The 72,089-nt window shown below is 42.7% G+C and overlaps 2 protein-coding genes across 2 annotated transcripts in view; both read right to left on the minus strand.

The window, feature by feature from the left end:
* Window positions 1–7,882: 7,882 nt before the first annotated feature.
* On the minus strand, window positions 7,883–39,807 carry BMP3 (bone morphogenetic protein 3). Its single transcript, XM_070948849.1, has 3 exons — window positions 39,468–39,807; window positions 15,415–16,325; window positions 7,883–8,074 (listed from the first exon to the last, which is right to left on the minus strand). The coding sequence occupies exons 1-3, from the start codon at window positions 39,805–39,807 to the stop codon at window positions 7,883–7,885; spliced, it is 1,443 nt and encodes a 480-aa protein (XP_070804950.1).
* A 19,092-nt stretch (window positions 39,808–58,899) lies between these two features.
* CFAP299 (cilia and flagella associated protein 299) overlaps window positions 58,900–72,089 on the minus strand; it is a 294,342-nt gene continuing 281,152 nt past the window's right edge. The window contains exon 6 of the mRNA XM_070948954.1: window positions 58,900–58,995. Within this exon, the coding sequence (XP_070805055.1) occupies window positions 58,900–58,995 (96 nt within the window). The remainder of the gene's footprint in view (window positions 58,996–72,089) is intronic.

Below are 72,089 nucleotides of genomic sequence, written 5' to 3' on the forward strand. Positions count from 1 at the left end.
TCGGCTGTTAAAATCGGATGAGTCTAGTCTAGTCACTCCAAACATTAGCTTAAATCAGGGGTGTCAAACTCAAGGCCCGTGGGCCGGATCTGGCCAGTGGTGGGATTCAAATAATTTAACAACTGGTTCTCTGCCCTAATGACTGGCTGGGTGGGTGTGGCCAGGGGTGGGTGTGGCCAGGGGTGTGTGACAGGCAGCACTCGGCCTCCTGCACCCCCCTGGGAGCAAAAATGGGCGGTGGGGGGAGATGTGCTTCTCCCCCTGCACCCCGTTTTGGGCCTAGGAGGCCTCCCTGAAGCCTCCTGGGAGCAAAAATTGGCCGCACCCCTCCCCAAGTACCATTTTGGGCCTAGGAGGCCTCCCTGCACTTACCTGGGAGCCAAAATGGGGCACGTGGGGACTCCTGGAAAGGGTGGGGAGGGGAGGGGAAGGACCAGCCAGCAATTTAACTATCAGTTCGCCCGAACCAGCTGAATCCCACCACTGGATCTCGACCTTGGGGCCACCCTGGAAACAGCAAAGGACCGGCCCCCGGTGCCTCTGCCAGCGAAAACATGGGCCCTCCCGAGCTCTGTTTTCACTGGCAGAGGGTTGCAGGAGGCCATTGCATCCAGAAATGGAGCTCGGGAGCCCGTTTTCACTGGCAGTCCCCTTGGGCTGCCATAGGCGCCCCCGACATGAGTGACGTTGAGCTGGCCACGCCCTCTGCCCCTCCCCCCAAGGTCAACCACAACCCTGATGTGGCCCTCAGTGAAATCGAGTTTGACACCCCTGCCTTAAAGTTTACATCCGAAGCCTCTTTATGTAGGGAAACCGGATTGTTTTGTGGTACATGATCATCATGGAAGGCAGTGAATTGTGAGCTTGTGATGCAGTCGAGGAATATGATGGCCTCCGGAGCATTTTAGTGCCAATGAAGAATGAGGGTGAAAGACAGGGTGATTAGCTGTCAGCTGCTGTCTCATTTTCTGTTCTCTAGATTGCAATTCAATCTACCTGGAGGAACAAGGGGGCTAGGAGTAATATTGTGTAAAAGAAGAGAGAGCGGAGAGAGTGGAGTTAAGAAAGTAATCAGTTTGGAGTCCTTATGTTGCCACAAGCCTTGGTGGCGCAGCGGACTAAAGCGCTGTTAAATAGCACTTAGCTGCCATCTGCCTGCAATTACTGCAAGTTCAAATCTCACCAGGCTCAAAGTTGACTCAGCCTTCCATCCTTCCGAGGTAGGTAAAATGAGGACCCGGATTGTGGGGGCAATAAGCTGACTTTGTATAAAAAGAACACCGCTTGGGGGGCCCGAAAGCCCTACTAAGCCGGTATATACAAAAGTATGAAGGCTGTTGCTTAACGCATTGTAAGCCGCCCTGAATCTCCGGAGAAGGGCGGCATATATCAATCGAACCAATAAATAAATAAATAAATAAATAAATAAATAAATAAATAAATAAATAAATAAATAAATAAATAAATAAAGTCCAGCCTCCCTTGGATGGCGTTAACTTTTATCTAGCACCAATTTGCTAATAACTCTTAGTTGACTAGAAGATTCTTGTGTATAGACTTGAGCAGTAAATCTTCTGAACTGTAGCTTAACAGGTAAGCCTGTTTTTTTTCACACTGGACCTATTGGTTTCCATTATATAAAAATGGAATTAAGAAGCCCAACCTGTGCTCAGCCATGAAAGGGAACCCATGGCTGTTGTTACACAATAAAAGTCACAAAATTCTTAGGCTTCTGCTTTCCAGCCTGGTGGCGCCTTAAAATTTTATTGATTTGCACAGTTGCATGATACTCAGTGGTGGGTTTTAATTTTTTTTACTACCAGTTCTGTAGGTGTGGCTTGGTAGGCGTGGCAGGGGAAGGATACTGCAAAATCCCCATTCCCACCCCACTCCAGGGAAAGGTTACTGCAAAATCCCCATTTCCTCCCGATCAGCTGGGACTCGGGAGGCAGAGAATAGATGCGGGTGGAGCCAGTCGGAGGTGGTATTTACCGGTTCTCCAAACCACTCAAAATTTCCGCTACCGGTTCTCCAGAACTGGTCAGAACCTGTTGAATACCACCTCTGATGATACTCTTCCTTCCTTCTCTGCTCTCAAGAGCGTTAACTTCGCTCATTTTAAGTTAATTTGGGTAGCATAATGAACGAACGAACGAATGAGGGAAGGGAGCAAAGAACGAAAGGGAGTGAGGGAATGAAGGAAGAGGGAGGAAGAGAGGGAAGGGAGAGAGGGAGGGAATGAAGGAAGGAAGGGAAGGGAAGGAGGAAGGAACAAAGGAAATTAATGTGGGCATCTGTGCTACAAATACATATCCTGAATACAAGGGTGGGCAAACAGGAATGAATCAGCAATTGAAAGTCTTATAGGATTTCTGATGAGATCTTCTGTTTGGATTTAATTATTAGATACTAAGCAGATTGCCAAGAATGGAGAGGTGGACATTCACACCCTCATCCTGACTTAACACTAATTATATACAGGAAATCTTCACTTGGCTCTTGAGAATTTCTCTTAAAATTATCTCCCTCTTAAAAAAAAAATGAAAGCAAATTCTCTTTCATCAAATTGGATCTAAACTGTTTTTGTTTTTTAAAAAAAAAATTCTGAGAGGAGAAAAGATATCAGGAGATCTCTTTGATATAGTGGTAACACTGTTTTCACCAGTTCCAAATCTAGAGTGAAAATGAGTGAGATCTGGGGGGGGGGGCGAAAAAGGGTTTGTGGAAACTGTGAGTTTTTGGGGAGAATGGGTGTAGATATTTTGACACACCCGGTCCTTAACTGGCAACAATACTTGGCAATGGGGCATACACAGGGGTGAAATGCTCTGAAGTCTGCTACTGGTTTGCTTCACATGTGCATTTGCGTGTATGTGCGCTAAATGCGTGCTTTACGTGCATCACAGGCCCTACTGCGCAGTGCTGAAAAAGGATTAAGAAGCCTTTTCTGAGTCTTCACAGGTAAGTGGGGGAGGGAAACAGCTGTGCCGCATGATTTAGATTCGCTAGAAAGCAGGATTCCCTACTTTCTAGTGAATATAAATTGCGCAGCATAGCTGATTGTCACACAGCTGATCGTTGGAAATACCAGTTCGCCGGAAACAGTAGCATTTTTTTACTACTGGTATGGACAAACCGGCCCGAACCTGGGCATACATCATCCTGTTACCCCTATCATTGTTCCTATCACCCATCTCCTCCCACTTATGACTGTATGACTGTAACTTTGTTGCTTGAGTCCTTATGATTTATATTGATTGTTTCCTAGTATGATTTGATTGCTTACTTGTTCCCTATGACTATCATTAAGTGTTGTACCATATGATTCTTGACAAATGTATCTTTTCTTTTATGTACACTGAGAGCGTATGCACCAAGACAAATTCCTTGTGTGTCCAATCACACTTGGCCAATAAAGAATTCTATTCTATTCCATTCCATTATTCTATTCCATTCTAATATTATTTTCTATTCTATTCTTCCATTCCATTCTATTCTATTCTATTCTATTCTGTTCTGTTCTGTTCTGTTCTGTTCTGTTCTGTTCTGTTCTGATGAATGACAAATGAAGAAAACAATCAAATCCTTTAAGAAGAGCTGTAATGTTTTGAAGATCTTAGTTACTTTATCTTCAAAAAGAACTGAACTATAACTCCATCAGTTCTGGAAAACTGCAGCCATGTACTTACCTTTAGGTACCCAAGTAGCTGATGATTACAAAAAAAAAAATCAAGCAATCTGACTTTCCCCATAAAATTGGAAATGCTTTTTGGTTAGTCCTTACAACTTAGTGAAACTAAACCAATTGTTTATGAGCCGTGGTGGCGCAGTGGTTAGAGTGCAGTACTGCAGGCTATTTCTGCTGCCTGCTGGCTGCCTGCAATTTGGCAGTTCAAATCTTACCAGGCTCAAGGTTGCCTCAGCTTTCCATCCTTCCAAAGTCGGTAAAATGAGGACCCAGTTGGTTGGGGGCAAGAGGCTGACTCTGTAAAACCGCTTAGAGAGGGCTGTAAAGCCCATTCCCAGTAGTTATATACCAACCAACCAACCAACCAGAGATAATGATTTAAAGGAAATCCTCATTTACAAATCCAGGAAAAAGGATAGAGTAATAAGGATGAATCGAGTGTGAACTGAGCTCGATAAATCACACCAATTTACTGGCGACGCCAGTAAATTCGCCAAATAAATCTTTACGGTGTGTTTTCACTGGACGTGGAAAAACCAATCCATTTCACTTTCACTCAGGTTCTGCTTTTCCTCCCACTTTAAAATAATTCTATCCTGCTAATGCGGCACTTTGAGATTATTATTTTTTTAAAGGGTATATAAAAAGTCATGCATGACTTTGTACTCTTGTTTCAATACATGCAAATATATAATTGGCAAATATACATATACAGATATGTACGCAAGATATTCATGTTATCATATTTCTATTTATCTATGTGGCTTCTGATGTCTGCATTGCAATAGTGTTGTTGTTTTTTCTTTTTAAATTTTGATTTCCACTCTGGCTTTCATTCAGGAGTTCAAGGGAAGGTAGATAGTAAGTACTCTCTCTGCCTATTTTCCCTGCCACATCAGGGACGTGAAGTGAGGTCAAGATTGGGAGGAACTTGCTCCAGTCCTATAGTTAGAATAGATAAGAACTTGTAGTAGAGAATTAGAATGCAAAATTACAAATGTTTTAAAATATCGTTTCAATTCTGCATATAGGTAGTTCTCCACTTATAAGCATTTGTTTAGTGACCATTTGAAGTTACAACTGCACTGAAATAAGTGACCTATGACCATTTTCACATTTATGACCATTGCAGCATCCCCATGGTCACATGATCAAAATTTGGACGCATGTATTTATGATGGCTGCAGTGTCCTGGATTCATGTGATCACTTTTTGCGACCTTCTGACTACCAAAGTCAATGGAAAATTCACTTAACAACCATGCTACTAACTTAAAACAACTTCAATGATTCACTAAATTGGGGCAAGAAAAGTCATAAAATGGTGCAAAACTCACTTAATGATTGTCTTGCTTAGCAATAGAAATTTCAACTCATGTGGTCATAAGTCAAGGACTACTAGTATTTGCCCAGGAAGTTTGAATTAGGTAGCTTAGAATTAATACAGAAACACAAAAAAAATATACTTCCACACATCCCTCTTTTTAACAACTGCGGACTGCAGTGATTTTGTCACAAATATTTTTCATGGTTACTAGAAAATAAACAAGGATCCTAAACTTCATGCTATGCTGTTTTTCAAAAACATAACCTTGTGCACAATAATATGCAGTGAGGAAAAAAAGCATTGTTAACTAAAGGAGAGAAACAAACAAATCAGACAAGCTTATATATTAGTAGTGAAAATATCCTTGTTTGTGATCTGGGATATACACATTTACTTTTGAAGGCAGATACATAGATATATAAAATTTCAAAATTAATATAAAAACTGCTGTGTGTTTTAAGAGTACTAAAATGCAGAAATTAATTAACATATGCATTAGAAATAAATTAAATGCATCGATAAAAGCTTCTTTCCATATACAAATATCCTTTGGCTTTTTAAAAACTATAGTGATGCCAACTGTACAAGCATTTATTCCTAAACAAAAAAATGTACAAAAGTCTTATTTCATTATTTATATACATTTTACATAGACAAGGAGGCGGTAGGATTAATCACAAATGAATTGACTGTTCTTTAAAGCAGTGTTCAACCTTTTGAACCTGCAACTCGCCTCTCTAGAAATTAAAGCTGAAAAACCCCATTTGCACTGCTACAGTTTTGCCTGAATGCAAGAAAATTGCCCCAGAGTTTTTGGCAGAGCGTGGAAGGCACTTTCCATCTCCTGTTAAGATGCAGAAGATGCAAGGGTAGATTTGAACCCAGATCCTAACCTTTCCAAATGATCTAGGGCAGGGGCCTCCAAACCTGGCAACTTTTAAGACTTGTGGACTTCAACCCCCAGAGTTCCTCAGCCAGAAATGAAGTCAACAAGTCTTAAAAGTTGCCAAGTTTGAAGGCCCAAGATCTACGTTCTACATAGTTATGCATGTACCGTCATTGAGATGTGCGTGGCAAGATGGCTGTTAGGACAAGTTTGAAGCCCCACCCCTTTTAAATGTGTTTTACATGCATGATGCGTGTAAAGAAGAGGACAAGTGTTGGGAAATTGCCCGTTAGCCTGGAAGGAAGGGTCAAGTGAGGGCTTAGCTTGGAATTTTTGCACAGCCACAAGCGTGCAAGTTTGACCTCCCCCAAAATCTTTGAAGCTTTATCTGGTCATTCCTGGGAATGCAAGCAGTCTTGAGAGATTCTTGTAATATGTGTGACAAACCATAAAGCGACTGACTTGGCTTTTCATGACAAGTGATGGCTGCTTGCTTCTAATAGCTACGCTTCTATTGTGGCTGCCATCTTGACTGTCCTCCTTTCCGCAATACATATGGATTCTGTATATTGGCACAACTGCCTCTAACTAACAGGGGTGACTGCATTTTAACACTGAAATAGATTCTGAGAGCAAAGCTGAGTTCATACATCTTGCTAAGCCATGGCTTAACCATAGTTCATTAAATACATCACAATTCACCTAGCTTATATAGCTTCACAAACTCCAGTGGCCGAGTTCAGACAACATGTGAAAATCAACCCAATAAATCAAGGAATGGCATTTCAACTTTGATGATCCGGGTCCTAATTAAGAACGTATCAGTTCCCTTCCCAGATGGGTCATGCATTAAACATATTTGTTATATTTTCTTTAATCCTTGACTTCAGTCTGTAGAGATCATCACCCGGATAGGCTGCAATTTTATACCCATTACCCTGGAAGTTATTCCTACTGGGCCTTGAGTGGACAATTGTTTTATTTATATATATATCACATTTACAAACCATCAGTCTCCCTCACAGAGTGACTATTATATCAGGTTCTCTATAGCAGGGTAATAAAAAGTCAAAATGGCAGCTTCAATCCTATGGCCATGGCTGCCATCTTGATTCCCTGCCCATAATATCCTGAAAATGTGTAAGCGTGCTACACAATTCCCATTGTGAAATGGTTATTACAATTATAGGCTACCATAATTGACTGGCAAACTTAAATTTGAAACTCTACCCCACCTTTATCACTTCTTTCTGGTGTAAAGTACCAAGATCAAGAGATCAAGATTTTATAACAAACAGAGGTGTAAGGTAACCCAATCTTTTTACTAAATAAGCACCAGAAACGTATTTCTGCTTTCAGATAAAAAGTTCCTGTTATTTTAAGAATGAAAGCCCTTGCTTTTTTGTGAGGGGTAGAGCAAAACACGACTGGCGTGTTATGCCAGGAAAACCAACGAATTAAGATATTTAAAAAAAAAAAAAAGACTATTTGAATCTTTGAAATATGGGAAGTAGGATCTTACTCGCATATGGTATATTTCGAGTCTTCTTATAACCTAAAGTAGAAAGCTTAGCTTTAAAAGCACAATACGTATATTAAAATCTCCTTCACCATTACATTCTGGAAGAATGGATTGGGGAAAACCAGCAGCTTGGGTGAACAGTCTTCAAACATAGCATAAAACAACATATTGTGTTTTCCTGCTAATCTTCAGTTCCTGAGGGAACTCTTTCCAGTTTTCATTTTCTTATCTTCCCCACCACCACTGAGACCTCCCCATGTTATTTGCCCCTGTGGTGAGCTTTCTGAACTTCCTTCCCTATGCTCACAGTAGGAAAATTACCGTTGGGGAAACTTATTCCATGTTCCTTCTCAGCTCTTGCTTACTCATCCGTTTGTAAAACTGGACAACAATATGCTTTGGTAAATGGAAAGAGGAGAGGTTTATGAAGCAACAAAAGTCGCCGTGGAAAGTAGGAAGGTTATCTGCAGGCACAGGATTCCACTGTCATATTTGGATACACTTTGAGGACCACGTTTTTGTTTTCGTCGAAGAATAAAATGCTGAGAGATGTCATCTTGTCTGGAACACAGCAAGGCTCCGGGATGCCAGAGACTACCCCTACGGCCCTCACGATGCTCTGAATGGTCGCGTGGTTGGAGGGCTTCAGGGCCTGTAGAAAAAAAGGATAAATAAGAAAACTCAATACATGACTGTATTGATTGCTTACGATTTATATTGATATTGATTGATTCCTAGTATGATTTGATTGCTTATTTGTACCCTATGACTATCATTAAGTATTGTATCTTATGATTCTTGACGAATATATTTTATTTTTTCTTTATGTACACTGAGAGTATATGCACCAAGACAAATTCCTTGTGTGCCCAATCACACTTGGCCAATAAATTATTCTATTCTATTCTATTCTATTCTATTCTATTCTATTCTATTCTATTCTATGCTATGCTATGCTATGCTATGCTATGCTATGCTATGCTATGCTATGCTATGCTATTCTACTCTATTCTACTCTACGCTACGCTACGCTACGCTACGCTACGCTACTCTACTCTACTCTACTCTACTCTATTCTATTCTATTCTATTCTATTCTATTCTAATAGGGCACATCTTTTCTCTTTCAAATGTTCTGCTGAGAATATTTTTCCCCCCAAAGAATTTTCTCTCCTGAGATTTCATTAACGAGTTGAGAAGCCAGAATTTGCAGATTATGGAAGAAACAATGAAAACAGGATATTTCCAGATTTATGGAACAGAACAAAATAACAGAGTTGGAAGGGACCTTGGAGGTCTTCTAGTCCAACCCCCTGCTCAGGCAGGAAACCCTATACCATTTCAGACAAATGGTTATCCAATCTCTTCTTAAAAACTTGCATTGTTGGAGGATTCACAGTTTCTGGAGGCAAGTCAATTTCACTGATTAATTGTTCTAACTACTTAATTAACCTGTCTTTATCCCAACAGCACCACATTAATTCTTCAAGAATTTCTCAGAAAATCCTCTTCTTTTAAAAAGACATTTTGAAAGCAAATTGTCTTTTATTATATTGAAAGAAGCCTACTATGGCGGAAAAATGATTAGGAAATTCTCTGCCCGGAGCTGTTTTTGCTGTTATTCAAAAAGTCACAATAACGTGACATGCTATTCGGCCTCCTAAAAAACAAACTTCGTATAGATTTGTAAAACAGCAATTTGCTTGGTTGCCTCTGCTTTCCGTGAATCACATCTCACTGACCAAGATTTTGTATAAATAAATTGTCAGTATAAATGCAGATGACTAATACAGTTGGAACAGATGGGATGAAAAAAAAATGGATTACTATTATTTGCAAGCTTGAACTAATGTGCTTATTAACAAAATAGTTTATTTAATGCAAACATGTTGTTGAAAGGATAGGTTGTTGTAATAAAACAAATAACAGAACTGAAATCTAATAAAATGAAATGTAGCAAATTACTGAATTAAGGAAGAATTTGAAATTTGAAATTCCTGAAGAATTTTCAAACATTTGAAATCTTGTCAGGCTCAAAGAATCAGGATTAGAGATAGACCTTGATTTACAACAGTTTAGTGACTGTTCGAAGTTACAACCACCCTGAAAAAATGAACTTAAGACCAAGTTCAAACTTACAATTGTTACAGCATCCTTGTGATCGTGTGATCAAAATTCAGACGCTTGACAACTGACTCATATTTATAAATGCTGTAGTGTCCCGGGAAAAACCACCATAAATGTAATTTGGGGGGAAAGTGCAAATAAAAGGAGAAACATCAGCAGAAAAATGGTTTTGGGAAATGTGACAATCAGCTGCATGAGTGAATTTTCATGACAGTACTGGTTTTGTTTTGGTTTGTCTGATTTAATTTAGTCATTATGCAATATTCTCAATGACCGAGTTGTTAAAAATAATTGTTAGCTGCCTCGAAGACTTCGTGAAAGATCATAAAATGGTGGAGGAAAAATAAAAGAAATGTCAGTAAATATTCAGACCGACATCCTGCTGTCACAAGGCCATGGAAGCTGGGGAAAATGCTTTCCAAGGCAACTGTCCATCTAGCCCTGAGCAAAGACTGGTCCTACAGTAAAGGTGGATATTCAAAATGAAAATCTTGCCTTCCCCACCATTTAAACTCAGCGGTCTCCTACTACCGTCTGGTACAGGAGTGTCTAACTGGATTTCTTGGAGGGCCGGATCAGCATTTTTTTTTTAAATTTGATTTATATGCCGCCCTTCTCCGGAGACTCAGGGTGGCTTACAGTGCGTTAAGCAATAGCCTTCATACTTTTGTATATTTTTTACAAAGTCAGCTTATTTCCCCCACAAACTGGGTCCTCAATTTACCTACCTTAGAAAGGATGGAAGGCTGAGTCAACCTTGAGCCTGGTGAGATTCGAACTTACTAATTGCAGACAGCTGGATGTTAATTACAATGCATTAGTCTGCTGAGCTATCCAGTTGTTCTCTGCTGGCCGGTCATGGGGGGAGGAGATGGGACAGACGCCACAGTTGGAGTGTTAAAAGAGAGGATTTTCTTTGCATTGCACCCAGTGGTAAACAAAAACAAAAACAAAACAAAAAAACCAACCCCAGGGGTGGGCTGCTGAGGGTTCGGGAGAACCTCTAGCTAAGATTCTGTGCTGTTTGGAGAACCCCCAAATCCCACTCCTGGCTGGCCCCACCCACCCCGCCCTTCCCAGGAGTCCCCACACAGCCTGTTTTGGATGCAGGTAAGTGCAGAGTACATGTGGAGGCTCGGGGAGGGCGAAAAATGGGCCCACTGGAAGCTCGGGAAGGCCGAAAATGGGCCCGGAGCCTAGGGAGGCTGTTTTTGCCCTCCTGGAGGCTTGAGGAAAGCTTCCGGAACCCAGGGAGAGCAAAAATGACCCCCCACCCCCCACCATGGTGCAGGAGGGTGATTAGGCCACACCCACCATGGCCACACCCACCCAGCAACTGGGAAGAGAACCCCCTGCTAAAAGTTTTGAAGCCCAACCCTGCAAAACCCCCCTTTTTTCTTTAAACTACTATTACCAAAGAGAGTCGGAAGTCAACACCTTTTCTTTCTTTTTCCCTTCTTCACAACCTCAATTGTAGTTGTGAGTCAAGGACTACCGGTACACATAAACACTCAAATCTAGTTTGATTCCTAGATGCTCAAGAAGGATTGTTCTATAAGCTTACTTTTTTTTTTCATAACAAAGGTCATTGCTTATTTTAATTTCAGGGCTTTCTTCCTGCAGCTGGAAACACAAGGCATTTAATTTAGAAGATTTTTTCACGATCTGAAACTCCCTTCTTGCAAAAACTTCAATTGTGAATTATTACCAAGGGTGTTAAACTCAAGGCCCGTGGGGGTGCTCAGATCCGGCCCGTGGAGCGGGCCTGGAAATAGCAAAGGACAAGCCTGCAGTGCCTCTGCTAGCAAAAACTGGCTGGCAGGATGCTGCAGGAGGTGGTCCAGGCCCCCGTGCCCCGTTTTGGCCAGAAGGGTGCCATAGGAGCCCGTTCAGGCTGAAAACTCTACAGTGCCACTCAACTTCGTGCTGTTCCTTGTGCCACTCAGCTTCCAAACACTGCCTCTCACATCCGCTGCGATTCGGAAGCCGTTCTTCAGAACGTGCAGGAGTGCAAACACAGCCTGTCAACAACTCATTCAGATACCTGCCTGCATTGCAGAGGCTCTCTTTCAAACGGTATCTGAAGCATTGCATGGGTGTTTTATGCATGGAGCTTAATATTCATTAACATTCACTCGCTACACTGAAATGTTAGCAAGCCTGCAGTGAAATTGAATATATATTTTGGCGACTGTACATCAGGGATGTCAAACTCGATTTCATTGAGGGCCGCATCAGGGTTGTGTTTGACCTTGGGGGGCTGGGGTGGGCGTGGCCAGCTCAACATCACTCGTGTCGGGGGCACCTGTGGCGACCCAAGCGCTCTGCCAGTGGAAACAGGCTCCCGAGCTCCGTTTTCAGCTGGGACGGCCTCCTGCAATCCTCTGCCAACAAAAACAAAGCTCTGTTTTGGCTGGCAGAGGCACCGCGGGCCTGTCCTTTGCTGTTTCCAGGGCAGCCCCGCGGGCTAGATCTAAGCACCCCGCGGGCCAGATATGGCCCCCGGGCCTTGAGTTTGACACCCCTGCTATACATTCTTGGTGTACCCTTGCATGGAAGTGCCTGGTTGAATATGTGGAGCTGGAGAAGGAAAGGAACATATAAAGCACTGACATAATCCAAATATTAACCACCATGGCAAATACCAATATGTAGAAATACAACGAAACTGCCTAATGTGAGGCTACAAACAACCTCCAAATCAGTGGTAGGATTCAAAACTTTTTACTACTGGTTCTGTAGTGTGGCTTGGTGGGCGTGTTAGGGGAAGGATATAGTAAAATCTCCATTCCCTCCCCACTCCAGGGAAAGATTACAGCAAAATCCCCATTTCCTCCCGATCAGCTGGGACTCGGGAGGCAGAGAATAGATGGGGGTGAGGCCAGTCAGAGGTGGTGTTTACTTGTTCTCCAAACTACTCAAAATTTCCGCTAACCGTTCTCCAGAACTAGTCAGAACTTGCTGAATACCACCTCTGCTCCAAATGTTCCCACCAAACTGTGATTTTTTTGAATGTGACAAAGGGAAAAATGATGAATTAGGGTGGGCCATCAAGGCAGTTCATTACTTTAATGCAATTTGAATGGCATCTAGTGTACTCTTCTTCAGATGACATCATCTTTTGATTGCCTTTACTTAGGAACACTCCCCAAAGGTTACACGTGCTCCAAAATTAGTTGTGAATTCCTGGTGTATAACTGTCTACGCAAAGCAGTTGCTTGATTATGTATTTTAAATGGTTGGCACGATGCTCATATTATGCTGATGTCTTAAATGCCCTTTCAGACAGATCAGTTCCTATAGGAATGTATGTACGTAGTTTGAATACATCTGAGAATCTCATCAGTGTTGTGATTTGAATACATTTTAATTTGATTTTAAAATATTTTTGAAAAGCACTTGTAAACTCTGCTTAATTTTTGGCCTTATATGAAAATAATGACCCAGACGTGCAGTGCCCAAAAAGAGACGTGGTGGCGCAGTGGTTAGAATGCAGTACTGCAGGCTACTTCTGCTGACTGCTGGCTGCCTTGCAATTTGGCAGTTCGAATCTCATCAGGCTCAAGGTTGACTCAGCCTTCCATCCTTCCGAGATGGGTAAAATGAGGACCCAGATTGTTGGGGGGCAAGAGGCTGACTCTGTAAAACCGCTTAGAGAGGGCCTATAAATCACTGTGAAGCGGTATATAAGTCCAAGTGCTATTGCTATTTTAGGAGTATTCAATAGCGGCTCAAGTGGCTAAGACACTGAGCTTGTCGATCAGAAAGGTTGATAGTTCGACGGTTCGAATCCCTAGTACAGGTCTCCCATGTGAGCAGGGGGTTGGACTAGATGACCTCCAAGGTCCCTTCCAACTCTATTACTGTCACTGCTTCTGACTACCGTGTTTTCCCGAAAATAAGACCCTGTCTTATATTTTTTTGAACCTTGAAATAAGCGCTTAGCCTTATTGCCATGCGCTCAAAAGCCCGATTGGGCTTATTATCAGGGGATGTCTTATTTTGGGGAAAACAGGGTATATCCATTAATACCAATATCTCAATATCAACTGGTGTTGGTTGCTGGGTGCATCTGAGATCATCTTAATACAGGTAGTCCTCGACTTACGACCACAATTGAGACCAAAATTTCCACTGCTAAGCAAAACAGTTGTTAAATGCTCCATTTTATGACCTTTCTTGCCACGTTTGTTTAGTGAATCCCTGCAGTTGTTAATTTAATAACATGGTTGTTAAGTGAATCTGGCTTCCCCATTGACTTTGCTTGTCAGAAGGTCGCAAAAAGGGATCGCATGACTCCCGGAATGCTGCAACCAACGTAAAGATATATGAACCAGTTGCCAAGTATCCAAATTTTGATTGCAAAGGTCATAAGTGTGAAAAATGGCCACGAGTCACTTTTTCCCAGTGCGGTCATTAAACAAATGGTTGTAAGTTGAAAACTACCATCTGTGTTTTCTTTAAATAGCTTCCTTGTCCCATGCTAACCTTGCACGTTATCTGATGGGATTGATTTTATGACTTATGAAATATTTCCTTTGTTTGCTTTCTAATTGGGAGAATTATTAATGGGTTTCAAGAAAATTCTCTGGACTTTTCATCAGCTCTTCTGACCTAGGCTTCCCCAAAAAGCACGAAGCAGAATCCTGGTCCCTACAAAACCCCTTTTATTAAACAAACAGTGAATTCCTCTCATTCACCTTCAGGGAGAATTTACAGTTACAGACCTTATCTGGCTTGGAGAGCTGCCAGGCCGATATCTTCAAAACTTGGCAAGGATTCTCGGAGAGTCACAAACCAATTAGGCGAACTAATTGTCTCCTGCAAACTCCACTCCCCTTTCGCTCCTCTTTTATTCCTTCATCGTCCACCTGTGGCCTTACTCCTAAGTCGACCCTTGTTCTTTAGCTGTTCCCTTCATCTGGCAACTCTGTGCATGCGCACACTGGGAACAGGCTCCAGCTGTTTGTCTGCCTCACTGATGTCTGACTCCGAAGGCAGCTGATAACTGGTATATGGCCCTGGCCCCCTCATTGCCTCCGACGCAGAGCTTTCATCAGAGCCTTCCCCAGACTCCAGGACTGGCCCATATTGCTCCCCAACCTCCTCACTGTCCAAATCTGCTGGCGGCTGGCGGGCCACAACATCAGCAGAGCCTGGTTGACATTGGAGGAAATGGAAGGACAGCAAGCCCTTGAGATATAAGAGAATCTGCATGGCGTCTATTCAAAGGATTTGACTGAACTGTTGTGCATAATCTAAACCGCTGAAAGTTGGTGTTGCAATTTAGCCTTCTGGATTCTCATGGCCTGTGGCATCCTAAATCAATAGGAGCATTTATTTTTCAGAACAGCATATTTTAGGAAGAAGCTGCAACTTTCCCAAAGAGTTAGACATTATTATATTTTTAGAAACTGGCACCCAGGGGATGGGATTAGGAGTGATTAACTAAATAGGCATTTTAAGAGTTCAGGCATCATTATTATGTAGCAAGAAATTGACAGTGTCTCGGGATTTACTGTAAAATTTGATGCATTTCACCCCCCGTGATTTTGTTTTTATAAGCCTGCATCCACCAGTTTTGGCTTTGTACTTCGTTATGACAGCAGCGGACCTTAAAAACAGATCTCTGTTTATCGTATCTATCTAGTAAATGGCCCATTTCTTGCATGCTGTACTGTAGTTTAATAACAAGCAAGCTGGATTTTTTTATTGATTTTTTTTTAACAAAGCCACATTTGGAGTGCTAGAAGAGAGGATCTTCTTTGTATTGCACCCAGTGGCAAAGAAAAAAAAGCATAACTTTTTTTTTCCCCCTAAAAAAGAAGAAGAAGAAGAAAGATAAAGAAAAATAGAGATACAGTACCTTTGGAATAGGGAACTGGCATTCACCTGAGCAATAGTAAGCATCAAAAGCTTTAGGAGAAATGATCCATTCGCTCCAGCCTATATCCGCGAAATCTACTTTGAGATAGCGCCTTGAGCAAGACCTCGGTTCATTCCATTGCTTCCGCCTCGCCTTTTTCAGGGTCTGCTCGTCAAACTGAAGCGTCTGGCTCTTCTGATGGCTGTGTTTTCTGGGCTTCTTCTTGCCCTTTGACCTTTCTGCCAGCCGCGGCTGCAGGGTTTTGTAGTGCTTCCTCTCCTCCCATCTTTCGTCCTCGCTGTACTGATATTCGGCTCCCGGGAGCTCGTTGTTCTGCAAAGGCAGTAGAAAGCTGGTGGAACGTTTGGGCCGCTGTCCACTGAGGTCGTTGATTGACCGGCTATCCAATTTGGGGAAAGTCCCAGGCGGTGGATTCCAATGACCTTGCAAGCTAGAAACCACACTCTCCGGTTCTGAAATGGCGGAGTCGTTGGCGTAGACCAGGATGTACGGCTCATAGCTGAGATGCAGGCTCTTCCACGGAGGTTGGCCAAGGGAGGCCATCTGGACCCCGATCATAAGATGGTTGTGCTCCTTTGCTCGCCTCAAGTCCTGAGTAATGTTTTTGCATTGCCACAAATGGTCAACCTGCAAAGCAGTAGAGATGTTGACCAAGTAACGTCCCAGGGTTCGTGATTGGTTTGCTGGTGATAAGGAGCTCAACAGCAAAAGCTTGATCTGCAGGTCTGATTTTCTGAGGCCCAGAGGAGAACAGCTGTTGGGTTGAGGGCAGTTGGTGCTGCCGTTTTGGAGATCTCCGATGTAGTAATGCAACAGAGCCGACAAGATATTTTCAGACTTCGTGAGGGAGGTGAGATTAAAAACATACACCTCTTTGTTGCCAAGGATCCCTAGAAAAACAAAAAGCAAAAAAAATTGACATCAGGGGAGTCCCCAAAAGCCCTTCCCTGCCTTTCCTATTTCTCTCGTGGGTTTATTAAATCGGCTCACGCGGGGATGGAATTCAAATTTTTTTACTACTGGTTCTGTGGGCGTGGCTTGGTGGGCGTGGCAGGGGAAGGATACTGCAAAATCCCCATTCCCTCCCCACTCCTGGGGGAAGGATATTGCAAAATCTCCATTCCCACCACACTTTGGGGCCAGCCAGAGGTGGTATTTGCCGGTTCTCCGAATTACTCAAAATTTCTGCTACCGGTTCTCCAGAACCTGTCAGAACCTGCTGGATAGCACCCCCGGGCTCACAGAATTTTGAGTCTGCTCCTGTCATAAACCACTTACTATGCACAAACTGAGAGAGTGGTAAACCAAACTAGTTTTTGAAACAAAAAGAATTTTCAAAAATGATTTGCGCTACGATGTAGGAACTCTAGGTGACTGCTGTGAGAAGAAGAGAACAAGATATAGACACGATTGCTTCTTTGTTAGAATTGGGGGCTTACCGGGGGGGGGGGGAGGTTCATTTTTTTAAAAAACAAATAATATTTGTAAAGTTGCGTCTATTTAGCAATTTCACAAAGGGTCCTTGATGCTCTCTGAGCTTGCTGGTTTTCTTGCAGATGTTTTCATTACCCAAACTAAGTAACATCACCAGTGCTGCACTGATGCATATCATCAAGGAGCTGATGATGTTACTAGTTTGGGCAATGAAACGTCTGCCAGAAAACAAGCAAGCTCAGAGAGCACCAAGGACCCCTCATGTCAACCCTGAGCTACAAATATTCTCCTTGAGATTATCATAAGAGCGTGATATGGCTCAGGATTTGACATAGAACCTATGGCATGTGTGCCGCAGGTGGCACGTGGAGCCATATCTGTGGGCACGCAAGCGTTGTCCTAGCTCAGCTCCAGTGTGCATGCGTGCGCTTGCCAGCTGATTTTCAGGACTTCCGGGCCCATTGGAAGTCGGGAAATGACCCGTTTCCGGCCTCCGGAGTGCCTCTGGGGCGGGGGAAGGCCGTTTTCACCCTCCCCAGGCTCCAGAAAAGCCTCTGGAGCCTGGGGAGGGCGAAAAAACGGGCCTACCAGGCCCACCGGTAATCTTTTTGCCATCGTGTGCCAAAAGCGGGGCAGGGGGGCGCAGGGCATTGAATTATGGGTGTGGGCACGCATGCGCGAGACCCCCCCCCGCGAGACCCCCACTTTTGACATGCGACGGCAAAAAGTTTAGCCACTTCTGACATAGAAGTTCTAGCTGTTGTTAAGGGAGTAACTGACCCCAAATGAAACAGTCTTATTCTCGAGCAGGAGTGGGCAATTAATTTCCCCAAGGAGCCACATGAGAAACTTAAGGACTGTTGTTTGGGGCTGCTGTTGTCCTGTACCTGCAACTGTGCCCCACCTCTGCTGCCACCAATGTCCTGCTCCCCGCTGCCAACATTACCAAGGGCCAGACTAGGAAGGCCCGTGGCCGGATGTGATCCGCAGGCCGTAAAATGCCTAGTTCTGTTCTTAGAAGCACTATACTAGCTGTTCCCAGGTTCAAAGTATTTTTTTAATGATACATAAAGTCTTATATATCATTCAGGACCTGGTATCAAGCAAAGTCTTACTCTTTTTGGCACACACCCATCAACTAATATTTCATGGAGAAGGAAATGGATGAGGTTCGCTGCGGAATGAGCTCTCCTGGCTATAAATTCAACCTGTGTTCCTCCTGGCTTGTTCATTTGATCGAAGAGGGAATGTAACGTGTTAGTTGAGGGAGGAAGTGATGCCACCTTGAGGAATGGGGTGATGTCACCAGCCTTGAAGAAAGTGTCGGCTCACCCCCTCCTCAATAACCCGTTACTCAACTCAGCCACTGTCAGGCGGGAAGGATCAGCGTAAGGTATAAGTTTCAGTTCAGAAGATTTATCGCTCAAGCCTATAGACAATAATATAGTCAACTAAAGTTCAATATTAAATTGGCACCAGACAAAGGTCAATGGAGGGGTTGGATTTGGACCATTTAATTTAATTTAATTTAATTTAATTTAATTAATTCAATTTATATACCGCCCCTCTCCGAAGACTCAGGGCGGCTTACAATACAATATTTGTTGCTGTCAGTTGTGAAGTTGTTTCCGACCCATCGCGACCTCATGGACAACATTCCTCCAGGCCTTCCTGTCCTCTAACATCCCTCTGGAGTCCATTAAAGCTCACTTGGACCGTTTATGGGAACAATGATTCTAGGCTGATGACTTGCTTAATGCCACCCCCCTAACTCTGCCTGCACTTCTCCTACCGCCGTCTTACAAATTCCAAATCTTCTCTTTTTAAGAAATGTTGCTACAATTGTTAAATCCTAGATAATCTAGATTCCTTATAGTTCAGCTTCAAGCTTTGGCATGTAATGAAAATCTCATTGGCTGTTCTTATTTAGAATTTGAATAGGGACCTGGATAAGACTAGTACACTTATGGTCTTGTCACATTTTTTCAGCAACATTCAATACTAGTACCATTTAATACCATTAAATGATGATAACCATAATTACTATCATTATTAAGCTATCCTTTGGGCCCACCAATGAAAGTTTCAGCTCTTTCCCCAAAACTCCTATTTCCACCCCTTGTTTTATTCATCCAATTGTCTAAATTTAGATGAGTTTTTTGTCTGGGAACTAATTGGAATATAAAAATGGAATACAGGGATTAAATTTAGTAGGAAATGCAAATGTAAGAAAAGGATAGCAAGCTTGGGATTGTGAATGAGAAAATTTTTATTTATGAAAACACTTAATATTACCAACAAGTTTTCGTCTGTGACTCTCCTTGTGAAAATAAGCAGCTCCTGGCTTTAGAAATAGGGAAAGTGAGGACACCTACAGACAGACAATGAAATGACAAGGATGGACACAAATCTTTAATTCTCTACCTCAACTCTATTCTCTGCTAGCTCAGCTTGCACATTCAGAATACTAGATTCAGGGGTGAAATGCTACTGTTAGCTCCAGTTCAGGTGAATCGGTAGTAAAAAAAAGCTACCGGTTGGTCCGAACTGGTATTTCCAACGATCAGCTGTGCCACGTGATTTATATTTGCTAGAAAGCAGGAATGCTTTCTAGCGAAAGCTCGCTGTTCTACTTACCTTCAAAAGGCTCCTTTTTCCACGTGAAGCATGTGTTTGGTGCGCACCAAATCTGTGCTCAAGCAGGAGATCCTATACCCGTGATGGCGAACCTATGGCACGCATGCCCAAAGTGGCACACGCAGCCATGTCGCCCAGCATGTGCGGCCTTGCTTGTTTGAATTCTGAGTTTCTGGCGCGCATGTGCGTGCGCTGATCAATTGTCATTCGTGCATACGGCAGTGCCAAAAACCAGTGTGCGCATGTGCGCCGGCCAGCTGATTGTCGGGTGCACATGCGCGCCAGAACCCGGAAGTTCAGCTTTTCCAGAGCGTGATCCCTTTGCGTGCGCGGCAGTGCTGAAAACCGGCCTGTGCATGCGCACCAGCCAGCTGATCATCAGGGGCACATGAAGAACCCAGAAGTTTGTTTTTTCCCAGAGCGTGGCCTTGATGAGCGTGTGTGCGGCATTTCCGCGTGACTTTTTTGGCACTTGGTGCTGAAAAGGTTCCCCATCACTGTCCTATACCATTCCAAATAAATGGCTATCCAATCTCTTCTTTAAAAAACAACAACAACTCCAGTGATGGAGCACCCACAACTTCTGGAGATAAGCCATTCCACAGATTAATTGTTCTCAGTGACAAGAAATTTCTTTTTAATTCTAAATTTGATCTTCCTTCAAATAAGCTTCCATCCATTTTGTCCTGGTGCTTTGTAAAATAGACTGACACCCCCCCCTTCTCTGTGACAGCCCCTCAAATATTGGAAGGCTGTTATGTCACTCCTAGTCAGTGGTGGGATTCAAATAATTTAACAACCAGTTCTCTGCCCTAATGATTTCTTCCAACAATCAGTTCACCAAACTGTTCAGAAAGTTAATAACCGGTTCTCCCGAAGTGGTGCGAATTGGCTGAATCCCACCACTGCTCCTAGTCCTTCTCTTTGTTAGACAGAAGAGTTCCCACAACCATTCATCATATGTTTTAGCCTCCAGCCCCTAATCGTCTTTGTTGTTCTTCCCTGCACCTTTTCTAGAGTCTCAATATTTTTTTTTTGTATCATAGTGACCAAAACTGGATATATTTACCAAAACAGTATAAAGTGGCACTAACACTTCCTGTAATATTTCAGTGCAGCGAGCATCATACAAACACTCTCTTTTCTACTTACAAGTCTTGACCTCTTGATTTCCTGGAAACCATCCAACGCTATCTTGAATTTAAGCCCAGGGATATTTACATTGCCAATTCTGTTTACCACAAATTGCAAACAAAAACAGACCATGACATACAAATGAGATGAAGGCTGCAGCTGTTTTGAAGCTGCAAGAGTGTTTAAAATGTACTGATCTTTAACAATAGATGTCACTGTTTTCCTGGGTTTTCAGCTAGCAATGTTTTGGAAATTCTGTCAACCTGGTGGATTAGATGTACTGACAATTGGTCTCATAAACACAGAAACTTTCCCCTTTATTTATACCGCAGGAGTTAAATCTATGGTAGCCAAAAATCAGGAGTCTGATAGCGCTTCTTTTGATTAACAAATTTTATTAGACAGCATCAGCTATTGTGAGCTGCAGTGAGGCTTTTTAATAAAATTTGTCAGTTAGCAAAGGTGTTAACAAAGCTGACTTTAATTTCATTCTTTATAAACAGCAGCGTTAAAATTGTATAACTTACTACAAGCACATCACTTCTTTAAATCCATCACTTTCCCTGCCTTTTTTTCACGTACAATAGTAAACATTTCTTTTTTATACGGCTGTTTTTCCTCAGTTGAGATGGAGATGTGCCAAGGTGATGACCGGAATAATGGATGGATATGGGCAGACTTTCATAGAATTGCTAACATTCTTTGCCCACTACATATCTGAATAATCTCTCACATGTCAGGCACATGGCACATATGTGTACACTCATGGAACATAACATCAGTAAAACCAATAATGAAAAAGAAAGGTTTTTCAAGTTGAACCCTAAGCTAGGAAATTACTTTTTTTTAGCATTCTGACTACCACAGAAAAGCCATTCTTCCTAAACCATTTTGTCAAACCAAATTGTTAGAAGATTGATGCTGGTATTGCAATGATATCTTTTAAAATGACTCCATTTGTAGAGCAAGAGAGAATTAAGAAATGTTATAATGAGTGAACATTACAAATAAAATCAAACTGCTCACTCGCTTGGTGTAATTATACCTCATGTAAAAAAAACCCCTTTAGACAGGAATCCACAACAATATCCCCTTTTCCCTTATAATAACAAAGGTACAAAATATAATTTCTGAAAACAAACCCACAGTACTCACAGATACAAAAAGTGTTATTTTCTTTTCGTTGCTCCTTAAAAGAAAAAGAAAGAGAAGCAAGAGAAGAAGTCCAGCTCAAATAAGACACCCTTGTTGGCTAATATGGTTCAGAGACAAAACTTTTAATGTTCATGGAATTATTGTTTTAAGCAATCAAAATAACGTGATGGCTAACCTTTTCCAGACCGAGTGGCCAAAGCGCACGTGCGTGCCTGAACCCCCAAAATGCAATGTGTGTGTGTGTGTGTGTGTGTGTGTGTGTGTGTGTCCACTCATCTTAAAGTTGCTAATGTTGAGGGGAAAAAATGCCAGATGCTATTTTAAACAGGGTAGTGGGGGAAATCTTCCTTATAGAGAAAAATTGTGATGGCTTCTTAGTTTGCAAGTGTGTGGCAAAAAAAAATTAATTGCTTTTATCCAGTTTAGAATAGAATAGAATAGAATAGAATAGAATAGAATAGAATAGAATAGAATAGAATAGAATAGAATAGAATAGAATTAGAATAGAAATAGAGTAGAGTAGAGTAGAGTAGAGTAGAATAGAGTAGACTAGAGTAGACTAGAGTAGACTAGAGTAGAGTAGAGTAGAAGAGAAGAGAAGCCACCCTGAATTTTGGGAGAGGGGCGGCATACAAATTGAATAAATAAATAAATAAATAAATAAATAAATAAATAAATAAATAAATAAATAAATAAATAAATAAATTCTTTAGTGGCCAAGTGTGATTGGATGCACAAGGAATTCGTCTCCGTAGCATAAACTTTCAGTATATATATAAGCAACAAGGGATAAATCCTTGATCATAAAATACAATACCGTAATCATAAATCGTAAGATGCAACACTCCGTGATAGTTGTGGTAGTAGGATCTTAGTAATAACAGCCCTACTAAGTGGTTTGACGTCCCAGGGCATAAGACAGTGTTAGCAAGAACATCAATGCACCTGGCACCATAAAAGATGTGCAAAAAAAAAATTATCCATCTGAAAGATCAGGTTAAATTTGGGTTCTGTGTTTTAAGTCTAAACTGTAAAAAGGAAACGTTCACATTTTTTTCTTTTAACATATTCATTTTTTTTCTTTTCTCTATCTCTCTTCCCCATCCTCTGCTCTTTTCCTCTCCTCCATTCTCTAAAACTACAGGTAATCCTCAATTTAACAATAGTTTGTTTAGTGACCATTTGAAGTTACAACGGCACTGGAAACACGACTTATGACCGTTTTTCACACTTACAACCATTGCAGCATCTCCGTGGTCACATGATCAAACTTATTTGCTTGGCAACTGACTCATAGTTATGAGTCAGGTTGCATAGGTTGCAGTATCCCAGGGTCATGTGATCCCTTTTAAGACCTTCTGACAAGTAAATTCAATGGGGAAGCCAGATTCACTTAACAACGGTGTTACTAATTGAACAAATGCAGTGATTGACTTAATAACTGTGGCAAGAAAAGCCGTAAAATAGAACAAGACTCACTTAACAACTGTTCCACTTAGTAAAAAAAAAATTGGGCTCAATTGTGTTCAATAAATTGAGGACTACCTGCAATTTATACCAATGAAAACCAACATGGAGAACAATATTAATGTTTTCTGCACGTTTTAGAGAATTGCCTCTCCATTCATTCCAAGAGCCATTTCACACTTTTTAAACTTGGTATGCAGGAAACTTCCATTCAAGGTTAAAAAAATAAACCCCTTCTGCCCCAAAGTGGACTGAAATCATATACATCAGTAGAATTAACCTAATATAAACGTTGCAATAGAAATCAAATTTCCCAGCTGCTAGGTGAATTTCAAGCCAATACTTTTGGTGGGAAAGATGTTGAGACAAGTATTGTTTAGTGTCAAGTTGCCAGAACAAACAAACCCAAAAAATCTACCCTAACCTTGAACAAAGCAACTTCGACACTCTGTTAAAAAACAAGCCAGCAAGCATTGCTTGAGCTATGGACATTCTCATATTCTTATAGCCGATGCTTACTCTTTGGCAATATGTGTATATAACATGTTCTGTCACACACCCACTGTGCTGTATTTGCATTTACATTTGTAGGTATGCGCTGATTATATGATAAGGCCAGGAAAAACTATCCCAGGGAATGCCACCACCCATCGCACTTGCATATGATTCTGGGTGGCACGACAATCCAAACAAAAACTAAACAATCATTGTAATTTATCATTAAAGATCAATTAAAGCCAATTAAAAAACTATGCCTAGTGGTTTGTGATGGTTTCTTGACATTATATTGGGGTGAAATCCAGCAAGTTCTGGAGAACCGGTAGTGGAAATTTTGAGTAGTTCGGAAAACCAGCAAATACCACCTCTGGATGGCCCCAGAGTGGGGTGGGAATGGAGATTTTGCAATATCCTTTCCCCAGGAGTGGGGAGGGAATGGGGATTTTGCAGTATCCTTCCCCTGCCACGCCCACCAAGCCACGCCCACCAAGCCATGCCCACAGAACCGGTAGTAAAAAAAATTGAATTTCACCACTGCATTATATCCATACCTAAATGCAATTCAGTGTTTAATTCGTTGTTCCCCAACCTTGGAAACTTTAAGATGTGTCAACTTCAACTCCCAGAATTTCCCAGCCAGCATAAACACTGATTTAATTTACTGTCAAGCTGTCTGCAACCGCAATCTGCACTCTTACAATTTTAGGACATCTTCTCTCTAAAATGATTAGACTCCCACTGGGATTCAGATGGACCCATAATTTTTTTTTTAGCTGGACTAAGCAGTTTTGGGTTACTGATAATTTGTCAAAAGAGAATGCAAAGCTTGGAATTCAAGGTTACAATATAAGAAATAGCTATTTTTTTGAGTCATCCATATCCTATATCCACGAGGGCGAACCTATGGCACGCATGCCACAGGTGGCACGTGGAGCCGTAATGGTGGGCACGTGAGCTCAGCTCTGGTACGCATGTGCACACCAGGCAGCTGATTTTTGGGCCTTCTAGGCCCACTGGAAGTCAGGAAACAGGCTGTTTCCAGCCTCCAGAGGGCCTCCGTGGGAGTGGGAAAGGCCCTTTTTTTGCACTCCCCAGGCTCCAGAGCCTTTCTAGGAGCCTGGGGAGGGCGAAAACAGCCTTCCCCACCCCCCTGGAGAATCTCCAGAGGCCGGAAATGGCCCGTTTGCTGACTTCCAGTGGGACCGGAGGGGTGGGGAAGGCCGTTTTCACCCTACCCAGGCTCCTAGAATCTGGGGAGAGTGAAAAACGGACCTACCGGGCCCACCGTGACATCGTGTGCCAAAAGTGGGGGAGTGTGTGGTGTTGCATGCGCAGGGTGCAGGGCACATAGAATTATGCGTGTGGGCACACACGCATACCACCCCCCCTGCACTCCCCCCGCTTTTGGTACACGATGGCAAAAAGGTTAGCCATCACTGTCCTATATGTTTCATTAAAAAAAAGAGAAAAGAAACATGACCTTAGAAAAAACTACCACTATACGATTTAAGGTATGACAGCAAATATACTTTCAGTCTGTAACAATTTGAAAAATATGCTGCCACATCTTAAGAGACAGGAAAGATATCACCTTATTGGTTAAATCTCTTGCATAAGTATTCCCCAAAATCAGAGGTGGTATTCAGCTGGTTCGGGCCGGTTCGCCTGAACCGGTAGCAGAAATCACGATGGGCCTGCCTACCTGCCCTGGCTCTATCCTATCCTATTTTAGTGTTCCTAATCAGAACACTAAATACAAGCTGAGTGGATATGACCTTGTAGATGACCCTCACTCTGTCAAGGACCTTGGAGTACTCATATCAAATGATCTAAGTGACAGAGCCCACTGTAACAACATCGCCAAAAAGGCATTAAGAGTTGTAAACCTAGTCTTGCATAGCTTCTTCTCCAGTAATATTACACTACTAACCAGAGCACACAAAACATTTGCTAGACCAATTCTCGAATACAGCTCATCTGTCTGGAACCCGCACTGCATATCGGACATTAATACAATTGAACATGTCCAGAAATATTTCACGAAAAAAGTCCTCCACTCCTCCGCTTGCAACAAAATACCTTATGCCACCAGACTTGATATTTTGGGCTTAGAAAATTTAGAACTACGCCGCCTTCGGTCTGACCTAAGCGTAGCTCATAAAATCATCTGCTACAATGTCCTACCTGTCAATGACTACTTCAGCTTCAACCACAACAATACAGGAGCACACAATAGATACAAACTTAAAGTGAAGTGCTCCAAACTCGATTGCAGAAAATATGACTTCAGTAACAGAGTTGTTAATGCCTGGAATGCACTACCTGACTCTGTAGTTTCATCCCAAAACCCCCAAAACTTTAACCTAAAACTGTTTACTGTTGACCTCACCCCATTCCTAAGAGGTCTGTAAGGGGCGTGCATAAGAGCATCAGCGTGCCTACCATCCTTGTCCTAAAGTTCCCTTTAATTGAACTCATTTTATGTATTCAATTCATGCTTATACTTATATATATTATGTAATATATGCTCGACAAAATAAATAAATAAATAATAATAAATAATAAATATTTAGGCAGATTTTTGAGGCAACTCCTGCCCAAAATGTGAAAAACTTTACAGTCATTTCTATTTTTTTGGTACTTGAACTGAAAAAGGATCGCGGAGAAAAAAAAGGAAAGGATAAGTGAACTGTATGTTTGCAAGACTTCTGCCACCCACAGGCAAGGAAACGGAATATATGCAAGCTGAAGAATGCAGCGATGGGCTTCTATCCAAAGATATCTTAGCTTCAGAATAATAAATACCTTTTAATCAACTTCCCCCAAAGGAAGCAAAATAGTTTCCCTTGAGTGGCCTGTCTGTGCATTTTTTATCAATGGTATTTATTGCATTCATCCAGACACGGAGTCTTTTTGTCAAGACAAATCTCGAGATCCTAGCTTATTGTTATTCTGGTTTGTTAACTCACACGACAGTAGAATTCCTAGATGTTACATTAAATCTGTGATTCTCTATCTTTTCTTCACCATGGACCCCCATTAAATACCTTTCTTGGCCACCGACCATTAAGACTTAACTCAAGATTTAAATCAACAATTCTTCAAGCCTTTGCGGACCCCCTCCCCCCTCAGGGGTGCTATTTAGCAGGTTCTGACAGGTTCTGGAGAACCGGTAGCAGAAAGTTTGAGTAGTTTGGAGAACCGGCAAATATCACCTCTGGCTGGCCCCAGAGTGGGGTGGGAATGGAGATTTTGCAATATCCTTCCCTTGCCACGTCCACCAAGCCATGCCCACAGAACCGGTAGTAAAAGAATTTGAATTCCACCACTGCCCCCACTGCATTAAATCTTGCTTAACACCAGCTCTGACTTCAATTGTGAAGTCACATTTTTCAGTGCCGTTGTAACTTCCAACGGTCACTAAATGAACTGTTGTAAATTGAGGACTACCTGTCACTGACTGTCTCCAATTTGGACAGCTCACAGCCATGCAGTTGTGTAGAAGAGGTGTACAGACAGTTCTCCACTTATGACCACAAATTTTCTGTTGCTAAGCAAGGTAGAAATTGAGTGAGCTTTCTCCCATTTTACGACCTTCCTTGCCGCCGTTGTTAAGTGAATCACGGCAGCTGTTTAGTAACATGGCTCTTAAATGAATCTGCTTCCCCGTTGACCTTGTTGGTCAGAAGATTGCAAAAGTGGGGATCATATGACCCTGGGACAGTGCAACCGTCATAAATACTGGCCAGTTGCCAAGCAGCCGAATTTTAATCACGTGACAATGGGGATGCGTTAAGTGTGAAAAACAGTCGTACTATTTTCAATGCTGTTGTAACATTAAACTAATGGTTGTAAGTTGTGGATTATTTGTACTTGTTGTGTATCAAGAAGGCCTGGCACTCCGTTTCGCCAGGTGGAGAAGAAAGCAAATGCGTTCACTGTTGTAACCAGAAATTCCTTGAATTTCCCCAAGAGAAATAAATTGTTATTATTATTCACTCCTGCTGTCCTTAGAAATACTATCCAAGTTAAGCTTGGGTTGTTTTTTTTAGCAGACTTGCAATATGTGCGATGCTCAGAGAAATTTTGCGTCTTGCTCTTTACAAGCATAGTAGTTGGGTCCTTTCACAAGGCATGGATTTGGTTAACAGGTAAATACGGCATTTTAAATTCAGATCACGGCTTTTAAAAACCAGAGTTACTATAATATTCTCAAACAGCTCTGTCTCATTGAGTCCGAAGATGAACAAAAATATCTCTGAAACACAACTGTCCCTGTAAATTTTAATGTTTGTAATGTTTTTTTAGAATAGAATAGAATTCTTTATTGGCCAAATGTGATTGGACACACAAGGAACTTGTCTTAGGTGTATATGCTCTCAGGGTACATAAGGAGAATAAAATACATTCATCGAGAATAAAAAGATACAACACTTAGTGATAGTCAAGGTTACTAATAAGCTATCAAATCGTACTAGGAAACAAGTAAAAACAATATAAATTGAAAATACAAGCACATGGTCATAGTAATAAGTGGGAAGAGATAAGATACTAGTAAGGAAGAGAATAATAATAGTAGTATTATAGTTACAAATAATTATTTGACAGTGTTGTGAGAATTAATTGTTTAGCAGAGTGATGGCATACGGAGAAAAAACTGTCCTTGTGTCTAGTTGTTCTGGTGTGCAGTGCCCTATAGCGTTGTTTTGAGGGTAGGAGTTGAAACAATTTATGTCCAGGATGTGAGGGGTCTGTAGATATTTTCACAACCCTCTTTTTGACTCGTGCAGTATACAGGTCCTCAATGGAAGGCAGGTTGGTAGTCATTGTTTTTTCTGCAGTTCTAACTATCCTCTGAAGTCTGGGTCTGTCTTGTTGGGCTGCAGAGCCAAACCAGACAGTTATGGAGTTATGCAGTTTGGTTGCTCTGCAACCAAATTTTTAACCCAAATTTAATTTTTTAAAAATGTTTTAATGTGTCTAATGTTTTTATTTTCTTGCTTTTATTCTGTTGTAAGCCACCCAGAGTCACTCTGATGGGAGATGGGTGGCATATAAATTTAATAAATAAACAGGCTTACTATATTTGATTGATATGAACTTTGCTGCACTGTGACCATATTAAGGGCTATAACATAATACACAGCGCATCTTTATACATGCATGATTTATACAGTGTAAATTTATATTACATGACATGGTATATATTAGTATTTCCCAATCTGGGGAACTTTAAAATGGGTGGATTTAGCGAGGCAATTAGGGACAACCTAGGGAAAAGTGAAACATAAATATGTTTCACTTTTACTACATTATAAGTATGGGCTTAGATCCCATCACTTTCAAGTGAGAGTTATGACTGTTTATTTAGTTTTGGTTTTTTTAAATTTACGTATATTCCACCTTTGTTCTCATTCAGCTGAACTTCAATTGCTTGGATTTGCCTGAAAGGGTTTCCTTGATACAAAGAAGTAACTTCAGGGCAGTAATTCTAGAATAAAGTTTCTGAGATTTCGCCTTCTAAATAAACACACACAGGACTTGTCTCTAGGTAAAAGAATGCTCCCCTCCACCGTATTTAATTAATTATATTTAATTTTCTTGATTTCGGTCCTACCTTTCATTAGGAGCTCGGGGGAGTTTATATAGGAGCCTCTAATAATTTTCTGTAGAACAACAATGTTGTAGATTGGGGAGAGAAAGAAAGAGAGAGAGAGAGAGAAAGAGAGAATGAGAGACAGAGGGAGGGAGAGAGACAGAGGGAGGAAGGGAGGAAGAGAGAGAGATAGGGAGGAGGAGAGAGAAAGAGAGAAACAGAGGGAGGAAGGGAGAGAGAGAAAGTGAGAGACAGAGGGAGGGAGGGAGGGAGGGAGAGAGAGGGAGGGAGGAAGAGAGAGACAGACAGAGGGAGAGAGACAGAGGGATAACTCTGCTCAAGCAAGAGACCCTTACAGAATTACAGAGTTGGAAGGGACCCTGGAGGTCATCTAGTCCAACCCCTGCTCTCATAAGATGTGGAAGTAGGGAACTGCTTTGTTTGAAAGGAAAATGAATAGGAATTCTGTCTTTTAAAGGTTAACAGAGTTGGAAGGGACACTGTAGGTCATCTAGTCCAACCCCCCGCCCAAGCAGGAGACCCTACCTACACCATTTCTGACAAATGGCAGTCCAATTAACAACTTAACAACTGCCTTGCTTAGTTAGCAACAGGAATTTGGGCTTGACTGTGGTCGTAAAGTAGAGTATCTAGTAACATAGCGACTATCTGTAGTCGTTTTCACAGCAAGCAGAACTAAGACCGGAATTATCCTTGCAACCATCACACAACTTCCTAAGCGTTTGGCCTCTAGATGTAACAGGCTGTAGGAATTCCCAACCAGCGTGACTTAGAATCCGTATGCATCTCTTCCTACGTTAATTGTGCATGGAATTTTCAATTACGGCAACGAAAAGCAACAACAACTGTTTTTTAGCTTTTAAAAATAACTTGGCCTGGTTGCTTGGAGGCAATTCTGACTCACCAGCGGTGAACGAGGAAATGACTATCTTTGAAGATTCTTACAAACTACCCATTAAAACGAAGCACACAATACTTTTCCTGGAATGATTCTGACCATTGTCCACACCTTTACGTGCACCACAGAGGTGGGTTTCAGCAGGTTCTGACCAGTTCTGGAGAACCGGTCGTTGGAAATTTTGAGTAGTTCGGAGAACCGGTAGTAAAAATTCTGACTGGCCCCGCCCCCATTTATTCTCTGCCTTCCAAGTCCCAGCTGACTGGGAGGAAATGGGGATTTTGCAGTAACCTTCTCCTGGATTGGGGATGGAATGGAGATTTTACAGTATCCTTCCCCTGGAGTGGGGTGGGAATGGAGATTTTACAGTATCCTTCCACTGCCACGCCCACCAAGCCACACCCACAGAACTGGTAGTAAAAAATTTTGGAACCCACCACTGGTGCACCAGATTACTTCTATTAAAATTAAATAATCCTGGACTATGGACCCAGGTGACTATCATGGCATACAGGTAGTCCTCAATTTACGGCCGCCATTGAGCCCGAAATTTAGTGTTGTTAATTTGTTAAGTGAGTTTCGCCTCATTTTATGACTTTTCTCGCCACATTTGTTAAGTGAAATCACTGCAGTTCTTACACTGCTGTTAAGTGAATCTGGCTTCCCCATTTACTTTGCTTGTCAGAAGGTTGCAAAAAGGGGTCACGTGACTCCAGGGTGCCTGCAACCGTCATAAACGTGAGTCAGCCATCAAGCGTCTGAATGTAAATCACGTGACCATGGGGATGCCGCTACGGTCATAAGTGTGAAAAACGGTCTTGGATCCCTTTTTTCAGTGCCTTTGTAACTCTGAACGGTCACTAAATGAACTGTTGTAAGTCGAGGACTACCTGTACATAGTTGCTTCCCTGGAATTAATGAGAGGCATAGCTCAAATTGTGATGTCCACCTATGAGTGGGAAGAATCTTATCTAAAATGTCTCCATGCCACAGAAAGTGATGATTTGAGACTTAACTACAATTCACTCCAAAGGATTTTTCAGATTGCAAATAACTGAACTGCCCCACTGACACATAATCCCTATGTAATTCCACATCTTTTATTTTGGGGCCACACATGCTCATCGTGCAAAAGGTCTAGAATATTAAATTAAAAACAACTGTAGGATTAAGACTTCATAGGGGAAGCCCCAGTGGCTTAAGCAAGCAAGAAAAAAAATATATCTGGGAGCACTTTGAATGTGTCTGTATTGAAAATTCATGAAAAGCAACCAGACAAATAAAATGCTAGCATGGAAAATAGAGTAGAGTAGAGTAGAGTAGAGTAGAGTAGAGTAGAGTAGAGTAGAATAGAATAGAATAGAATAGAATAGAATAGAATAGAATAGAATAGAATAGAATAGAATAGAATTCTTTATTGGCCAAGTGTGATTGGACACACAAGGAATTTGTCTTTGGTGCATATGCTCTCAGAGTACATAAAGAAAAAATAAAATATATTTGTCAAGAATCATAAGATACAACACTTAGGGATAGTCATAGGATACTAATAAGCAATCAAATCATAGGAAACAATAAAAACAATATAAGTTGTAAAGATACAAGCAACATGAATATAGCCATAAATGGGGAGAGAAAGGTACTAGTAAGGATGAGAAGAAGAATAGTAATACTGTCTTAGTAAATTATTTGACAGTGTTGTGGGAATTAGTTCTTTAGCAGAGTGATTTGGGAAAAAACTGTTCTTGTGTCTAGTTGTTCTGGTGTGCAGTGCTCTATAGCGTCGTTTTGAGGGTAGGAGTTGAAACAATTTATGTCCAGGATGTGAGGGGTCTGTAGATATTTTCATAGCCCTGATAGGCCTATGACTGAATGCAAACAACTTCCCTTTCTCACTTCGAAATAATAAAATACACACCTTGCCCTGGCAAACAATGTTACAGGTAGTAACATTCAAAATTACCATGGCACTGAAAAAAAACTGGCTTACAATCAGTCCTGCCCTTATGACTGTTGCAGTGTCCCCACAATCATGTGATCAAAATTTGGGCACTTGGCAACCGGCATGTATTTGTAATGGTTGCAGTGTCCTAGGGTCATTTGATTGTCATCTGTAATTTTTTTCCAGCCAGCAAAGTCAGAAGGAGGAAGCCAGATTCGCTAAACCACTATATGTCTTAACAAGGCAAGTTATTCGCTTAAGAACGGTGGCAGACATGGTTGCAAAATCGGGCTTTGCTTTAGCAATAGAAATTCTGGTCCCAATTGTGTTTGTAAACAGCAACAGCATTAGCACTTAGACTTGTATACCGCTTCACAGTGCTTTATAGACCTCTCTAAGCGTAAGACACCCTATTGCCCCCAACAATCTTGAGTCCTCATTTTACTGACCTCAGAAGGATGGAAGGCTGAGTCAATCTTGAGCCTGGTGAGATTCGAACTGCCAAATTGCAGGCAGCCGGCAGTCAGCAGAAGTAGCCTGCAGTACTGCACTCTAACCACTGCGCCACTACAGCTCTTGGAGGACTAAATGGAAGGCTATCTTTTGACACATCCAAACCACCAACTTCATATTGTTGCACATAAAAGCAAATTGTTTCAGAAGTTGCCAATGTTGATGTAACTTAGTTATAGGCCCAAAAGTGCTTGTTCAGGAGGCAACTGGATTTTGTTGTTTTTTCTTTGAAGACGTTTCGCTTATCATCGGAGAAGCTTCTTCAGCTCTGACAGGATGGTGGGGAATGGAAGGATTATTCATTCAGAGGATTATCCACTATCCTGTCAGAGCTGAAGAAGCTTCTTGGATGAGAAGCGAAATATCTTCAAAAGAAAAAAACAATAAAATTCCAGTTGCCTCCTGAAAAAGCACCTTTGGGACAACCATGACCTGGAGGACTGAGAATCTCTACAGACTTTTAACTTAGCTATAGATTTAACTGCAAATGTGTTAAGGTCAGAATCTAGTCAGCAAAACATGCAGTAATTCATTTCATGGTGCATCAGCAGGTTACTCACAACTTGGTAATAGCTACAGTGATCAACAACCCAATTTGACAAAACACACTTCCTCCTTTTGATTTCGATGGCTAAGAAAATAACTCCAAGTCTGCCATTGTATGTACTTATTGTGGATAAGCATAACTGAACACAGTGGGAGTTCTCGCTGAATGAACCTACGTAGTCAGCAAGCAAAGCGGTATCAGATTTCGTAGAAAATATCAGCATGTTGGGGGGGAGGGGAAATCCCTCTAAGTTAAAAATTAGAAAGACACTGAAAGAGGGAAAGAAGCAGTCATGGATCGCTCTCTGGGGAGCAGATTTATTCTTTTGTACACAATCATTTTGACCATTCCACTGAATGCAATAATTATGAATATTGTAAGCTTTTTTAGGAGCAGGGGTGTCAAACTCGATTTCATTGAGGGCAGCATCAGGGTCGCGTTTGACCTTGGGGGGCCGGGGTGGGTGTGGCCAGGGTGGGCATGGCCAGCTCTCAACATCACTTATGTTGGGGGTGCCTCTGCCAGCGAAAACGGGCTCCCAATCTGTTTTCAGCTGGGACGGCCTTCTGCAACCTCTTGAGCTGTTTTCGTTGGCAGAGGCACTGCGGGCCAGTCCTTTGCTGTTTCCAGGGCAGCCTGGAGGGCCAGATCAAAACACCCCACGGGTCAGATCTGAGTTTGACACCCCTGAGCTATAGGCCTGTGATGGCGAACCTATGGCACACGTGCCGGAAGTGGCATGCAGTCCCATCTCTCCAGGCACACAAGCTGTTGCCCGTTGCTCTTCCGGGTTCCAGCATGCCGGCCAGCTGGTCTTCACACGCATGGGAGTGCCGGAAACCAGAAAAGCAGCCGCCTAGCGTGCATACTCACACCAGCGCGCATGTGCACACTGGAAACCAGAACATCATCTTCCCGGCCACACATGTGCACCGGCCAGCTGTTCTTCCGGTTTCCAGCATGCGCACATGCGCGCGCTCCCAATTCAGCACTTAGTGCCAAAAAGGTTCGCCAATACTGCTGTAGGCTATTTCAGAGTTGCACACAAGAGAGATACAATATGTTGTTGCTGGATTATCTATTCATCTGCCAGCAAAACCAAAATGCCAAATTCAGCTTTGGTGGTGGGAGAATTCAATGTCCTGGAGATTTGTTAGATATATACCTAGGCAAGACTTTTTATGGCTCCTGGGCCACATCTGGCCCTTTGGCTGTCCCTCCTTGGCCCAAGTGAGGTCAATCAGAAATTAGAAATGAAATGCACGCAATACAACTGCATTGCTTTTATTTTGAAGCCAACTGTTATTATTTTTCCCCCAATTTGCATATGTGCATACGTGCATACCTCTGCAGTTTCACAGCCCTATTGGTTCAGCCCTGGATAACAGTTCCAGTTTGTTATGTGGGAAAAATTAGGGCAATTAATTGCCCTGCTCTGGCTTAGAAAGAAAAACATCCTAGTCTCCAAACAGTTTCTCTCTCCTCACATCAGATCTAGAATCGATGAGGATTCGTTTCATCCTGCTGAAACAAACAGAACTGATTTTTTAAAAAATGGTTTAAAAGACATCAGAATTACTTTGTTTACGGGTCAACACCAGGAGAGGGATAGTTAACATAGAGCAGCAGAGTAAAACTTCAGTGTAAATTGGAAATCCAATAAGATGTCAATTATCTTCGGTATTCCATGTCAGTTCATGCCTAGATCCTTTTGCTAAGAAATAACTTCTATCTCTATAAGAATGCCTTGGTCACAAAATATATTGTGCAAAAAAAGTTAATATTTTCAGCAGTTTATCTAGGGGATAGCTAAATCCCCTGTAAAGCTTGCAGCAGAATTTTTTCCAACCACATCAAACTTACAATTATTCCAAACAGAGCTATATGTTTTTAGAGGCATGCTGAAAATAACTTATGGTTAACTGCATATTCAGTAGCCTACTGCATTTATTTCTTTACGTAAGCAACAGATGCACGCAAAACTGACTTGTAGGCCCAGTAAATATGCTAATATAAGAGTATGAAATATTACTGGGTCTCATCGCAATTTTGTAATTAGATTTCAGACTGCAGAAAAAAATTAAGAGAATATTCATTCATTAGAGATAGAATAACTAATGACACTGATTTTCACATGTAAGATTTTGAGGTCCTCAGATGTCTAGGATAAAAAAGGCTCGGTTTTTTTTAAAAAAGATATTTATTCTGCCTTTATTGTGTTTTATAAACAAGTCAAGGTGATGGATATACCGGTAGGTCAGTATATATATGTGTGATATATCTATTTATTAATATTATATATTATATATGAAACATTCATTCTTCCTCATTTTCCCCAAAATCACCCAATTGGCTTTCATGCCTAAGGCAGGACTAGAACTCACGGTCTCCTACCAATTGGCCCAAAGTCACCCAGCTTGCTTTCATGCCTAAAGTGGGACTAGAACTCACAGTCTCCAGGTTTCCAGGCCAGCATCATAACCACTACACTAAATTTGGTTTGTGGAATTGATCTGATATTCTCAGAATTCTATAAAATTCTGAGCTGCATAGAATTTATGCATAGAGAGTATAAAGAGGAACACATTACTTTTAACCTCTGCGTAAATGGGCTGTTTAATGATACGGACAAAGAATTGTTCAGAAGGAACATAAATTATCAGACTGATTATCCTGCTCAGAAGCAATATAATTTCTTGCTTCACATGAAGCAAAACCGCTGGTGATAGCTATCTCTGTTTTATGTTGTGTTATTGTGTGCTTAATCATATTAATAAGCCAACTGATTACTCCTAACTAAAATGCTGAGCTAGGCATATTTTATTTCCAAGTAAGCATATATATGCAGGATTGGGTTAGAACGCTGAACCCTTACATCAAAAAAGGCTTAATGTTTATGTTTTAAAATTTTAAAAGTTGGAGGGAGGAACAACGAAGGAGGAAAATGTAGAAATTTAACTACTGAATATCTAAGGTTTATTTTTTGTTATAAGATTTCAAAATATCTGAACTTTGAGAAAAGTAGGAGGGGAAAATGTTTTTGTAAATGAATTGAATACCTCATTGATATATTAAGAGAATTTTTAAGGTTTGAATGCTTAATATTTGTTAATGGTTTTAAAACTCTTAAGAGTTATTGGATTATATGCTACTTTGAGTCTATAAAAAGGGAGGTTGATGAAATTGTAAAAGGGGTGTTAAGGGGTCTTGGGAGCTATTAAATCTTGCAGTTAGCTAGTTTATTTTAGCGAATGTTTAGTGAAATCTATGCCCTGTTTTTGTTCTGGGAAGTCGGGGATGAGGGGTGGTGAGGAGGGGTTGAAGATTGAGTTTAGAGATGGATTATGGATTAATTTTTTTTTCTTTCTTTCTTGATGATAGTTCGAATGATTGCTTATATTGTATACTTGTTTGATCATAAAATAAAAACTTTTTTAATAAAAAAAAAGGCTTAATAGGTGCAAAGTGGAACTATTATTGATTTTTTTCCCCTTCTTATTTATACTTACTGGTTGTGGGATTAGTGTTTTCAACCCCTGTTTTATATTTTTATACTACTCCAACAGCTTCTAATTATAAGGTACTTAATACTTTATAGGAATATATAATAAATCAGTTAAAAGATTAAGTAATGCTCTTAAGAGATGATTTTAGAGAAGAATTAACTAAGAATTGAGAGAAGAAATAAGGAGAAGAGAACAATTAACCAGTGGAACAACTTGCTACCAGAAGTTGTGGGAGCTTCATCACAGGAGGTTTTTAAGAAGAGACTGGACAGCCACTTGTCTGAAATGGTAGAGGGTCTCCAGCTTGAGCAGGGGGTTGGACTCGACTATTTTAATTGATTGAGATTTGGCTAGTAACTTGTAGATTTCAAATACACGTTGAAGAATAGCTTTCTCAATTGAACAGGTAGGCATTTTTTGGGTGGGTGGGGGGAGGTATCTTAAGGGAAATCTCTGAATAGAGATTTTGAGACAAGCGCAGACTTTGGACTTGCTCCAGCTGCCAAATCATTCACCAAATCCCTCTAGAGTTCACTGGAGCAAGAAGCAAAAAAGATCCGCAGATCCTGATGTCTGAATGAACTTTCATTCACTGCCTGTTAAGTGTCTTCAGCAGGGCAACTGTATTAGCAGCCGCAAATTTTCTACTGCATGTAATAATTTCTCAGGATCTAATTTATACCTGAGAAAAAATAGATCAAAAATTTTAAAAAATAAATGTAAACCCATGGCTACACTTTGCTTTTAATTTTTTAAAAAAGAAAAGATTTACTCAGTTGGACATGAGCTGTTTTTTCTACCTGTACTTGCTATTTTTAATCACTTATAGCAGGTCTTCTGTAGGTTCTAAGATTGACAGCTCTGGGAAGTCATTTTTGAAAGATATGGAAACTCCGAGTATTTCTGCAAACAAACCCTGTTTACACAAGAAACTTCTCTATCATTTGCTCCCGGTCACCTTAATTAATTAATTAATTAATTAATTAATTAATTAATTTATTATTTCTCAAGCATATATAAGGTAACAGGTAAAAGTATAAACATAATTTGAATACATGAAAAGAGTAAGAGTAAAAAGGAATATTAGGACAGGGACAGTAGGCACGCTGGTGCACTTATGCACAACCCTTACAGACCTCTTAGGAATGGGGTGAGGTCAACAGTAGATAGTCTAAGGTTAAAGGTTTTGGGGGTTTGGGGAAGAAACCACAGAGTCAGGTAGTGCATTCCAGGCATTGACCACTCTGTTACTGAAGTCGTATTTTCTGCAATCGAGTTTGGAGCGGTTTACCTTGAGTTTGTATCTATTGTTTGCTCGTGTATTGTTGTGGTTGAAGCTGAAGTAGTCGTTGACAGGTAGGACATTGTGGCAGATTATTTTATGTACTATGCTTAGGTCAGACTGAAGTCGGCATAATTCCTTCCCTGTCAGAACAGAGTTTTAATCCCTAAAGCTGATCCAGGACATTTGCTTCAACTTCTATTTTAACATGGACTATAGCCAGTGTCCCTGGAAGATTTCCGCAGGAGAAAAAGCCCCCGAGTTTCCTTCTTTGACTTAGAAATGTGCCCACAGTTCACCCCAAAGACGCCCAGTGGTGGGATTCAGCCAGTTCGCACCACTTCGGGAGAATCGGTTGTTAACTTTCTGAGCAGTTTGGTAAACTGGTCATTAGGGCAGAGAACTGGTTGTTAAATTACTTGAATCCCACCACTGAAGACGCCTCATTCTTTACTTATACAGGTAGTTCTCGACTTATGACCACAACCGAGCCCAACATTTCTGTTGTTAACCGAGACATTTGATCAGTTTTGCCCCCATTTTACGACCTTTCTCGCCACCGTTGTTAAGTGCATCACTGCAGTTGATAAAAAATTAGTAACCCAGTGAATCTGGCTTCCCAACTGACTTTGCTTGTCAGAAGATTCGACAAAAGGGGATCCCATGACCTCCGGGCCACCGCAACCGTCATAAATACGAATCAGTTGTCAAAGCATCTGAAGGTTGACTATACCCGAGAAGGCTGCGAAGGTCATAAACTGTGAAAAACAGGTCCTGCCTAAGTCACATTTTTTTTTTTTCAGTGCCCTTGTAACTTTGAAGGAACGAACTGTGGCAAATTCTGGTGTAACTTTTTAACCAGTGGCTACGCACAGGTTTGGTTTAGCAGGCAAGAGCTATGGGGCATTGGATCAAGGCGGTTCAGCGACCCACAGATCCAGGGCGGGATGCTTCGCCCTCCGGCGCAGGCAACGACGACTTTTCCCTCCCAGCCGCGCGACCCTGCGCGTGCAACCGGCGCGAGCGAGATCCTCCCCGCCTCTATTTTAATTACCACACCTGCGAATCCCCCCCCCCACCACATCAGCCGCGCGGTCGGCTCGCAGGTCACGCGCTCTGGCGCGGACAGCCGCGTTCCCCCCCCCCCTCCGCACCCCCAATGTCCCGTCTGGGCGCGCCCACCTCGCCCGGGGGGGGGGGGAGAGAACGAAGCCCCGCGAGAGCCGCACCTGTCACTAAGGGGCGGCAGCCGCACGCGCCTCGCTCTCCCAAACCCTCCCCCCCGTCCAACCGCACCTCCGACGTAGCGAAAACGGGACCCTCGCTCTGAGGGAAGTGTCCCCCCCCACCTCCGACCGGCTTTCCGCGCTCCCCTTCCCGCGCGTGAGCCCTTCGGACTCACCTGCCGGCAGCGCTCGGAAGCTTCGCACCGTGTTGCCTTCTCGGAGGTGAAACAGCCGGGACGTTCCGGCCGCTTCCGAATCCCGACTCCGGCCGCTGTAGCGGACGTAAAGGCGCAGCATGTGTTCCGACACTTTGTCTCCGGCGGCGGCGGAGGAGACCACCGTCGGGGAAAGCTGCTCCGCCGCCTCAGTTTCGGACGTCCGGCTCCTGCGCCCTCCTCTTACGCTCCCTTTGGCGAACCCGCCCGGGCGCTCCCCGGACCCTTCGGCCACCAGGCTGCAGCAGCTCAACCAGAGGCAAAACCACCACCGGAGCAGCGCGCGCGGAGAACCCGCCATGCCTCCCCCCCGCTTGCCTTGAAGGGGTGGTGATGGTGCCGGAGGAGGACTGGCTCGCTCCTCAAGCCGCCCGTCCGAATCCGAAGCGAGCGCAGCCCAGCCTCGTCGCTGCCACGGCCGCGGGTGGGGTGGGGTTGGGTGGGTTTTGAGGGAAACCAGTGAGGGAGGGAGGGAGGTCGTCCGGCGCGGTGAGGGGGTGGTGATGGCGGTGGGGGGGGGGCTGGAAGAGCGTCTTTCAACCTGCCCGCGGAGTTTGCCGGCGGGACGAGGGGAAAGAGAAGCCTGCGTGTACGCGCGCGCGCGCAAAAGCAACAGCTCCGGCAGGTTCCTTCGCCCCTGCCTCGAGTGGGGCAAGGCGCAGCCCTGGGCTGAGTTTTGTACGGCGTGTGCGTGTGTGGCGGGACTCGCAAGCGCCGGCGAAACGGGCAGCCAATCGCCTCCTCCTCCTCCTTCCTCCTCCTCCTCCTCCTCTCGGAGCCGAGGGAAAGTCTCTCGCAGCGAAAGTGAGGGGAGGGGGGTTGCGCGCGCCACCCGCCAAGCCCGCCCGCGATGCCAAGGCGATCCGCTGTCCCCCTGTGGATTGCTGCTGGATCGGTCGCGGCGGGCCGGAGAGGTTGAGAGAAGAAGAAGAAGAAGAAGAGCCGGGCGGGCTTTGGTTTTTTTCGACCCAGCCGGGGGTCAAGGTCCTGCTTAAACAACGGGAGGGGCTGCTGCGGGCGGCCCGCTGCTGGATGCAATCGCGCTGAGGGGAGAGAAAGACATCTGGGGGGGGCGGGAAAAACATCTGTCCGTCCGGATTTTTTAGTAAAGCGAGGAGTTTGGGAGTGGGACCCTCGAATGAGCTGCTCTTTTGGCGCAGCGAGGGAACGGAAGGCGGCGCTGCTTGCTAGGAACCCAAAGCTGTTGGGGTTGGTTTTTGGTTTTTTTTTCCTGGTTTTCCATGCCCTGGGTTCAAATGATGGTGCCGTTTGACACGACAGCCCTGTAAGGTAGGGCGGTATCTTCAGACAAGCCCGGCGAGGCTGAGATCATATAGAAAGATCCAGAGAGGCCACACCTAAGAGTACTGCATCCAGTTTTGGTCAACACAATATAAGAAAAAGATGTTTATTTATTTATTTATTGAATTTCTATACTGCCCTTCTCCCGAAGGACTCAGGGCGGTGAACAGATTAAAGATTTCATATACATATAATAATTTTTATTTTATTTTTTTATAAACAGTAAATAATAAATTGAGTCAACTTGGTGTATCTGCTAAGACCTTGGCATAGAATTTAGATGTTTATGCTAGCCCTGCTTGTTGAAACAGAAAGGTCTTCAGGGCACGTCGGAAAGTGTGAAGATCTGGGATTATTCGTATGTTGAGACCAGAGGTGGGTTTCCAGCAGGTTCTGACCGGTTCTGGAGAACCGGAAGCGGAAATTTTGAGTAGTTCGGAGAACCGGTAAATACCACCTCTGACTGACCCCGCCCCCATCTATTATCTGCCTCCTAAATCCCAGCTGATCTGGAAATGGGGATTTTGCAGTAACCTTCCCCTGGATTGGGGAGGGAATGAAGATTTTACAGTATCCTTTCCCTGCCACGCCCACCAAGCCACCCACACAGAACCGGTAGTAAAAAAATTTGAAACCCACCTCTGGTTCAGGCTCTAGAAAGAGTGCAGAGCAACAAAGATGATGAGGGGACTGGAGACTAAAACATAAGATGAACGGTTGCAGGAACTGGGCATGGCTAGTCTAGTGAAGAGAAGGACCAGGGGAGAGATGATAGCTGTCTTCCAATATTTGGGGGGCTGCCACAGAGAGGAGGAGGTCAAGCTGTTTTCCAAAGCACCCGAAGGCCAGATGAGGAATAGTGGATGGAAACTGACCAAGGAGAGATATAAGGAGAAATTTTCTGACAGCGAGAGCAAGCAACCCATGGAACAGAAGTTGCCTTCAGAAGTTGTGGGAGCTTCATCACTGGAAGCTTTCAAGAAGAGACTGGAGGGCCATCTGTTAGAAATGGTATAGGTAGGGTCTGCTTGGGCGGGGGGGGGGGGGCGGAGTGGGGGGTTGGACTAGATGACCTACAAGGTCCCTTCCAACTCTGTTAATCTAATCTGTAGGACGTTGCCTGGATTGCGGCTTCACATTCGACCTCAAATTTTGGTTGAGGCTGGTTATTCAGAAAATTGTAATCCCAAAATATCTAGATTCTAGAATGTGGCTATTAAAGCTCAGGCAGGTGATTTTAAGTTGTCCCACTCGCCTTCATTTTCCTCTCAGCTGCCAACAGGCAAAATTGGGGAAAATACAGCCAGTCCTCCACTTGCAACAGTTCACTTAGTGACCGTTCAAAATTACGACATCACTGCAGAAAGTGACCTATGACCTTTTTTCACACTTACAACCATTGAAGCATCCCCATGGCCACATGCTCAAAACTCAAATACTTGGCAACTGATTCATATTTGCTGTGTCCCAGAGTCACGTGATCCTCTTTTGCGTCCTTCTGACAAGCAAAGGCAACGGGGGTGGGTGGGGAGGATGGCAGATTCACTTAACAACACTGGCAAGAAAAATTGTAAAATGGGGCAAAACTCACTTAACAAATGCTTCACTTAGCAGCAGGAATGTTGGCCTCAATTATGGTCGTAAATCAAGGACTACCTGTAGTTCAAATTTACTTAAACGGCAGCCACTGGGCCAAGAGCCTTGGTGGTACAGGGGTTTAAGGCACCCTGTTATTAAGCTTATTAAGACCAGCTGCCTGCAATTACTGCAGGGTTCGAATCTCGCCAAGGCTCAAGGTTGACTCAGCCTTCCATCCTTTCTAAGGTAGGTGAAATGAGGACCCAGTTTGTGGGGGCAATAAGCTGACTTTGTATAAATATACAAAAGGATGAAGGCTATTGCTGAGCACATTGTAAGCCGCCCTGAGTCTTCGGAGAAGGGCGGCATATAAATCAAATTTAAAAAAAAAAAAAAAAGGCGTGAAATTGGAATGTTATGGTCTCTTGCAAAGATGCTCAAATGGTCACGGATTTCAATTCCTTTAAGTGGACTTTAAGTTTAACAACTTTTCCTACACTTGGGAAGCAGATGCAGTGCAGATTACTAAAATTGGCATTTTTTTAACCAATGGACAAATCGCAAGTCGGGTTTTCTTTAGGCCCAAGAAAGAACAAGGTGTTTTAAAGAAGATATGACCTATTCTAGGTAAAGGTTCCCCTCCCATATATGTGCTAGTCATTCCCGACTCTAGGGGGTGGTGCTTTTTTCCGTTTCTAAGCCGAAGAGCCAGCGCTGTCTGATGACAATTCCGTGGTCATGTGGCCGGCATGACTAAATGCCAGAACCGCTGACTTCAAAACAAAAAGTAGTAAATCAAAACTGCTAAATGTTTTTAAACTAAAATTGGGTTTTGCAGTCACACCACTAACAATTATCAAATACGACTTCATTTTCATAATTCTTTTCTACTTTGGCCTGCTAACGAGCTGTTAGCTGAATTACTAATTACTATTGGAAATGGGTATCAAACTAGACACATCACCGGAAGTTAAAATCATAAGACTACTACTGATTTACTTTGCCCATGTTTTGTGCGCGAATTTGTTGGAGAAGGCAATGACGCTTTTGTTTCCCTTGCAAGAAATATTATTCCTCCCTAAGTGGAAATGAAATCCATATATGTCCTTGTCTAGTCACTTCAAACAAGCACCAATTTTGGAGAATGCCCAATCTAAAAGTTGTAGACCTTCAAGGGATAGTTGCTTTGGAGCAATGAACCCACCGGTTCATTTTCTCCAGATGGGTTTGATACACGGTGGGCAAACAGTAATTCCTTGCATTTGTATCCTGTTCTTCAGCTAACGTTACAAGCTCAAATAGAACACAAGGCAGAAAATGGCTTCAATGTGCAACCTCCAGATGTGACGTTTTGTGGGTTTCGCTAGCATTCTGGTCCTGCCTCGGCTGTGGTTTGGGAATGAAGATCGGATGACGATCGCGAGCAATGCTGGGCAAAGTATTTGAAAGGGATGCTTTACAAAAAGCCTTGAGTGGAGAAAAATACTTCTTGAAGCAGGAAAGTAGATGTGTCGTTTGGACGTCGTGGCCCAACTGCTTCCAAGCCATGTCTTGCTTGTTGTTGTGTGAGTGTGCACACACAGAGACAATTCACATGCTAGGACTGCCAGCAAAGCAAAGCAGCTATGTGTGCACACAAATATAAGGATGATTAAGAATGGGATAAGGGACGTGATGGCTCAGTGGATAAGATGCTGAGCTTGTCGATCGAAAGGTCGGCAGTTCAGCGGTTCGAATCCCTAGTGTGATGTAACGGGGTGAGCTCCCGTTACTTGTCCCAGCTTCTGCCAACCTAGCAGTTCGAAAGCACGTAAAAAAATGCAAGTAGAAAAATAGGGACGATCTTTGGTGGGAAGGTAACAGCGTTCTGTGCGCCTTTGGCGTTTAGTCATGCCAGCCACATGACCATGGAAACGTCTTCGGACAGTGCTGGCTCTTCAGCTTTCAAATGGAGATGAGCACTGTCCCCTAGAGTCAGGAACAACTAGCACATATGTGCAAGGGAAACCTTTACCTTTACCTTTAAGAACGGAATGGGATAACTCACCACAGGCTACTCACCGTAGCCAAATAGCCACGGCCAGTTCACTACAGGACAGCTTGCCACAGCCAACATGCCACGGGACAATTCAACAATTCTATTTACGTATTTAAAATAATCTTAAAAAGTAATTTTAAATTTTCATTCACATTTCATTTTGTCCTTCTTTAGGCACCTTTATTAAATGATTCTATGCCACCATTTCTTGATATTAGTGTAACTCTTGTCCCACGGCGAGTTGGCCATGGCAAGTTTCTCGTGGCAAGTTGGCTGCGGTGAGTTGCCCTAGACCCAATTAAGAACACTTTCAAAGCAGCCAAGAATTTCGCAGTCAAAATTTCAGGAACTGATTGCACCCAGTTTTTTGTTGTTTTTTTTAAGGGAAATGAAGCGAAGCTGATGATACAAATACCTCTGTTTGTCATTGAAGTTCTACCTTGATTTACTTGTCTCTGTCCCTTGATTCAGGAATGAAACGTACAACCTTCAAATCCAATGACACCAGAAATGTCAAAGAAGAAGGAAGAACTGTTAATCTGCATTCCTCATCGAATTTATTGCAGTTAATCTGATTTGGTATCTAGAGCAGGTGCTTTTATCAGCGTCAGAGAAATGCCAAGGCCATCTGAAGGGTGTTGTTATATGATAAACATGTCTTAAAAATATTTGTTAAAGGGGAATTCTAAAAAAGTAGCCGTGTTAACAACTTGTGCTTCTAGGGCCAAGGCACCCTAAGGGGTTAACTGATGTTCTGTTATCCTAGATAGGAAAGTTACTTAGCTGAGATGGGAGATGTACAAAATTTAGTAAATAAATAATACATTTCAAAAAGTCAGGTTTGATGAACATGGTTACTAAAAATAAGAAATGTGCACAAGCCATTTACGTATAGTACAATCCAAATTTACTCATAATTGTCTATTGTGCCCAGAGAACAACAGGAAATTTAAGATTGGAGGATGAAAAAAAAAATTGCATTCCAAAAAGCCTTTAGTGTAGAGGATCAAGGTAGATTTATTTCACAAACAATGGTTTGGATCTTGAAAAGGATTCAAATCCAAGAATTTTTTTTGTTCCGAGTGCAAGACAGTAACGTAGCAATTACTTCATTTTATACTTCATTTCTATTTTGCTTGGCCTGCTAATGAGCTGTTAGCTGAATTACTAGTTAGTAACATAGACATAGAAGGCAGTTTAACATAGAATAATAAGAGTTGGAAGGGACCTTGGAGGTCTTCTAGTCCAACCCCCTGCTCAACCAGGAAGACCCTATACCATTTTAGACAAATGCTTGTCCAGTCTCTCTTTGAAAGCTCCAGTGATGGAGCACCCACAACATCTGGAGGCAAGCTGTTCCACTGGTTGATTGATCTCACCTTTAGGAATTTTCTCCTTAGCTCTAGGTTGCTTCTCTCCTTGGTTAGTTTCCATCCGTCTTGCTTCTGGTCAGGGGTGAAATCCAGCAGGTTCTGATAGGTTCTGGAGAACTGGTAGCGGAATTTTTGAGTAGTTCGGAGAACCGGTAAATACCAGCTCTAGTTGGCCCCAGAGAGGGGTGGGAATGGAGATTTTGCAATATCCTTCTCCCAGGAGTGGGGTAGGAATGGAGATTTTGCAGTATCCTTCCCCTGCCACGCCCACCAAGCCACGCCCACAGAACCAGGAGTAAAAAAAAAATGATTTCACCACTGCTTCTGTGCTTTGGAAAATAGTTTGACCGCCTTGTCTTTGTAGGAGTCCCTCAAATATATATATATATATATATATATATTAATTTTGATTTATATGCTGCCCTTCTCTGGTGACTCAGGGCGGCTTACAATGCGTTAAGCAATAGCCTTCATACTTTTGTATATTTTATACAAAGTCACCTTATTGCCCCCACAATCTGGGTCCTCATTTTACCTACCTTAGAAAGGATGGAAGGCTGAGTCAACCTTGAGCCTGGTGAGATTTGAACTTGCAGTAATTGCAGGCAGCTGAAGTTAATAACAGTGCTTTAGTCTGCTGCGCCACCAGGGCTCTGGTGGAACACTGCTATCATATCTCCCAACTCCATCTTTACATTAGACTAGACATACCCAGTTTCTGCAATTGTTCTTCATATGTTTTAAACTCCAGCCACATAATCATTCTTGTTGTTCCTCTGTGCACAGTGCACTCTTTCCAGAAACGAGAGATGGATCTTTCATCTGATTTAACCAATCTTGTATAGCTAATAGTACAAGAGCTATACACAATTCCATGCATACTATCTGGATGGAATTGTGAGGCTCTTATAATTGTCCACTGGTGATGGTTATTTGAACGGGAAGAAGAGCTGTATATGCAGCTTTACGCTTCATTGAGAAACACCGTAGAGATCTCTCAAGAATAAAGCACAAATGAAGTTGAAGAATATCAAAACCTGAATCTGGAACTCTTCCAATACGGTTTGTCCATCATGGCTAGAACTTCTAGAATCTAGAAGGCACAGGTCATCCTGGACTTACGATCACAATCGAGCACAGAATTTCTGTTGCTAAGATAGTTAAGTGAGTTTTTGCTGCATTTTATGAACTTTCTTGCCACAGTTGTTAAGTGAATCACTACAGCGGTTAAGCTAGTAAAACAGTTGTTAAATGAATCAGGCTTCGACACTGAGTTTGCTTGTCAGAAGGTTACAAAATATGATCAAAAGACCCCAGGACACTGCAACCGTCATAAATGTGAACCAGTTGCCTAAGTTTCTGAATTTTGACCATGGAGATGCTACAATGGTTGTAAAGTATGAAAAATGGTCATAAGTCACTTTTTCAGTGTCGTTGTATTTCGAACGGTCACTAAATAAATGGTGGTAGGTTGGCTCAGTATGTTTGGAGAAGATGACTATAGAAATGGAATCAATCACTAATCCTCACATGTGTTTATTTACTCAATGTGTATATTACAACATTATAACATCAGCCTTTCTTAACTAGGCTGCCTTTTCTTACAGTCTTCCTCCTTTTGCATACTTGAAACACACACAAATTGCTCTTCAGTCATCCGTGTTTTTATGATCATGTGGTTAATAGATATGTGCTATAATTTTAAACCCCTGCATCAATTCTACTTTTTTTTTTATCCCTACAGGCAAGGACATGGTTTTTGCTGTAATTTAACTAACTTCAAAAGCGCTGATTTATAGAGCACAAGAAAGAATACACCTTGAAGAAATAATTTCCATATCCCTTGCAAGTTTTAATTTTGTTTACTTTTGATTTCTCAGATTTACTTAATGTTCCCCTCTGCCTATGTGTGTGTCTTTCCACTTCTGGGCGATATTTGCCATCTTCCATGGATTTTGTCGTATTGTAGGTTTTTATTACTTTGAGATCAGAGTTTTGTCAGAAAGTGGGGGCAATAGAAGTTATTTGAAATGTAATTTCCATTCATCACCTTTGTAGTGAAAGCATTATCAAACTGTTCTTGGTGTGTTTAGGATTTCACTGAAGATAACAGCTGAGCTTTGAAACTTCCTTTATGTTAGTCTTTGGACATAATAAAGTTTTTCTTTGAAACCTCCCACTGTTTTCACTCACCAGATGAGTGAATGCATTTCAGCAACACAGAAGGTAAATAAATAAATCCCACATATGATTGCAATTGATTAATTAACAGAAAGTTTACCGTACTGAATATTGTTGTAGCCATGCTACAATAGAAAATTAATTTTCTGAGAGAAAAATAATAACAGCTATGTATCATTTTACCAAAATTCGCTTTAAGATTATAATACAGTGTACATTTAACCGTTTAACGTATTTGCCTATTTTTTTTTTGCCAATTTTATCACATCATCTTTAACTTGTCTGTCCTCTGTTTCCATTTTCAGTAAAAGTTTGTTCCATTTCACAATAATATGATCATCATTTGTACACAATTCTACATGACTCTTACCATTTTCAGAGTCATAACTCTTTTTATCAAATTTAAATCTTTGCATTAAATGAACACAGGAAAAACAATGACATTTATAACCTTCCAATTCCAAGTCTTCTTTTTAACTTAAATTCTCCTTGAAGAAAAAAAAATCAGTATATCAACATAAATTAATTAGTTTGTTTAACTATAATTTTTCTTCTGTAAAAACCTTCTTGAAGTGACAACCATAAAGGGGTTTTAGGAGACAATCTTGCCTTATACTTATTTCAGATTCACAATATGGCTCCTCTAATGAAATGATTTTTAAAACTTAAATTGACCTTAACTTTATTATACCGTAAGTAGCTGTGCCAGCCAAATCTTAAATCGTGTCCCTCCAGTTCCATTAACCTCCTATTTCTCAAAGTCACTCACTCCAAACAAAGAGCTACAAAATATAATTTGAAGTTTTATAATCCTACACCAGTGGTGGGTTGCCCCCGGTTTGGACCGGTTCGCAAGAACCGGTAGTAAAACTGATGGGAGGCTCCGCCCACTGACCCGGACGTCATCATAGGCGATCTGCGCATGTGTAGAAGAGCGCATGCGCAGGCACAATGCGAACCGGTAGTAAAGGTAAGTAGAACCCACCCCTGTCCTAAACACTTGTTTCTTTGGCATCCTGCAGCAATTTCCATTTAATTCTTAATTTGGACATATTCTTTTGCCATTGCGTAAGTGGTACATCAGTCATCAGTTAGTATTGGTATTGTCTGAAATAAAAATAACATTCTCAGCAAAACAATCATCTTAATAGAAATTATTCCCAACAATGACTTTGCTGACAAGAGAATATCCACTGCGCCACCATGGTGTGAAATATTTCATCATAGATTAAATTTTGACAATCTTCTCTTCCTTCCATGTTTGTAATGCTAAGGCCTCTGTATACAGGTAGTCCTTGACTTTCAACCACAGTTGGGGGCCAGAACTTCCTTTGCTAAGCAAGACAGTTGTTAAATGATCTGTGTCCAATTTTACAACCCTTTTGGCTATGGTTGTTCAGGGAGTCACTGAAGTTACTAAGTGAATCAAGGAATTCTTAAGACAATCTGATGTCCCCCATTGACTTCGTGTGTTGGGAAGCCAGCTGGGAAGTTTGCAAATGGTGGCCACAGAGCCCCTGGGATGTTGCAGCCATAATAAATACATTCAGTTGCCAAGCACTCCAATTTTGATCCTGTGACTTGGGGGATACTGCAGCAGTCATAAGTGCAAGGACCAGTCAATAAGTCTCTTTTTGTAGTGCTGCTATAACTTCAAATGGTCACTATATGAATGGTTGTAAATCAAGGACTACCTGTAGCCCAGAGATAGCTAGATGTACCCCACAATGGCAGAAAGCGAAGAGGAACTAAAGAGCCTCTTGATGCAGGTGAAGAAGGAGAGTGCAAAAGTTGGCTTGAAACTCAATATTAAGAAAACTAAGATCATGGCATCTGGCCCTCTCAATTCCTGGCAAATAGATGGGGATGAAATGGGGGTAGTGACAGGTTTTATTTTCCTGGGTGCAAGATCACCACAGATGGGGACTGCAGCCCTGAAATTAAAAGACACTTGCTCCTGGGGAGGAAAGCTATGGCAAATCTAGACAGCATACTAAAAAGCAGAGACATCACCCTGCCAACAAAAGTGCGTATAGTCAAGGCGATGGTTTTCCCAGTTGCAATGTCTGGCTGCGAAAGTTGGACCATAAGGAAGGCAGAGCACCGAAGAATTGAGGCCTTTGAACTCTGGTGCTGGAGAAGACTCCAGTGAGTCCCTTGGACTGCAAGGCGATCCAACCGGTCAGTCCTAGAGGAGATCAACCCTGACTGCTCTTTAGAAGGCCAGATCCTGAAGATGAAACTCAAATTCTTTGGCCACCTAATGAGAAGGAAGGACTCACTGGAGAAGAGCCTAATGCTGGGAAAGATTGAGGGCAAAAGAAGAATGGGACGGCAGAGAACGAGGTGGCTGGATGGAGTCACTGAAGCAGTCGGCGTGAGCTTAAATGGACTTCATAGGAGGGTAGAGGACAGGAAGGCCTGGAGGAACGTTGTCCATGGGGTTGCGATGGGTCGGACACAACTTCACAACTAACAACAACAACAACCCCACAATGTTTTCCATACATATAGACCAGGGATGTCAAAATCAATTTCATTGAGGGCCGCATCAGGGCTGTGGTTGACCTTGGGGGAGCCAGGTGGGCGTGGCTGACTGGGCGGGTGTGGCTAGCTTGACGCATGTTTCCTCTTTGCATTAGGTAGACTGTAACTTTGGCCCATACATTTTCCAGGACGGCCCCATGGGCCAGATCCGACACATCGTGAGCCGAATCCGGCCTGTGCGCCTTGTGTTTGACACTCCTGATATAGACCAGTGGTGGGTTCCTCCTGGTTCGGCCCGGTTCTGCTGAGCCGGTAACGGTGATGATATGATGTCACTGAACTGGTTCTGCCGCCCCTTGCCTCCCCACCCCGCCACCCCCGCGTTATTCTTACCTTTTATTTGGCCCCACTCCCAATCTATTGCTGCCTCCTGAGTCCCAGGTGATGGCTAGAGGGAAAAAAACTGTTTAAACTGTTGCCACCAGGCTTCAAAGGGCCGCCCTACAGCTGATCAGTGTTAAAAGAAAACAAATGAGTAGACCGGTGCCTGCAAAAATAAATGGGTAGATCAGTGCCTGCAAAAATAAATGGGTAAACCGGTATAGCTCTGCAAGCAGTTAAAAGCCTGGTAGACCAGTACCTCTGCTAAATCCTGTCACATGACCATGACTATCAAGAGCCTTGATAGTACAGTGGTTTAGTGTACCCTGTTATTAACACAGCTGCCTGCAATTTCTGCTGGTTCGAATCTCTCCAAGGCTCAAGGTTGACTCAGCCTTCCATCCTTTCTAAGGTAGGTAAATTGAGGACCCAGTTTGTGGGGGCAATAAGCTGACTTTGTATAAAATATACAAAAGGATGAAGGCTATTGCTTAACGCATTGTAAGCCACCCTGAGTCTCCGGAGAAGGGCGGCATATAAATCAAATTAAAAAAAAAAATAAAATCAAGTCACGCCCACAAAATAAGCCACGCCCACAGAACAAGTAGTAAAATAATTTAGAACCCACCCCTGATATAGACTATTTTCATAACACTGCAGATGCTTGTTCATTTGTTAAAGCTAATTTTCTTTAGGATTACTTTATTTTAGTAACGTTTGAATCACTGTCTTACTTAGCACCTGCCTCATTTCGGTCTCCAAGTCTGACAGGTTTCCGATTTTCATTTTGCTTTATTCCCGAAACGATTTTACAGTTGCTTCAAACTATTTGGAATTTTCTATAATAAAACCCAGCAAACCAACAATCCATTATTACCTTTTAAAATTACCTTTAATGAGTAAACCTATTAGTTAGAAATAATTTTTTTATGATTCGGTATTAACTGTTTGCCTCTGAAAGTGGTGCAAGTTATGTTGGTTAAAGGTTTGAAGCGCAAGATGAAACGCACAATTTCTTGGCAGAAGACTAGATTAGATGAAATGAATAACAAGTTATTTTAAAATGAACGTTTTAGAGAGATATAACACCCCTCTGCAGGAATGGAAGTGTTTCTATTATTCAGTATCCTTCTCCATTAAAAAGAGGCGAATATGAAGACATACTGTATGTTTTCAAAAATATTCTTTGCAAGAAAGATTGTAGACAAGAAACAATCAGAGACATTAGAGGGTTGGACTAGAAGACGGGTGAAATGTAAAATTTGTTACTACCGGTTCTGTGGGCGTGGCTTGGTGGTGGTGGTGGTAATGTGACTGGGTGGGTGTGGCCAACTTTTTTTTTTTTAACTTTTCAAAGCATTTTTTCTAATGCTTTGAAAAGCCTCTGCCGATCAGGCAACTCAGCTGGGATCATCAGAGACTTTTCAAAGCATTTTTGTTTCCACCTCTTTGGACAAGAGGTTGCAGAAAAAAATGCTTTGAAAAGCCTCTGATGATCCCAGCTGAGCCGCGCGATCATCAGAGGCTTTCTTTTTTTCCTTTTAAAAGCATTTTTTCGTCGGAAGAGGTTGTAGAAAAAATGCTTTTAAAAGAAAAAAAAAAGCCTCTGATGATCGTGCGGCTCAGCTGGGCATGGTGAGGGAGATGCAGGGATTTTTGCTACCGGGTTCTCCGAACTACCCGCCGCCATTGCTACCGGATCGAGTGATCCGGTCCGAACCGGGAGCATTTCACCCCTGCTAGAAGACCTCCAAAGTCCCTTCCAGCACTATGATACTATGAATAGTCTTTCCTGGCTAGAATAATGGCTGGATGAAGAATTCTGGGAGTTGAAGTCCACACATCTTAAAGATGCCAAAGTTGAAAAACACTTCTGTATAGGTAGTCCTCAACTTACGGCCGCAATTGAGCCCAAAATTTATGTTGATAAGTGAAACATTTGTTAAGTGAAGTGAAGTGTTTTGCCCCATTTTACGACTTTTCTTGCCATGTTTGTTGAGTCAATCACTGCAGTTGTTAAATTAGTGACACGGTTGTTAAGTGAACCTGGCTCCCCCGATTGACTTTGCTTGTTAGAAGGTCGCAAAAGGGGATCACAGGACTCCAGGACAACTTCATAAATGCGAGTCAGTTGTCAAGCATCCAAATGTAAATCACATGACCACAGGGATGTTGCAATGGTCATAAGTGTGAAAAATGGTCACTTTTTTCCAGTGCCGTTGTAACTTTGAACGGTCACTAAGCGAACTGTTGTAAGTCGAGGACTACCTGTAGCTGCTCTTCTTTATCAACTGCTAAAGATTCATGTGTTTGTGCTATACCCCATAGCAATAGCAATAGCACTTAGACTTACATTGCTTTACAGCCCTCTCTAAGCGGTTTACAGAGTCAGCCTATTGCCCCCCAACAATCTGGGTCTTCATTTGACCCACCTCGGAAGAATGGAAGGCTGAGTCAACCTTGAGCCTGGTGAGATTCGAACTGCCGAATTGCAGGCAGCCGGCAGGCAGCAGAAGTAGCCTGCAATACTGCACTCTAACCACGGCACCTTCTCTCCGTATACAAATGTTTGTTTTTCAAAGCTGATAGAAAAAAAGCAAGCTCCCATATATTCTCTCATCAATCCCTGACATTTTTTATACTTATATGTACCAGTTCATGTCATTCCATGTTGTCATTTTCCCATTACATGAAAAAGGTTCCTCCCAAATCCTTTGCGGTAGTAGCAAGAACACGAGCACATTGCGAGACCTAGTTAGCTGTTGCCCGGGACATAATTTATGGAGCAACTTTCTAATCAACCTTCCATGGTGATTGCTATGGGTGCAAAGCTGGGAATTAAACCTTTGCCAGACCAATTCTCGAATACAGCTTGTCTGCCTGGAATCCACACTCTATATCAGACATTAATACAATTGAGCGGGTCAAGAGGTATTTCACGAGAAGAGTACTCCACTACTCTTCTCACAATAGAATCCCTTATGCCATGAGGCTTGAAATTTTGGGTTTGGACAATCTGGAACTGCGCCGCCTGCGGTCTGATCTAAGCATAGTACACAAAATTGTCTGCTACAATGTCCTACCTGTCAATGACTACTTCAGCTTCAACCGTAATAATACACGGGCAAACAATCGATACAAACTCAAGGTAAATCGTTTGTCAGCTTTGGAAGCCATATTAGTCTGGAAGCTTCCACGCTGCCACCTTCTCATGTGTGGGAAAGTAGGAGGGGAGATTTAGTAGAAGGATTGTCTGTAGACAAAATAGCATTCTTCCTTTTGGTCAAGGTCAGGCTGATCCTGCATCTGGAGAAGAAGTGGTCGGAGTGCTGTCTTGAGATGGGACGGATGGTGATTGGAGCATGTGATCGACTGAGTGAGGGGATGGTTTTGGGGGGTCTTGATTTACTGAGGGAAAACCCGGAACTTTCAGATTCGGGTTTTCCCAGATGTGCCAGTATACCGACCCTAAAAAAGAGAGCTTTTGAGAAAATGCTTGCTTCAGAGTTTTTAATTGGAGTAGAGGGGGGTTTTCTGGAATGCTGACACCGCTCCAAACTCGATTGCAGAAAATACAACTTCAGCAACAGAGTGGTCAACGCCTGGTATGCTCTACCCGACTCTGTTGTTACAGCCTCTAACCCTCACAGCTTCAACCTCAAACTGTCTACCATGGACCAGTGGTGGGATAGCGGCGGGAGGCTCCGCCCACCTACCCTGATGCTTCTGTGCATGCCTAGAAGCATTCGCGCGAGCACCCACGAGCGAACTGGTAGCTATGAGTTTTGAAACCCGCCCCTGCCGTGGACCTCACCCCATTCCTAAGAGGTCCGTAAAGGGGGCGTGCATAAGTGCACCAGCATCCCTGTCCTACTGTCCCCGTTTATCCGCACTTACTTCCTTTGTTTATGTTTATAACTAACCCTGCTATCTTGTATATGTTTGACAAACAAACAAACAAACAAATAAATAAACAAACAAACAAACAAACAAATAAAATTGTGGGAGAACATCTGGAGAGCCCTATTGTTCTGCCCCAGCTACGGACCCCAAAGAACGCAGCACACACAAACTCTATACAAAGTTTATTTTACTCAAATAACTCAGTCTTTATCAACCAAAGGCTGTTAATAAACTGTCTTAACAGCCTACCAGAATTCTAAGATAAGGTAATCACAGTCTTACTAGAATTGGCAGAAAGCCCAGAAGCAATTTGTAGAGAATCCAGACGCAAAGGAGAGTGAACTAAAGTTGTTCCCTACAGTTTGCTGCAAGTGGCGTTCCTCCTTAAATAGGCTAAGGGAGTGGCCAATTAGTCCCAAGCCTTACTCTCGAGAAGACCTCCTCCTGAGGAGCTACTTCTGCCTTTTGGCAACTCTGCGCGCCCGTGCATTGAGAAGAGGCTCCTCCTCTTCATCCTCTTCACTTAAAGGAGCTTCTGGAGGTTCTGAAGGCCCTGGCTGAATCCCTGCCTCTGGCACCACATCTTCTCCAGCCTCCTCACTGTCCGACTCGAGCGCCAGCTGCACAGGCTGCTGGCGCAGCACCACACCAGCCTCCTCGTTGTCAGAATCAGCTACAATCTGCATAGGCTGCTGACGGGCCACAACACCTATGGAAGGAAAGGCTGCTTTGTGCTTTGGGGTGCTGTTGATTTATGTTGCGAATGTTGCTTCTAACTGAGCAGGTTCTGCCTTCATCAGAATATCTTAGCTCATAACACGACTCTAAATGGAGAGACTCTTTTGGACTGTCCTTGTATCGCCTTCATCATCTTAGCTTCCTGGAACTGAGCCCATCTCTTAATGAATTTTACCTCTCCCATCTCTTAATGAATTTTCTTCCATTTTGAGGCCTTTTAAAAATTGCTGCACTTTGAAGAACCTGCTCGGTGTGCAAGCATCCCAACTCTGGGTGCTTTTTATTCTCTCTCTCTTTTTAAAAACAGTCCTTTCCCTGGAGCTGCTGCTCCTCTCTATGCTTTCCTCGGTTCTTTGCTAAATCCCAGGCTGCTTTCTTCCCAGCCCTTCCTGTAAGCACTTAGCCCATGGCGTCATCTGTTCCCCACTTTAGTAGGTGGGGTCCTTTTAATTAGAGATTTGCAAACTAATGAGGGAATTGCTCCGCGCGGAGATGCAAAATCAGCTTCCCTGGCTTCTGCCCGAGACCCTTTAGTTAGGGAAAAGGAAGGAAGGGATTGTTATATGGTGGATTGGAAATCGTGTAGATCGGGGTTTGCCCTCCAGGTATGTTGGGAACAAAATGTACATTGTTATAAATCATGGGAGGTGCAGTTCAGAAGCATCTGGAGAAGATCAGGTTGTGGGGGGGAATGAGCCTTGGTAGTACAGTGGTCTAAAGCACCCTGTTATTAAGACCAGCTGCCTGCAATTACTGCAGGTTCGAATCTCGCCAGGCTCAAGGTTGACTCAGCCTTCCATCCTTTCTAAGGTGGGTAAATTGAGGACCCAGTTTGTGGGGGCAATAAGCTGACTTTGTATAAATATACAAAAGGATGAAGGCTATTGCTTAATGCCCTGAGTCCCCGGAGAAGGGCGGCATATAAATCAAATTAAAAAAAAAAAATTCAAATGTTCTGAATGAACCTAATGGTAAAACCTTCAGTTTTATTTTTCTACCTCATAACCAGGGGTGGGTTCTACTTATCTTTACTATGTGCTCTTCTGCGCATGCGCGGAAGCATTTTGATGACATCGGGGTCGGTGGGTGGAGCCTCCCGCCGGTTTTACTAGAACCGGTTCTATAGAACCGGTGCGAACCGGGGGCAACCCACCACTGCTCACAACCCACAACAGGGGTGTCAAACACAAGGCCCGGGGCCGAATCTGGCCTGCGGGGTACTTAGATCTGGCCCATTGGGCCACCCTGGAAACTGCGAAGGACCGGCCCGCGGTGCTTCTGCCAGCGAGAACAATGCTCGGGAGGGCCGCGTGTGGCCTTCCTGAGCTCTGTTTTCACTGGCAGCGGGTTGCAGGAGGCCATGGCAGCCAAAAACTGAGCTCGGGAGCCCGTTTTTGCTAGCAGAGTGCTCGGGCCACCACAGGTGCCCCCGACATGAATGACATTGACCTGGCCATGCCCCCACGCCCCCCCCACACCCAGAAGTCAAACACAACCCTGATGCGGCTCTCAGTGAAATAGAGTTTGACACCCCTGGTGTACAAGCTAGTATCTTCCAGATATGTTCAGAATACTCAACCTACTTATCTTTGGTATAATAAACCATTGCTCCTAAACATGTTTGATACAATTAACATTGCACATTTATTGTCATTTTTCTATCCCTATTACTTACTGGTTTCCTTTTTTAAATTCATATAATGGTCAAGTCAGTAAATCCTACACTGAATTGTAGGACAAAACAGCAAGTTTCCTAAATTCTTAGGAATTTTATTTCTAAATTCTTAGTATTTTGCAGGAACCTGGAATCAAAATCAGGAGACAAGGCAGACTTCCAGAAACCAGGAAATGACTGACATTTAATTCAGTTTCACTTACCTGTTATCCTGATTCATGCACATTTGTTAAGACTGTATGAATCTTTTTGAAGGAATGATTTGGTTGAGTTGCCTCTTGGAATGAATCAAAGAGCGGAATCTGAGAATTGATTCTTTTGAAGTGTCAAAAGTATTTCTTTTATATAAAATTGACTCCATTTCTGCACTGTCTCCGACTTTCCCTTAACCATTAACATAATCCACAATTGATCAAGACTAAAAACAACTGCTGAAGCAAAGATAAATACATTTTTGCAGAAGATCGCTAAATGGCGTCTCCACTAAATAATTGACAGACGAGCCGAAACTGATTAAATCAAGTAAAAATAGCAAACAGGGAAATCCTTTGCTCAAACTTCCTTGAACTTACAAATGAGTTACCTAGACTTAACCCGCACATCAAAGAGGAAAGCCTGCAAATACAGTAAATTTAATTAAAATATCTTTCCCCACTGAAGTTACTTCTTTGAATTAGATAGCACATAAGGCATGTACACATTCATATCTTAAAAGGTAAAGGTTCCCCTCACACATATGTGCTAGTTGTTCCTGACTCTAGGGGGCGGTGCTCATCTCCATTTCAAAGCCGAAGAGCCAGCTCTGTCCGAAGACGTCTCCGTGGTCATGTGGCCGGCATGACTAAACGCCAAAGGCGCATGGAATGTTGTTCCCTTCCCGCCAAAGGTGGTCCCTATTTTTCTACTTGCATTTTTTACGTGCTTTCAAACTGCTAGGTTGGCAGAAGCTGGGACAAGTAACGGGAGCTCACCCCGTTACGCGGCTTCGAACCGCTGAACTGCCGACCTTTCAATCAACAAGCTCAGATTCTTAACCACTGAGCCACCATGTCCTTATACCCTGACAAAGACTACCTTCCCTATAAATATTTCTAGCCTCCGTACCCCCATTTGTAGCTCCCTTTCGAGAACAGATTCCTTGCTCTTGAAAATAAACTACCTCCTTTCCTTTCAGTGTGTGTTCTTGTGATACCTCGCCTTGAATTGAGACCCCAAATTAACTTGACAGAAGTATTTATGAAAGAGGTTTTTTCCTGCATTGTTTCAACATATCTTCTCTATAAGAGCCATTTTGTATACCATCTTATTCTTCTGGACTTTGTCAAGCGTTTCAACCCCTTTTCTTCAGGTAATAGTTCTTGCATATTTTTGAGACGTTCACTTTCTTTAGTCTCTGTGGTTACTCCTTTGGTTCCTACACATTGTTATAGTGACAACAATGACATTTATTGTGTTCTACAGCAAAAGAAACCCATCATTTAAAAAGCAGCAAGAAGCAGGTACCTCACCTTGTGTCTGCACACATTTTTTAATATTACTTGTGCAACTACAAGGATTGGAAACCAGCAAAGAAACACAACAAACCTGTAACGAATAGCCACAGGAAAGTATTCTGCAAAGGTCTTGCTATTTAAGTTTGCAATCTTAATGCTTGTTTCATTTGGAAAGGCCGTCCAAGGGTTTCCGGTAGGTCAAAGATTTCTGCCAATGCATCTAGTCCCTCATGAGAATTGATAGTTAGATTTTTCTTCTGAGTACATGGTCATAGATAACCACTTGCAGGTAGAGGTCTGTTTTGATTGGAATCCGTGTTGTGTTGTCTCCAGGAAATGCCTAAGAACCAAATATTAGCCATCGTCAGACAGAGGTAGAGGTGAAAAAATAAGACCAGTTCCAAACATATAACGATGTTCTCACAACATAGTGAACGAAAAACTAGCAAATCACATTATAGCATGGGTGTCAAACTCGATTTAATTCACATCAGGGTTATGTTTGACCTCGGGGGCAGGCATGGCATGACTGTGGGGGCATGGGCAGCTCAATGTCACTCGTATCGGGGGCATCTGTGGTGGCCAAGTGCTAAGGCAGGACTTCCCTCAGACTTTCCCTCCCTCTCATTATAATTTATTTCCTTCCTTCCTTCCTTCCTTCCTTCCTTCCTTCCTTCCTTCCTTCCTTCCTTCCTTCCTCCCTTCCCTCTTCATTCTCCTTTCTTCTTCCTTTCCCTCTTTTCTTCTTTTTTCCTTCATTGCTCTCTTCCCATCTTTTCTTCTTTTTCTTTGTCTTTCCTCTTTCCCTTCCTCTTTTCCTGTTCCTTCTTGGATGCTCAAATGCAAAAGGGGAAACATTTCTCCTTTTGTTTCGTTTTTAGTTTGTTTTGCTAGGGGGGTCTGTGCATTTTCACTGGCAGAGGCACCCCCGGCTGGTCCTTTGCTGTTTCCAGGGCAACCCCGTGGGCCAGATTTAAGCACCCTCAGCTCACGGGCCTTGAGTTTGACACCCCTAAGCTTGTAACTAGTATCTGTACAAACTTAGAAAACTTGATTAAAGAACATGGGTTTAGTATATCATGAAAACACAGCCCCTTCTTAGATTAGATGACTGTATAATTCATTGCAATCTTAGATAATCTTTCCTACCCAAAGTAGTCATTTTGGCAAATCTTGTGGGAGAGCCAGTCATGAAAAAATCTTCACACAATTCAAGAAGCCAAGTTTTCGTGTATGATATCTCTTGCATGCATGATATTTCTAGGAATATTCCGATTGTCAGAAGTGCAACCGACAAAACGGTAAAGCATTTGTCCGTACAGACATCAAGAAATGAATCTGATTTGACAGCATACAACATTCATACTTTTTAGGTACTGTAAACTTTTGGTATGAACGTTATGTTACATAGAGTTTGGGACCTGGGCAGCATACAAGTTTAATAAAATGATGATGATGATGATGATTCTTGACCTCATTAGACTTCACATAGCAGTACAAATAAAGAAAGGCCATCTCGTTTTTAAATCCTTCCTACCCCATTTGAACAATCTCCATTAGTGTTTCTCAATTGTCATGTTGGCTGAAGAACTCAGGGAGTTGAAGTTTACACCTCTTAAAGTTGCTTATACTTGCTCTTAAAGCAGCAAGTATGCACAAAAATGGAAGGACATTTCGATTCCTACTATGGACGAATGGTTGTAGAAGTTGATGGAGTTGGCGGAAATGGCAAAATTGACCACTTTGATTAAAGAAAAGAACCGAAGTACTTTTGTTTCCACATGGGGACCGCTTCTGAACTTCGTGCTTGATGTGGAAAAGAATGAACATTTGACTTTGGGTTTTACTGATTAGACTAATAGATCTTTATAGAAATGGCTTGTTCATATTATTATGAAAAAGCAAAAAGTTGTGATTTGATGTTAATGCCTTATTTTACTGTAACAGAGAGTCAGAAGTCAATGTTTCTTTTTCTTTCTTATCTTTCTTCATTTCTCTTTCCCTTCTTGCCCACTGCTTTTCTATTTACTTTGTATAGTGTATTGTATTGTATTTTGTGTATTGTATTGTATTGTATTGTATTTTGTGTATTGTATTGCAATTCAAAATATTGTATTGTAGTTCAAAATATTGTATTGTAGTTCAAAACATTTTTAAAGATCCATTTCATCCTGGGCACCCTTTTTTTTTTTTTTTTTAACTATTACCATCTGGCAGACGGTACAGGATAATAAAATCAAGGACAAATAGGCTGAAAAGCAGCTTCTATCCCAGAGCAGTAACTATATTGAATTCTACTGTATAGCACAATATTAATGCAATATCAGGGGTTTTCAATTCAATTGTATAGAATGCGAAAGATATGTATTTTATTTTTTATAGTTATAATGTACACTGAAGATGGCATTTAATTTCGTTGTACGAGGTGCAATCAGTGGTGGGTTGCTCCCGGTTCTGTCCGGTTCTTGAGAACCGGTAGTAAAAATGGTGGGAGGCTCTGCCTACCTGCCCTGACGTCACATTTGGTGAGAAGCTTCTGCGCATGTCCGCTCCCGTTGCAAACCGGTAGTAAAGGTAAGTAGAACCCACCCCTGGGTGCAATGACAATAAAGTAAACTAAAACTAAAACTTTATATTTTATAATTCAATTAAAAAATGTTGACCTATAAAAGTTTGTCATTGCCTCCTTCCTAGAACTGAAGAAGAGTGATAGGCCTAAGGTCACCAGCTGACTTCATGCCTAAGGTGGGACTAGAATTCATGATCTCCTAGTTCAGTGATGGCTAACCTTTTTGCCATTGCGTGCCAGGAGAGGGGGGGGGCGGGGGAGGGTCGTGCGCGCACGTGCCCACGCGCATGTGTGCGCAACCCCCTTCCCCCTCCCCCCCGCTCCTGGCACAGGATGGCCTGGTAGGCCCGTTTTTCTTTCTTACCTGGTTCCAGATCCTCTCTGTGTATCTGGGAACGGCGAAAACAGCCTTTCCCACTCCCTTGGAGGCCTTACGGAGGCTGAAAGGGCCCATTTCCCAACTCCCGGTGGGACAGGAAGTGACATTTTTTGCTGTCCCCAGCCTCCAGAACCTCTCTAGGAGTCTCTAGGAGCCTCTCTAGGAGTCTCTAGGAGCCTCTCTAGGAGTCTCTGGAGGCTGGGGACAGGAAAAAAGTCACTTCCTGTCCCACCGGGAGTGGGGAAATGGGCCCTTTCAGCCTCCATAGGGCCTCCAAGGGAGTGGGAAAGGCTGTTTTCGCCGTTCCCAGATACACAGAGAGGATCTGGAGCCAGGTAAGAAAGAAAAACGGGCCTTCCCCACCCCTCCCAGGCCCTCCAGAGGCAGGAAACAGCCTGTTTCCCTACTTCTGGTGGGCCCAGAAGGCCCGAAAATCAGCTGGTCGGTGCGCGCATGCGCCCCAGAGCTGAGCTGGCGTGCCCACTAATATGGCTCCGCGTGCCACCTGCCATAGGTTCGCCATCACGGTCCTAGTTTCTAGCCAGGTGCCTTTAACCACTAACTGAACAGGTACTTTTACCTCATATTAAGGTAAGTTTTGAGAAACCCTGGGTTATATGACTCTGCTCTCACCCAAACAATGGAAGAGAAATATTTCCCCGCTCATATAAGGACTCTGGATGCACTGAGGATCCTTGATTGATGATAGTCCTTTGTCCCTCACAAGCATTTGAGAAGCGTACAGTTTCCCATCACCTCTATACATCAGGAGATACAGTTGTATTCAATCATTTCCATGCACACCACACAAAAAGAGATCAGCAAACTAATGCCTACGTCTTTAAAGTGTCCAGATTCTTTTGGGCTTTAATGCTTAAAGTATACATTTCACACAGCAAGAGAAGGTCTGCTTATTCATTACAGATGTTCCACAGCTGCTGGAACTTAGGCCGGTGACCCACTTTGAGTGCAACCAAATCCACTTTCTAGGTATGCATTTTTAAATGCCTCGCAAACCCAACGCGCTCATTTCGAATGTGTATAATTTGATATTTCGTACCGATGCTATTCATATGCAACCATCTTTCGTGGGAAGCACTTCAAAGAGACCATCCTCCGAGAGTTGTTTCTGCACAAACCGAAACAAATTACTGCTTGGCTGACTCTGGTTTGGTTTGGTTTGACAGGAACCAAAGCAATGGGTGTGTTTGTCCTATTCAAACTCTGCCTCAGGACTTTTTAAAAGAGGGCGGTGAGGAACAATTGGATGTGCTCCTATCGCAAGATATAGGACCATTGTTCCTTAGAGCAGTGTTTCTCAACCTTGGTAGCTTGAAGATGGGTGGACTTCAACTCCCAGAATCCCCCAGCCAGCAGCGCTGGCTGGGGGATTCTGGGAGTTGAAGTCCACCCATCTTCAAGCTTCCAAGGTTGAGAAACACTGTCTTAGAGGGAAGCTTCCATAATTCCTTGCAAGCGAGCAAAGAAACAAACTCACAAATGGGTAGGCCTCAAATCGGCCTAGCATGTCCCATTTTATTGGAAAAGTAGGCCTTTGGTTGGTAGACTCCCATTGATGGTTGGTTGGTAGACTCTCTCTTGGTGTGTAGACTACATCATCCGTGATTGAATTATGACTAGGGTTGCTTTGTTGTGGAGAGAAAAAATGGTTTGAGCTCCATTTGTGAGGAACCTCTTGTTGGCCACAATCTCTTGCATTGTTATCTCCTTTAGGAGAGAGAAAAAAAAATCATTGCTCAGCAGAAAGTCCTATGTTTTCCCACAAAGAAGGCTGAGGTTTTGACAAGATATGAAAAAGACGCTAAAATATATGGTTTTTACTTAGAAAAGACAGAGTTGGATAGGATACTCATAGGAACAGAGGATAAATTAAGGACCTAAAGACGTGGCTTTTTAAACAACTCATCTGATCTGCGGGGTGTTTTTAATTGGTTTTAATATGGGTTTTAAATTGTGAGATTTTAATTATGCTAAATTAATTATATATATTTTTATTCTTCGGTTTTTAACCTTTTGTGAGCCACCTCGAGTCCTTCGGGAGAAGGGCGGCATATAAATTTAACTTAATTAATTAATTAATTAATTAATTTTTAAAAAATTATAATTTTTTACTTGGCATTGAGTTAGAGGACGAACAAGTAAAAGAAACAATGATAGCTTCGGCAAAGAATCTTGGACACTCGGTTGATTTAGACAAATGGCAACAGTTATGGGAAAGGAATTATAAGCTAACAATGTCCACTGCATATAAAGAGAAGCAATATAAAATGTTTTACAGATGGCAGATGCCCCCTGAGAAACTGGCAAAAATGTTTAAAAGTAAATCAGCTAAATGTTGGAAATATCACCAGTTACCAGGATCTTATTATCATATGTGGTAGACATGTCCAGAAACTAAAAACTATTGGAATAAAATTAAGACATGGTTGGAAGAAATGACACAACAACGTATTGATTTGAAACCAGAGCTGTTCCTATTAGGTATCCTTCCAGAGAAAACTAGCAAAGAAAATACTTATTTGATTATATATGTAATAACAGCTGCAAGGATTGTTTTTGCGCACAATTGGAAAGCAGAGAAAATACCTCTGGAAGGAGAAGCGTTTAAAAAAAAAAATTAGACTGTGCTGAAATGAATAGATTAACTTTGATGATTAAAGAAAGAGAGGATTCAGAATACTTTAAGACATGGGATCAGTTTTACCATTGGTTAGGAAGGAGATATAGATGAGTAACTTAATAGCTATGTAAAAAATGATATAATTAGAATATTGTATTTTGGGAGAAAGGTGAAAATGAAGAGAGAAGAAACAACAACAACAAAAAAGATGAAGTCATGGAGAAAACACCGAGATGTCACACGGAAGGGAGAATTGTTTGTGGATAAAATAAAAAACTTTTTCAAAAAAAAAAAAAAGAAGGCGGCTGAGGTTTGATTCTCCACCACCAGCAGTGGGTTTCACATATTCTTATCACTGGTTCGCCAGTGTGCACACGCGCCTGGCCTTCCATGCATGTACTTTGCTCGCGCACATGCCTTCCACACATACATCTGGCCTCGAAAACGGACGGCATTATGCCAGGGCGGGTGGGCGGGCCCACCTGTAGTTGACGCTACCAGCTCGCCCGAATCGGTACAAACAGGCTGAATACCACCCGTGTCCACCACCTTCAGGTAATAGGACAAGACCAATAACGCTGCATAAGGACCTCTTATCTAGGTAGAATGAAAGCAAGATTTATTTATTTATTTATTTATTTATTTATTTATTTATTTGTTTGTCTGTCTGTCTGTCTGTCTGTCTGTCTGTCTATCATCTATCTATCTATCTATCTATCTATCTATCTATCTATCTATCTATCTATCTATCTATTGGTTCGATTTATATGCCGTCCTTTTCCGGAGACTCAGGAAGACTTCAAGACTTCTGGAGACTTCAAGATGGGAAGTCCCTGTCGTGCTACCTAAACAATATAGGGCAGGGGTCTCCAACCTTGGCAACTTTAAGCCTGGCGGACTTCAACTCCCAGAAGTCCCCAGCCAGCCAGCTTTGCTTTGCTTTGCTTTGCAAAGCTGGCTGGGGAATTCTGGGAGTTGAAGTCTTCCAGGCTTAATGTTGCCAAGGTTGGAGACCCCTGATATAGGGCTAAGTCAACCCATAATTCGACTAGTAACTTTCCAGAACTGGCTCTGCCATTGGAAAGAAGTAGACAAATCAGTCAACTATAGGAGCTGGTGTGAGAAAGCTTCTGGATTCTCCTTGAGTTGGGGTACCGAGTAGAGTTGATTGAGAGCTTCTTTCAAGCTCTCTCCACTAGCCCATGCTTCTCCTAGATTTGATGGTGGGGCTATTTCGTTCCCTCAGTTAGCCAAAGATCTTAGCTTTTCATCCGCAGCTTCACATCTCCTAAGATCCCACTGAGGTAAAAAAAAAAAACTGTGGTAAAGAAAGGGTGTGATCTCACACAATCTCACTTTCAGTGCTTAAGACTCGGCTAAACTATAGAGGCTAATTACACAGGACAGCAAACGACTTATTTCCAGTGTCATGTGAAAACAGATGTGTTTTTAATTAGAAATGCAGTGTGTGGGAAAAGTTTTCGTTGGAACCCAAGTGTTTGAGATGGATGGTGGCCAACGTAAACATCCTTGAACTATGGCTTTAAATCAGAGACAAGGGCATGCCTTATCGCATGTAGCGTTTGTTTCATTTGCATACAAGATGCTTTTCATTTTCGAGTGTATATAGGCATGCAGACATGTAAACGAACTAAAACAATAAAGACACCCTCAAATTAAGGTTGACTCCTGATGGCTGCATCCAAGGCTTCTCTAACCTATCTCAATAGCTGCATCTACGTATCAAGCGTGTCAAAAGGGCTTAGCACTCCCATAAAACATCAAAACCACCATCACAATTATGAAACAATAATAGTAATGCAGATAAAACCCCAAGAGCCTTGGTAGTACAGTGGTCTAAGGCACCCTGTTATTAAGCTGGTTATTAAGACCAGATGCCGGCAATTACTGCAGGTTCGAATCTCGCCAAGGCTCAAGGTTGACTCAGCCTTCCATCCTTTCTAAGGTAGATAAATTGAGGACCCAGTTGTGGGGGCAATAAGCTGACTTTGTATAAATATACAAAAAAAAAGAATGAAGGCTATTGCTTAGCGCATTGTAAGCCGCCCTGAGTCTCCGGAGAAGGGCGGCATATAAATCAAATTTTAAAAAATCCATAGCACTCATACCCCCATTCCAGAGGTGGGTTGCCTCCGGTTCGCACCGGTTCTACAGAAACGATAGTAAAACTGTCGGGAGGCTCCGCCCACCGACACTGATGTCATCAAAACGCTTCTGCGCATGCACGTGGCCCCTCTGCGAACCGGTAGTAAAAGTAAATAGAACCCACCCCTGCCCCATTCCATGATATATACAGACTCAGCGGTGGGTTTCACATTTTGTTACCACTGGTTCGCCATGCGAGCGCACACTTGCTTCACATGCGCACCTTCCGCACATGCGCCCAGCCTTCTGCGCATGCGCTTTGCTCGCACATGCGCCTTCCGTGCATGCACCCGGCCTCAAAAACATGCCTAAAAAGGACGGCATAGCGCTGGAGCGAATGTGCGGGCCCACCCACAATCTCCGCTACCGGTTCACCCAAACTAGTCCAAACCGGCTGAATTCCATCTCTGTACACACTGATAATTTTCAGCATCTTACTCTCCGAAGGCTGTGCAGAATAAGCCAGGTTTCCTACTTTTCCTAATTTTCTAATCGCTAATTTTTCTAAGCACTAATTTTACCAAGATGGAGGGTATTTTTTTTCTTTCAGGCACTAAACTAGTCCGCCAAAGGGGCCTCCAGCAACCGATATTCACTCTGAGCTCTTTCTCATTGTATTTCAGGGATTGGGGGAGGGGGGGGCACGACACACAACTTTTGAGTGTGTCTTTCCCGAACACACATTTGGGCAGGCCGATTTGATTTTAATATATATTCTGCCTTTTTTATTTTTACAAATAACATAGAAAACATATCCTGCATACTTTCCTCCTCCTATTTTCCCCACAACAACAATCCTGTGAGGGAGAAAACGTCATTGGCCCAAAGTCACCCAGCCAGTTTTCACGGCTAAGGTGGGACTAGAACTCACAGTTCTAGGCTGGTGCTTAACCACTAGACCAAATTGGTCCCAAATACAAGATTCAAATACATACAGGTAGTTCCCAACATACAACCATAATTGAGCCCAAAATTTCTGTTGCGAAGTGACTTTTGCTCTATTTTACGATCTTTCGTGCCACGTTTGTTAAGTGAATCATAAATATATATCATTTGCCAAGCTTCTGAATTTTGATCATGTGATCATGATTAAGGTGTCAGGGTTCCAAGTAACGCCCCCAACGAAAGAAGACTCCGAGGCTAGAAGTTCCTCAAAGTTCCATTTTATTAGAGATGTCATATTGGCACATCTGGGAAAACCCGAATCTAAAAGCTTCCAGGTTTTCCCCACCCAACAGAAAGTCCTAGTCCCTTCCCCTGCACCCACGTCCATCACATGGTCCAATCAAAGCACCGTCCCAACTGGAGAGGCCTCCCAGTTCCAATCCTCCAGGTGCAGGGCAAGATGTCCTTGACTCTCTGAGAAAAGAATGTTATTATGGCTAGATATCTCTCCAACTCCATACAACCCCCCCTCCCAATTTCCCACAGCATTAAATGTGGCAGCCCTGAAGATCCAAAATAAAAGATGGCTTCCAGGACTGACATAGGGTGTGTCAATTTTTTCAACTTTCAATTTCCATACATTAGGGGTGCTCAAAGGTTGTGAAATGCCTTGGGGACTGTAAAGATATTTGGGTTACTTTAATATAATTTATATTTGGGTTACTTTAATATAATTTACTCTAATATAATTTAGACGTGCCTGGTAAGTAATTACATCAATATCATAACTTTTAAACATTTTGTTTGTTTCATTTGCTGCAATGATTATAATTGCAAAAAAAACGGTCATAAATCATTTTTCCGGTGCCATTGTAACTTTGAGTCACTAAATGAAATGTTGTAAGTCAAGGACTACCTCTTATACGGATTCAGAGGATTTTAAAAATTAATATACAATTGGGACCAGAACTCTTCTTTTTGGAATTGATAGAAAAATATCAATTTGGAGAAAAATCATGGAACTTTGTTTTTATAGATGATAACCGCAGTGAGATTACTGTATGCACAAAGATGGACAGATTTGGCAATACCTACAATGGAGGAATGGTTGGTGAAGATGATAGAACTTGCTGAGATAGTCAAATCGATTTGTTTGTTGTAGAGAAAAGGCAATAGTCACATTTATGGCTGGCTGGAAATCCTTTATGAACTTTTTGCATAAAACAGGAAAAAAAATGAATTTATGATTTACGGTTTTGACGATTAGATAGGATATATATTATACAAAGAAGACAGTCATGCTGCAAATTTAGACAAAGAGGTAAATTTATAACTATACTTATATCTGCTATAATAGGACAGGAAGCTACTTTTCTATTTGGCTTTCACTTTTTTCCTTTCTCGTACTTTTAGCTCCCTTTGCTATAAAGATGATAGGAAGCTTCTTCTCTGTATCTCTTTTCTTTTCTATTTTTCTTTTACTTTCTTTTCTTTTCTTGCACTTTTAGCCTCTTTGTGATTTTGTTCCCTCCCTCCCTCCTTCTTTCCTTCCTTCCCTCCCTCCTTCCTTTCCTCCCTCCTTCCTTCCTTCCCTCCTTCCTTCTTTCCTTCCTTTCCTCCCTCCTTCCTTCCCTCCCTCCTTCCTTCTTTCCTTCCTTCCCTCTTTCCTTCCTTCCCTCCCTCCTTCCTTTCCTCCCTCCCTCCCTCCTTCCCTCCCTCCCTCCTTCCTTTCTTCTTTCCTTCTTTCCTTCCTTCCCTCCCTCCTTCCCTCCCTCCCTCCTTCCTTCCTTCCCTCCCTCCTTCCCTCCCTCCTTCCTTCCTTCCTTCCTATATATTAGTTTGTATTATTTTTTTACTTTTGTTTTTAAAACTTTTAATAAAATTATATATTAAAATTATGAATTACATTAAAATCATATATTTCCCCCATGCCATCACGCTGCTAAACAACTAATTCCCACAACACTATCAAACTATCTAAAAAGGCAATATTACCATCATTATTCTCATCTATTCTCATCGTCTGTTTTTATCTCATCCTTATTCTCATCATCGATTACCTATCTCTGTATCTTCTTATGACTATAACTTTGTTGCTTATCACAATTGTCGTATGTACACTGAGAGTTTATGCACCTGAAACAAATTCCTTCTGTGTCTAATCACACTTGGCCAATAAAGAATTCTATTTCTATTTCTAAAAATCCCTTGGAAAGGGGGAAACAGCTTCTGAAGAATAGCTTTTTATGTAAAACCTCGCTGCAGTTGTAGTTTTGCAGCAGAGGTGGGCTCCACATAATTTAACAACCTGTTTGCCCAGAATCAAAAATGTGAGCATGTGTGTGCGCGCACTCACTTCACTCACATGCACCTTGCGCACATGCGCACTTCATCAAAAACACGTTGATTGTATAAGACGGGATAGCACTGCAACGGTGGGCGGGCCCAGCCACTGGCCATAACTACCGGTTCACCTGAACTGGTCCGAACCGGCTGAATCCCATCCGTTTTGCAGGGTTATGCAGGCAACGGTTGCGCCTGGAGAGGAAGCCTCTGTCTGTTCTCCCAGACCTTTTACTACTAGAACATCTGCTATGGGTCTAATATTCCTGATCTCTATTCAAATTTCAGGATTAGCAGGGATTCAACAGGGTTTAACTCAAGGATTAACACCAGACAATAAATCAAGCAGTAAACAATAACTTCATCAAAGAATTATCAACTCAGACAGATGATCAAGCTATAAACAACAACTTAATCAAAGAATTATGAAGGAGAAAACAACGCCCACAAAAGGACCCAGTACTATATACCCATGTTTCCCCGAAAATAGGACTGGGTCTTATTTTCTTTTGGGCCCCAATATAAGCACCAGGGCTTATTTTCAGGGGTGTGTCTTATTTCCCCCCCCCCCCATGTATAGGAGGCCCACTTCTGCTTGCTCATGGTGGGGTAGGAGGCTGCTCAGTGTGCCAGTGCCACTGCAGCGAAATGCGGATTGTGGAGCTGCCCCACGCGCCCCGCACTGGCTTACCACAGGGCCCCCGCAGCCACGCCATCCAGCAGTCCAGTTCAGCAGGACCACACATGGCCACTGGCCCACTTCTGCTTGCTTGTGGCCACAACAGTGTAGGAGGCCAGAGCAGGAGATCAAGCGACGTGACGGTGCTGTGGCCACGAGGCGATGCGGAGGGGGTGGAGACCAACTACTGACCCACACGCCCCACACCAGCTTACCTTAGGGCCCCCACAGCCAGGCCATCCACATCCTGACACCTCCTGCTCCATTGTAGTCACAAGCAAACAGAAGAAGTGGGGCGGTGGCCATACGCCCTCCTGCTACACATGGCTACCAGGGCTGCCACTGTGAGGCAGGTGTCAGGGTGTGGATAGCCTGACTGCAGGGGCCCTGAGGTAAGCCGGTGTTGGATGCATGGGGCAGCTCCATCAACACCCCACCTCGCCTCATGGCTGTGGCACCACAAGCAATGACACGGAATGGGTGGATGGCCAGCTGTGCAGGCTCTTAATAGCAATAGTGCTTAGACTTATATACCGCTTCATAGTGCCTTTACAGCCTTCTCTAAGCGGTTTACAGAGTCAGCATATTGCGCCCAACAATCTGGGTCCTCATTTTACCCACCTCTGAAGGATGGAAAGCTGAGTCAACCTTGAGCTGGTGAGATTTGAACTGCCGAACTGCAGCTAGCAATCAGCTAAAGTATCCTGCAGTGTTTCAGTCTAACCACTGCGCCACCTCGGCTTAAGTAGGGCTTATTTTGGGGGTAGGGCTTATCTTAGGTGCACACCTAAAACATGCTAGGGCTTATTTTCTGGATAGGGCTTATTTTCAGGGAAACAGGGTATAAACCCCACTTCCTTCTAGCACTGAAGATGTTACCTAGTCAGATAACTAGCCACCTGCAAGCACAATCAAGGACAACTTAAATCGATTTTCACTGTTAGGCTTGTATTTTAAATTCTAAGCCCCGTATATCTGGGTTTATAAATTAGGTTCTCTTTCCAAAAAAGGCCCTTACCCACTTCCATTAGTCTAAAACAAACTTGTTTAGCATTGTACGTAACCTTTGGTTTTATATCATTCACGGGCAGTGTCTGGTGTGATAGGATGTCCAGGGCCAAGGATTCCTACCACCATCTTGGAGACCTTGTTTGTATGATTGTTTACATCAGGGATGAAAACAGGACACTCAGCTGTACATTTCCACCCCAGACCATCCCAATGATGCCTTGGAAGTGATGTCCCAGTGCCTGGAGGCCGTGCGGGTCTGGATGGGGAGAAACAGGCTTCGACTCAACCCTTCCAAGACCGAGTGGCTGTGGCTGCCGGCGTCCCGGTATAGCCAGCTGACGCCATCGCTGGTTATTGGGGGCGAATCATTGGCCCCCACAGAGAGGGCCCGCAACTTGGGTGTCCTCCTGGATGCGCGGCTGTCCTTAGAAGGGCATATGACAGCCGTGGCCAGGGGGGCTTTTTGTCAGGTTCGCCTGATACGCCAGTTGCGCCCCTTTCTGGACCGGGACTCCCTACGCACGGTCACTCAAGCACTCGTCACTTCTCGTCTGGACTATTGTAACGCTCTCTACATGGGGCTCCCCATGGGGTGCACCCGGAGGCTCCAACTGGTGCAGAATGCGGCTGCGCGGGGGATTATGGGAGCGACGGGGCGCTCCCATGTGACTCCTCTCCTGCGCGAGCTGCATTGGCTTTCGGTGGACTTCCGGGTGCGCTTCAAGGTGTTGGTGATCACCTTTAAAGCGCTCCATGGCTTA

Source organism: Pituophis catenifer, unplaced genomic scaffold, assembly GCF_029215685.1.
Source record: "Pituophis catenifer annectens isolate HBS135680 unplaced genomic scaffold, rPitCat1.0.hap2 SCAF_8, whole genome shotgun sequence".
Taxonomy (NCBI): domain Eukaryota; kingdom Metazoa; phylum Chordata; class Lepidosauria; order Squamata; family Colubridae; genus Pituophis; species Pituophis catenifer.

Excerpts from the sequence above, each read along its gene's own strand:
- BMP3 (XM_070948849.1), bottom strand. The coding sequence starts at position 39,807 with ATGGCGGGTTCTCCGCGCGCGCTGCTCCGGTGGTGGTTTTGCCTCTGG. Across the intron at positions 16,326-39,467 it reads CTTCCGAGCGCTGCCGGCAG|GGATCCTTGGCAACAAAGAG; the intron begins GTGAGTCCGAAG and ends TTGTTTTTCTAG. Across the intron at positions 8,075-15,414 it reads GCCAGTTCCCTATTCCAAAG|GCCCTGAAGCCCTCCAACCA; the intron begins GTACTGTATCTC and ends TTTTTTCTACAG.